Source organism: Amphiura filiformis, chromosome 13 (assembly GCF_039555335.1).
Source record: "Amphiura filiformis chromosome 13, Afil_fr2py, whole genome shotgun sequence".
Classification (NCBI taxonomy): domain Eukaryota; kingdom Metazoa; phylum Echinodermata; class Ophiuroidea; order Amphilepidida; family Amphiuridae; genus Amphiura; species Amphiura filiformis.
The window spans coordinates 55358093-55430181 of record NC_092640.1 but is presented as its reverse complement, the minus strand read 5'-3'; the positions used below and the strand labels follow the sequence as shown (position 1 = coordinate 55430181).

The following is a 72089-nucleotide window of genomic DNA, read 5'->3' as shown; positions in this document are numbered from 1 at the left end:
AAACAGACCCAATTTTGGTTGTGTGTCCTTGTATACTTCAAACAGACCCAATTTGGGTGGTATGTCCCTGCATACTTCAAATAGACCCAAAATGTGTGGTGTGTCCCTTTATAATACTTCAAACAGACCTATTTTGAGTGGTATGTCCTTATATACTTTAAACATACCCAATTTGAGTTATGTGTCCCTGCATTCTTCAAACAGACCCAACTTGGGTAGTGCGTCCCTGCATGCTTCAAACAGACCCAATTTTGGTTGTGTGTCCTTGTATGCTTCAAACAGACCCAATTTAGGTGATGTGTCACTGATACTTCAAACAAGCCCAATTTGGGTGATAATGTCCCTGTATACTTCAAACAGACCCAATGTGGGTAATTTGTCTCTGTATACCTCAAACAGACCCACTTTGGGCGATGTGTCCCTGTATACTTCAAACAGACTTAATAGCTCTTAATTTGGGTGGTGTCCCTGTAGACTCTGATACTTCAAACAGACCCAATTTGGGTGGTGTGTCCCTGTATACTTCAAACAGACCAAATTTGGGTGGTGTATCCCTGTATACTTCAAATAGACCCAATTTGGGTTTTGTGTCCCTGTATACTTCAAACAGACCCCAAATGTGTGGTGTGTCCCTTTATAATACTTCAAGAAGACCTATTTTGAGTGGTTTGTCCTTGTATACTTCAAACATACCCAATTTGGGTTCTGTCCCCCCTGCATTCTTCAAACAGACCCAATTTTGGTTGTGTGTCCTTGTATGCTTCAAGCAGACCCAATTTAGGTGATGTGTCACTGATACTTCAAACAGACCCAATGTGGGTAATTTGTCCCTGTATACCTCAAACAGACCCACTTTGGGCGATGTGTCCCTGTATACTTCAAACAGACTTAATTTGGGTGGTGTCCCTGTAGACTCTGTATACTTCAAACAGACCCGATTTGGGTGGTGTGTCCCAGTACACTTTAAACAAAACAATTTGGATGGTGTGTCCCCCTATACTTCAAACAGACCCAGCTTGGGTAATGTGTCTCTGCATAATTCATACAGACCCAAATTGGGTGATGTGTCTTTATATACGACAAACACACAGTTTGGGTGGTGTGCCTCTGAAAACTTGAACTTCAAACAGACCCAATTTTGACGGTGTGTCCCTGTACACTTCAAACAAATCCAATTTGGGTGGTGTGCCTCTGCATTCTTCAAACAGACCCGACTTGAATGGTGTGTCCCTGCATTCTTCAAACAGACCCAATTTGGGTTGTGTGTCCCTGTATGCTTCAAACAGACCCAACTTTTGGTGATGTGTCCCTGTGTACTTCAAACAACCCCAATTTGGGTGGTGTGTCCCTGTATACTTCAGAAAGACCCAATTGAGTGATGTGTCCCTGTATACTTCAAACAGACCAAATTTGGGTGGTGTATCCCTGTATACTTCAAATAGACCCAATTTGGGTGGTGTGTCCCTGTATACTTCAAATCCGGGGGGCACTCAACTTTGGAGGTGACCGTGACGCGTATGTAGGGCTGTTAAGACCCCCTTTTCAGCATCACTGTCACCCAAAGACCCCATATTTTTTTACGAACACATGCTCTGTCACCCGAAGACCCCTTATTTTTCTATTTGATCTGTCACCCAAAGACCCTTACAAGTCCAATTTAAACAGCAACTTTCAATTATCACTGATTTTGTTACTTATTTTGAAAAAACAAGGAAATTTGAAGCCATTTAGAACTAGATACTTGATTTTCGAGGTTTCTGTGGCGCTTTTTCGGCTCTCACCCAAAGATTACATTTAAAAAAAGGTCATGTTCTCACCCAATGACCCCATATTTTTCACATTTTGCTCTCACCGAATGCCAAAATCATGCTCTCACCCAATGACCCCATATTTTTTACATTTTGCTCTCACCGAATGCCCCTTAGTGCGAAAGTGCCAGCCCTACACCTATATCCATTACATATTGAAGTGCCCCCCCCCGGCCTGAAAACGACCCAAAATGTGTGGTGTGTCCTTTATAATACTTCAAACAGACCTATTTTGAGTGGTATGTCCTTGTATACTTCAAACATACCCAATTTGGGTTATGTGCCCTGCATTCTTCAAACAGACCCAACTTGGGTAGTGCGTCCCTGTATACTTCAAACAGACCCAATTTTGGTTGTGTGTCCTTGTATACTTCAAACAGACCCAATTTGGGTGGTATGTCCCTGCATACTTCAAATAGACCCAAAATGTGTGGTGTGTCCCTTTATAATACTTCAAACAGACCTATTTTGAGTGGTATGTCCTTATATACTTTAAACATACCCAATTTGAGTTATGTGTCCCTGCATTCTTCAAACAGACCCAACTTGGGTAGTGCGTCCCTGCATGCTTCAAACAGACCCAATTTTGGTTGTGTGTCCTTGTATGCTTCAAACAGACCCAATTTAGGTGATGTGTCACTGATACTTCAAACAAGCCCAATTTGGGTGATAATGTCCCTGTATACTTCAAACAGACCCAATGTGGGTAATTTGTCTCTGTATACCTCAAACAGACCCACTTTGGGCGATGTGTCCCTGTATACTTCAAACAGACTTAATAGCTCTTAATTTGGGTGGTGTCCCTGTAGACTCTGATACTTCAAACAGACCCAATTTGGGTGGTGTGTCCCTGTATACTTCAAACAGACCAAATTTGGGTGGTGTATCCCTGTATACTTCAAATAGACCCAATTTGGGTTTTGTGTCCCTGTATACTTCAAACAGACCCCAAATGTGTGGTGTGTCCCTTTATAATACTTCAAAAAGACCTATTTTGAGTGGTTTGTCCTTGTATACTTCAAACATACCCAATTTGGGTTCTGTCCCCCTGCATTCTTCAAACAGACCCAATTTTGGTTGTGTGTCCTTGTATGCTTCAAGCAGACCCAATTTAGGTGATGTGTCACTGATACTTCAAACAGACCCAATGTGGGTAATTTGTCCCTGTATACCTCAAACAGACCCACTTTGGGCGATGTGTCCCTGTATACTTCAAACAGACTTAATTTGGGTGGTGTCCCTGTAGACTCTGTATACTTCAAACAGACCCGATTTGGGTGGTGTGTCCCTGTACACTTTAAACAAAACAATTTGGATGGTGTGTCCCCCTATACTTCAAACAGACCCAGCTTGGGTAATGTGTCTCTGCATAATTCATACAGACCCAAATTGGGTGATGTGTCTTTATATACGACAAACACACAGTTTGGGTGGTGTGCCTCTGAAAACTTGAACTTCAAACAGACCCAATTTTGACGGTGTGTCCCTGTACACTTCAAACAAATCCAATTTGGGTGGTGTGCCCCTGCATTCTTCAAACAGACCCAACTTGAATGGTGTGTCCCTGCATTCTTCAAACAGACCCAATTTGGGTTGTGTGTCCCTGTATGCTTCAAACAGACCCAACTTTTGGTGATGTGTCCCTGTGTACTTCAAACAACCCCAATTTGGGTGGTGTGTCCCTGTATACTTCAGAAAGACCCAATTGAGTGATGTGTCCCTGTATACTTCAAACAGACCAAATTTGGGTGGTGTATCCCTGTATACTTCAAATAGACCCAATTTGGGTGGTGTGTCCCTGTATACTTCAAATCCCGGGGGGCACTCCAACTTTGGAGGTGACCGTGACGCGTATGTAGGGCTGTTAAGACCCCCTTTTTCAGCATCGCTGTCACCCAAAGACCCCATATTTTTTTTACGAACACATGCTCTGTCACCCGAAGACCCCTTATTTTTCTATTTGATCTGTCACCCAAAGACCCTTACAAGTCCAATTTGAACAGCAACTTTCAATTATCACTGATTTTGTTACTTATTTTGAAAAAACAAGGAAATTTGAAGCCATTTAGAACTAGATACTTGATTTTCGAGGTTTCTGTGGCGCTTTTTCGGCTCTCACCCAAAGATTCCATTTAAAAAAAGGTCATGACCAATGACCCCATATTTTTCACATTTTGCTCTCACCGAATGCCAAAATCATGCTCTCACCCAATGACCCCATATTTTTTACATTTTGCTCTCACCGAATGCCCCTTAGTGCGAAAGTGCCAGCCCTACACCTATATCCATTACATATTGAAGTGCCCCCCCCGGCTTCAAATAGACCCAAAATGTGTGGTGTGTCCCTTTATAATACTTCAAACAGACCTATTTTGAGTGGTATGTCCTTGTATACTTCAAACATACCCAATTTGGGTTATGTGCCCCTGCATTCTTCAAACAGACCCAACTTGGGTAGTGCGTCCCTGTATACTTCAAACAGACCCAATTTTGGTTGTGTGTCCTTGTATACTTCAAACAGACCCAATTTGGGTGGTATGTCCCTGCATACTTCAAATAGACCCAAAATGTGTGGTGTGTCCCTTTATAATACTTCAAACAGACCTATTTTGAGTGGTATGTCCTTATATACTTTAAACATACCCAATTTGAGTTATGTGTCCCTGCATTCTTCAAACAGACCCAACTTGGGTAGTGCGTCCCTGCATGCTTCAAACAGACCCAATTTTGGTTGTGTGTCCTTGTATGCTTCAAACAGACCCAATTTAGGTGATGTGTCACTGATACTTCAAACAAGCCCAATTTGGGTGATAATGTCCCTGTATACTTCAAACAGACCCAATGTGGGTAATTTGTCTCTGTATACCTCAAACAGACCCACTTTGGGCGATGTGTCCCTGTATACTTCAAACAGACTTAATAGCTCTTAATTTGGGTGGTGTCCCTGTAGACTCTGATACTTCAAACAGACCCAATTTGGGTGGTGTGTCCCTGTATACTTCAAACAGACCAAATTTGGGTGGTGTATCCCTGTATACTTCAAATAGACCCAATTTGGGTTTTGTGTCCCTGTATACTTCAAACAGACCCCAAATGTGTGGTGTGTCCCTTTATAATACTTCAAAAAGACCTATTTTGAGTGGTTTGTCCTTGTATACTTCAAACATACCCAATTTGGGTTCTGTCCCCTGCATTCTTCAAACAGACCCAATTTTGGTTGTGTGTCCTTGTATGCTTCAAGCAGACCCAATTTAGGTGATGTGTCACTGATACTTCAAACAGACCCAATGTGGGTAATTTGTCCCTGTATACCTCAAACAGACCCACTTTGGGCGATGTGTCCCTGTATACTTCAAACAGACTTAATTTGGGTGGTGTCCCTGTAGACTCTGTATACTTCAAACAGACCTGATTTGGGTGGTGTGTCCCGGTACACTTTAAACAAAACAATTTGGATGGTGTGTCCCCCTATACTTCAAACAGACCCAGCTTGGGTAATGTGTCTCTGCATAATTCATACAGACCCAAATTGGGTGATGTGTCTTTATATACGACAAACACACAGTTTGGGTGGTGTGCCTCTGAAAACTTGAACTTCAAACAGACCCAATTTTGACGGTGTGTCCCTGTACACTTCAAACAAATCCAATTTGGGTGGTGTGCCCCTGCATTCTTCAAACAGACCCAACTTGAATGGTGTGTCCCTGCATTCTTCAAACAGACCCAATTTGGGTTGTGTGTCCCTGTATGCTTCAAACAGACCCAACTTTTGGTGATGTGTCCCTGTGTACTTCAAACAACCCCAATTTGGGTGGTGTGTCCCTGTATACTTCAGAAAGACCCAATTGAGTGATGTGTCCCTGTATACTTCAAACAGACCAAATTTGGGTGGTGTATCCCTGTATACTTCAAATAGACCCAATTTGGGTGGTGTGTCCCTGTATACTTCAAATCCCAGGGGGGGGGGGCACTCAACTTTGGAGGTGACCGTGACGCGTATGTAGGGCTGTTAAGACCCCTTTTTCAGCATCACTGTCACCCAAAGACCCCATATTTTTTACGAACACATGCTCTGTCACCCGAAGACCCCTTATTTTTCTATTTGATCTGTCACCCAAAGACCCTTACAAGTCCAATTTGAACAGCAACTTTCAATTATCACTGATTTTGTTACTTATTTTGAAAAAACAAGGAAATTTGAAGCCATTTAGAACTAGATACTTGATTTTCGAGGTTTCTGTGGCGCTTTTTCGGCTCTCACCCAAAGACCAATGACCCCATATTTTTCACATTTTGCTCTCACCGAATGCCAAAAATCATGCTCACACCCAATGACCCCATATTTTTTACATTTTGCTCTCACCGAATGCCCCTTAGTGCGAAAGTGCCAGCCCTACACCTATATCCATTACATATTGAAGTGCCCCCCGGCTTCAAATAGACCCAAAATGTGTGGTGTGTCCCTTTATAATACTTCAAACAGACCTATTTTGAGTGGTATGTCCTTGTATACTTCAAACATACCCAATTTGGGTTATGTGCCCCTGCATTCTTCAAACAGACCCAACTTGGGTAGTGCGTCCCTGTATACTTCAAACAGACCCAATTTTGGTTGTGTGTCCTTGTATACTTCAAACAGACCCAATTTGGGTGGTGTGTCCCTGCATACTTCAAATAGACCCAAAATGTGTGGTGTGTCCCTTTATAATACTTCAAACAGACCTATTTTGAGTGGTATGTCCTTGTATACTTCAAATAGACCCAATTTGGGTTTTGTGTCCCTGTATACTTCAAACAGACCCCAAATGTGTGGTGTGTCCCTTTATAATACTTCAAAAAGACCTATTTTGAGTGGTTTGTCCTTGTATACTTCAAACAGACCCAAAATGTGTAGTGTGTCCCTTTATAATACTTCAAAAAGACCTATTTTGAGTGGTTTGTCCTTGTATGCTTCAAACAGACCCAATTTAGGTGATGTGTCACTGATACTTCAAACAGACCCAATGTGGGTAATTTGTCCCTGTATACCTCAAACAGACCCACTTTGGGCGATGTGTCCCTGTATACTTCAAACAGACTTAATTTGGGTGGTGTCCCTGTAGACTCTGTATACTTCAAACAGACCCGATTTGGGTGGTGTGTCCCGGTTCACTTTAAACAAAACAATTTGGATGGTGTGTCCCCCTATACTTCAAACAGACCCAGCTTGGGTAATGTGTCTCTGCATAATTCATACAGACCCAAATTGGGTGATGTGTCTTTATATACGACAAACACACAGTTTGGGTGGTGTGACTCTGAAAACTTGAACTTCAAACAGACCCAATTTGGACGGTGTGTCCCTGTACACTTCAAACAAATCCAATTTGGGTGGTGTGCCCCTGCATTCTTCAAACAGACCCAACTTGAATGGTGTGTCCCTGCATTCTTCAAACAGACCCAATTTGAGTGGTGTGTCCCTGTATGCTTCAAACATACCCAATTTGGGTGGTGTGTCCCTGATGCTTCAAACAGACCTATACTAATCTGGGTGGTGTGTCCTATGCTTCAAACAGACCCAATTTGGGTGGTGTGCCCCTGTATACTTAAAACAGACCCAATTTGGGCGGTGTGTCCCTGTGTACTTCGAACAAACCCAATTTGGATTTTGTTATCCTTGTATGCTTCAAACTACCCAATTTGTGTGTTGTGTTGTGTGCCCCTGAAAACTTCAAACAGACCTACTTTGGGTGGTGTGTCCCTGTATACTTAAAGCAAACCCAATTTGTGTGGTGTGTCCCTGTATACTTCAAACAGACCCAATGTGGGTGATGTGTCGATCCATGTAGACTTCAAACAGATCCCATTTGTGTGATGTGTCCCTGTATACTTCAAACAAACCTAATTTGGGTGGTATGTCCCTGTATACTTAAAGCAAACCCAATTTGTGTGGTGTGTCCGTGCATTCTTCAAGTGTGCCCCTGTGTACTTCAAACAGACCCAATTTAGGGGTGTCCCTGTATACTTCAAACAGACCCAATTTGGGTGGTATGTCCCTGTATACTTCAAACAGACTTAATTTAGGTGGTGTGTCCATGTATACTTCAAACAAACCCAATTTGGATGGTGTGTCACTGATATATACTTCAAATAGACCCAATTTGGGTGGTATGTCCCTGTATACTTCAAACATACCCAATTTGTGTGATGTGTCCCTGTATACTACAAACAGACCCAATTTGGGTGGCGTGTCTCTGTATACTTCAAACAGACCCAATTTGAGAGGTGTGTCCCTGTATGCTTCAAACATACCCCATTTGGATGGCGTGTCCCTGTATACTTCAAACAGACACAGTCTGGGTGATGTGTCCATATATGCTTCAAACAGACCCCATTTTTGTGTTGTGTTCCTGTATACTACAAACAGACCCAATTTGGGTGATGTGTCCCTGTATACTACAAACAGACCAAATTTCGGAGGCGTGTCCCTGTATACTTCAAACAGATCCAATTTGAGAGGTGTGTCCCTGTATGCTTCAAACAGACCCCATTTGGATGGCGTGTCCCTGTATACTTCAAACAGACACAGTCTGGGTGGTGTGTCCATATATATATGCTTCAAACAGACCCCATTTTTGTGTTGTGTTCCTGTATACTACAAACAGACCCAATTTGGGTGGCGTGTCCCTGTATACTACAAACAGACCCAATTTGGGCGGTGTGTCCCTATATGCTTCAAACAGACCCCATTTGGATGGTGTGTCCCTGTATACTTCAAACAAACCCATTTGAGTAGGTTAAAATAACTTGCCTTAGCTAGCGCTTTTATGACTATGACTCATTTATCACATTGGTGTAAAAAAGTTTGTCATGTGCATGGTTGTTGTTTTGGAGGGTTTTTTTTCTTTTTTTTTCACATACAACAAAACGAAACTAAGGACATTAAAACAAAAATGTATCACGAGCTAGGTAAGAGACAAATAATTTGTGAAAAATTTTATTTAAGGGATCTGGAATGAGCGTTTTGAGCATTTCGACAGTATTTTTCATGGAACATGAAAGCACCTCAGACGTATCGAATTGCATTTTGAATACGAAGCATGTCTTTCTGATATCAAATAATTTTCAATTTTTGAAAATCACGATATAATACAAATTTTATGACAAATTATAAAAATTTGATATTTTTCAAATTTTGGATATATAACAGTCCTCGAAGTAAATTTTATAAATCTAATGATATATTCTTAAAGTGTATGTAGCTGGGAAAGCCGACGATCAATTGAAAATTTTGTCCTTTCATATTGAAGATATGGATTTTTTTCCCCAAAAAGACCTAATTTTTTGTGGTGTTTTGGGAAAAAAATCCATATCTTCAATACGAAAGATCAAAATTTTCAATTGATCGTCGGCTTTTCATCCCACCTACATACACGTTTAGTATAAATCATCAGATTTATAAAGTTTACTTCGAGTACTGATATCAAAAATATCAATTTTTAATGATTTGCCATAAAATGTGTATTACATTGCGAATTTCAAAAATCAAAATTATTTGATATCAGAATGACATTCTTCGTATTCAGAATGCAATTCCATATGTCTGATGTGCTTTAATGTCCCACAATAAATACTGTCCAAACGTTCATACCCCTTCCCTTAGTGACTTACATTTTGCCACAAGGGCAAATGTCCAAAATTTGAACAAAATGTGTAAAACATTGCAAACAGCGGTACATTTTTAAACTGGTTTACTGGTTTAAACTGGTTTACACAATTTTTTTTTAAAGTTTGTTCTTCTACATTTTTAATCGTTAGCATCTCGATCTCCTCCTCCTCCTCCTTCTCCTCCTCCGTGTCCTTCTCTTCTTCTCTTCAATACAATGTAGCATAATTAATTCACATCTAGGCCTATACCATGTACCAGGAAATCACCTACTCCCTATTCCAGAAAAATAAAGCACTAATGTTTTGGGATTAAAAAAAAATATTATCCTGTTTTGCCAAATGAAACATAGCTATAATTCGAATCCTTTAGTTAGTCCTAACTAGCAATGAAAGTCAAATTTTAATACCGTATTTGGCTATTTAAAAAAAAATAAGGGCCAAAAACATGCGTTTTTAGGGTATTTCGTATGCTGTGACAATCAAGCCAAACTTAAGACTTGTATTAAGACTAATTTCAGTTTATGCATTCTAATTTTTGGAAAAGACAGGTTTCATTCTTATAACCAACCATTTAATTAAAGCATAGGCCTAGACCATTTAAAAATGGTGTATGATTAAAGTAACACAAAAAAGTGAAAATTATAGCAAAATTTCGGCATATACTCAACATTTTGAATGCTTAGACTTGTTCCAAGTCTTTGATTTTTGTGACTCGATTGTCAGCAAACATGCCGAAAATGCATGTTTTTGGCTCTTTTTTCAAGAAATTAGTAAAATTGTGAACTTTTTCTTTTATCTCCAGTTAGGACTAAATGAACGATTAGGATTGAACTTGATAATATTTTTTTAATCTCGAAAAAATTAGTGCTGTATTTTTCTGGAATGGGGAGTAGGTCTACTTGTTACAGTCATGATAATACTATAGCTTGAGATGAGTACCGGTATCATTTCCCTGTAAACAAAATGGACCAGTCCTTGGCGCTTATCGAATATCAGGCGGCGAGTGCAGTGGCATGATAGAGCCGGCAACTTGTGAAACCGCCGGCCCGGCCGTCCCCGGGGGGGTCACTCCCATTGTGGTCTGTACACCATCACATCCGCGATGATCAACTTTTGAAAAGCACCCTAAACAATACCCTAAACAGATGTTTTCACACCCTATAGGCCGTATAAAATTAATGTTTTGGTTCTCGTCCAGAGGATTTTCATGAATTGATGAGGGAGGGAGGTGTTTTTTTTTTTTTTTTCAATGTAAAATTAGCATTGTCAGTATTTTATTTTTATTTTTATTTATTTATTATGCTTCATCACTGGCTCATATACAATTACAAAGATAAATATATTATATAAATATTGCACATACTAATAATCAAGACAAAGTAAAGAATAAAATGCCAGCGCAAAGAATGGGACAAACAGGTGCAAAATCACCTCTAGGACCATCCCACCTTTCGATTTTAGAAAACAAATTATTAAAAAAAAAAACCATCACAGCCCCATCCCAAATTAAATAAGCCTGCAATTCGAGCATCTGCAGTAAGAGCTCCAAGAGCATGTGTAATATCGTTACGCCCATGCCTAAATGAAAGACCACACAACACTACAATCAATGGCCGCTGCCATGAATATATCTCGAGTGAAGCCAGGTGAATAAATACATGTATGAAGTGTTATATCTATTGGTTTAGTCCATTTCCTGTAGTTTGCAATACTATTTTACATTGGCGACGAATGCGGAAACTGTAACCTACGCTACAACACAATGAACAGGTACGATCTTTAAGCTTACCTATACCATGCAAAGTCCAACAGTGACTACAGTCAAGACAGAGTCAAGAGTGCAGTGACGATCGTCAAATGGAGTGTCAGCTAATATAACTACGACCCTGTACATGAATATCGCCAGAAATCTGTTAGACTATTTATCTGCTTATCTGAATATTGCCATAAGACTGCTTAACACGTATATTTTAAGCACAAAACTGGAGTTAATTGACACTTGAGCTGGATAAATATAAACAATAAATCATGTCATCGTCAATGCCCACACTACCAGAATTTGATCCACACTCTGATCCTGCCAGCCTATCCATACGCTGGGATAAGTGGGTCAGCCGGTTCAAGACAGCGATGGTAGGTTTTGATATTAACTCAGAAGCTAGACAGCGTTCTCTCATGCTCCATTATGGCGGCGAAGTTTCTACACGATATCTTCGACACACTACCAGACACTGGCACCGCAACTGAGCTCAAGCCAGCAATCGATGCGCTTATTTAAATATTTCAATCCCAAAAAAACATAATATACGAGACAATCATGTTTGGAGAACGACTCAAGACGCCGATGAGAGCGTCGATCAATTCTGCACTTTCGTCTGCGCAAGTTGGCCATCCACTGTGACTTTGGTGATAGTACTGAAAGAGAACTAAAAACACAAATCATTGCCCATTGCACCTCGGATACCCTCCGTAAAAAGCACTAGAGAAGGACGTTTCTCTGGAGAAACTCCTTGAATTGGCCAGGACCCTTGAACTCTCCACAACCAGGGCCCTAAATCTCACATCGCCTCCACCTAGCACAGTGGCTAAGGTAATTCAATCCGCCACTGCAGCAAGATATGCTCAACCCGCAAACCTATGAACTCATCCAACAAACTCTGCTACTTTTGTGGATACGATTTCCCACATACAGGTCACTGCCAAGCGCACGCCAAAGCATGCCCCGCGGGCGGTAAACTTAACCACTTTGCCCGTGCCTGTCAAAGTAGTAAACGGACAGATACAAGATCAAGTAACTTTAAATCTAAAGAACCACAAACAGGAGAGACCAGTAGTAACAGAACACAAACACGGAGAGACCGAGTCAAAGCTCTGAATGATAATACAGGTAAACGGGTTGATGAGTATGATGATATCCACAACATAAAACAATACAGTTCAGAATCAGATGGCGACAACTTTCATGTGTTTTCTCTCAGCAGCATACATACTGTGAACAACATGCACAATGACCATGATGACATATCAATGACAACAGTCAACATCAACAAAACACCATGCACGCATGTGTATAGATTCAGGCAGCAAATGGAACATAATTGATGAAGTAACATACAGCAACATTAAACATAAGACAGCACATAATATACAGCTTCAAGACACAGACATAGAGTTGACACCATATCGCAGCACTGACCCCATTCCTATCATAGGTGTATTTCAAGCAAGTATTCATACCGGTGAACGAGAACTTGATGCAGACATATACGCTGTGAAAGGTAAAGCTAACAATCTTCTTGGACAATACACATCAAGAGATCTCAACCTTCTTCACATCAACACAGTACACAACATCAATAATGATATTGCTAAACAATATCCAGAGGTCTTTAACGGAGTAGGAAAGTTGAAGGATGTAACTGTTAAACTCCATATAAATGAGCAAGTACAACCTGTTGCTCAGACACATCGCATAAAATTCCCTTCCAACTCCGTGACAAGATAGAGAAAAACTGCAAGAACTTCAAGACCAGGACATAATTGAAGATGCCACTGGTCCAACACCATGGGTATCCCCATTAATCGCGGTACCCAAACCCAAATCACAGGACGACATCAGGCTCTGTGTTGATATGCGTGCTTTGCTGAATAAAGCGGTCATCCGCGAGAGACATGATACACCAACCTTGGATGAAATTGTGGCTGAGTTGAATGGTTCAAAGTACTTTTCAAAACTTGACTTACGATCGGGCTACCATCAACTCGAACTAAGTCCTGAGAGTAGATATATCACTACATTCGCAACTCATGTTGGCCTCAAACGTTACAAGCGTTTAAACTTTGGGATATCTTCAGCCAATGAAGTATTCCAAGACACCATCAGACAGAGTTTAGAAGGCATACCGGGAGTGTTGAACATATCTGATGACATACTATTACATGCACCCACACAATCAGAACACGACACCAGACTCACACAACTGCTACAAAGACTAGCAGATAAAGGACTCACACTCAACAGGGAGAAATGTGAATTCAGTAAAACACATCTTGAATTTTTGGTCTGACCTTTGGGGAACATGGTGTATCCCCAGACCCCAAGAAAGTCGAAGCACTCAAACATGCCCCACCTCCGCAGTCTGCTGCTGAAATCAGTAGCCTACTGGGCATGGCAACCTTCAGTGCAAGGTTTATACCTGACATGGCAACAATTACTGAACCGTTACGCAGACTAATCAACAAGGACACACCCTTCACCTGGACAGGAGAACAAGATGAAGCTCTGCAACAGCTCAAGAACGCCCTCTCTAGTGAGACAGTCATGTCCTATTATGACACAAACAGACACACAGAAATTTGGGTGGATGCCAGCCCAGTAGGACTCGGGCGCTATACTGGTTCAGATCGACGAGCATGGTGAGAGGAGAAATGTTTGTTATGTGAGTAGATCCTTGAAACCAACAGAGACCAGATACAGTCAGATAGAGAGGGAAGCCCTTGCCATAGTGTGGGCTGTACAGCGTCTTCATCTTTATGTGTTTGGGAAACCATTCACTGTAATTACAGATCATAAGCCCCTTGTGCCGATCTTCAGCAAACCAAAGATCGACCCATCAGCTAGAATCAAGTCCTGGCTACTGAAGGTTCAAGGTTATGACATGCAAGTTCGGTACAGCGCCGGCAAAGACAATCCTGCAGACTATATGTCTCGCCATCCTGATCCAGCAGGCAAGCCAGGTAGATCGTCAGAAAGAGCTGAAGAATATGTAAACTTTGTCAAGACCAACTCCAAACCACAGGCAATAACACAAGCTGAAATACAAGAAGCAACAAAAAATGACATTGGACTCCAGATTGTCATAAAGCACCATCGTACAAACACAATGCACAAAGTCAAGGACACACACAGGTGTTATTGGAATATAAGAGATGAAATCTCAGTGACAGAAGATGGGACTGTCCTCAAACAAGACAACATCATTGTCCCCGAGTCCCTGACAGATCGTGTTATCCAACTCGCACATCGAGGACACCAGGGAATAACTAAGACGAAAGCCCTTCTGCGTACCAAAGTGTGGTTTCCCAACATGGCTACCAGAGTCGAACAGAAAATTAAAGAATGCATTCCATGTCAAGCCACGACACCAAAGGTGCAAAGATCCCCACTGCAAATGAGTCCTCTACCAGACTACCCATGGCAGAAAGTAAGCATCGATTTCTGCGGGCCGTTTCAATCAGGTCACTACATTTTAGTGGTTGTAGATTTAATATTCGCGCTACCCAGCGGTAGAAATTCTGACATCGACATCAGCGAAAGCGACAATACCAAAACTAGATAAGATCTTCGCTGAGCATGGAGTCCCGAGGTTGTCAAAAGTGACAATGGACCCCCACTTCAATCAGATGAGTTCCCCAACTTTGCAGAACATCTGAACTTGAAACATAAACGCATCACCCCACTTTGGCCTGAAGCCAATGCCGAGCTGAAAGGTTCATGCGAACACTAAAAAAAGCAGCACAGACCTCAGAGACTGATGGTCAACCTTGGCACAGAAATATCTGGACCTTTCTTAGACAGTACCGTGCCACACCACATGCAACCACTGGTATTGCCCCAGCAACAGCACTTAATGGAAGACCTATGCGAACCGCTCTTCCACAAGTCTCAGCTAAACTTCAACCAGTCAACCATTCAAGCACACACAAAGTGATCACACAGAATGATAAGCAAAAAAAAAGAGGGATGAAGGAGTATGCAGACAAGCACAGACACACCAAAGAATCTGACATCAAAGTAGGAGACAGGGTACTTGTCAAAAGCCAACAACAAGGGAAATTGATACCATTCTATGACCCCATGCCCTTTACTGTGATGAATAGAAAAGGATCACAAATAACAGCCACAAACAACACTAAAACAATCACAAGAGATGTGTCACACTTCAAGAAAATAGAAAGAAGTAAGGATGCATACAGGAGAGCTGACAGGGAAGAGAAGTGTGAGGAAGTGGCATACACAAGTGATGAAGAAGACACACAGGAGATACCGGTACCGGTACAAGTACAAAATAACAACAATAACCCTAGACGTAATCCAAGACGTGATACAAGGCCACCGGTCCGTCTAAATGATTACATAACATAATACCATTCACTATATATGCACACAAACTTGAGTCATGTAGTGTATTGGTGAATGAAGAAAAACTAACTGAACCTTGTTACACACATGAATACATGTACTTACATGTAGCAACTGACTGAACTTTTTACACTTAATATTGGTGTGCACCATTTGTTTACACATCAGTGATAGTTGGTTATTATTGGATTTAGACTAGATGCTATTATACAAAGCAACCTGTTGACATTAGACTAGCTGCTGCTATACTAAGCAATATTTCTGTTAAGGGCATGTTGATCATGCCAGCGTTGTTGTTCTCCACATACATGTATACTTCTTGTAACGCATCACAACAGGTGATCTACATTCACATTACATTCATCCATGTTTGCACAAACACTCTCTATTCCATTTCATGCTCATGAACAACGACTCTCTCAAAAGAAGGAGAGATGTAATATCGTTACGCCCATGCCTAAATGAAAGACCACACAACACTACAATCAATGGCCGCTGCCATGAATATATCTCGAGTGAAGCCAGGTGAATAAATACATGTATGAAGTGTTATATCTATTGGTTTAGTCCATTTCCTGTAGTTTGCAATACTATTTTACAGCATGTTTTCAAAGAACAAAAATTTTGAGTAAAATGAGAATTCAAAATTCAACCACCCCGGATTTGAAGGAAGAAAAGGAACCGGCTGTCCTTGTAGACAAAGGCAGCTGATTCCAAAGCTGCACAATGCGATTAAAATAAAAAGTCATGTGCGCTCGGTTTTGCAACGTTGAATTTTGAGTTTAAATGGATCGGAAGATAATCTAGTGGTGGGATGGTCCTTCCCATTCCCTTGGCTGAATTTAACATAATTATTGACATTAATATCATAGTGACCCTCCCTACATCTGTAAAAAAACAAGAGATCACTTTTGTCTCTCCTGAGAGTAAGGGGGAGTAAGTCCAAATTGGTAAGCCTCTCCTTATAATCCTGATCAGGATAATGTAAAATGAATTTGGTAGCTCGTCTTTGGACTCCTTCCAACATTTGGATGTTATGTTTGGATGTACCGCTCCAAAGACAGCTACCATACTCAAGATCACTCCTGATCAGGGAACTATAAAGAGTTCTGGTAACTTTTACTGGGGCATTGAACCCTACTGTACGCATGATCATGCCCATCTTACGATTGCATTTTTTGACAACTCTATTAATATGGGTATCCCAGACAAGTTTAGTTGATATGTCAACACCCAAATCTTTGATGGTATCAATTTTACTAAGAGTTGTGCCATTCATATTATAATCATAAAGGATGGGTTTCCTGCATCTTGTCAAGGAAATGACCTGGCATTTGGAAGGGTGAAAATTAAGCTCCCAGGTATTACTCCAATTGACTAGTGCATTTAAGTCTGACTGAAGCTGCTCACAATCTGAAGTTTTTTTACATTAATAAAACACTTAGCATCATCGGCAAATAAAGCAATCTTAGAATGTTGGGCAACACTGGGCAGGTCGTTTATATAAAAAAAAAAAAGGAGTGGCCCAAGGATAGAGCCCTGTGGAACCCGGAAACCACTGGAAGCCAATCAGATTGGACGCCATCAACAACAACACGTTGGTGTCGATTTGTAAGATAAGCTTTAAACCAATTAAGTAGACCAGAATGAAAACCAAAAGACCTGAGTTTGTATAAGAGTAATTTATGACTAACACTGTCTAACGCTTTGGAAAAATCAAGATAAACCATATACCTGCCCAGCGTTGTCCAAGGCTGCACTGACTTCATGAAAAACTTCAAGCAACTGAGTGACAGTGGAACGCCCTTTTATAAAGCCATGTTGAAGATGATAGAGCCTCTCTTTTATATGAGGAAAACCAAGTTGACAATTGCTCTCTCCATGATCTTCCCACATATACAAAGTAAAGATACTGGCCTGTAATTTCCAACCTGTTGTTTGTCGGCCTTTTTATAAACCGGTATTACATTGGCTTCAAGCCATTCCTGAGGTAATTTACCTTCACTCAGAGACAAGTTAAAAATATGGCATAAGGGAGATACAATTTGATATGCACATTCCTTTAGGACACGTGGTGATATACCGTCCGGGCCTGATGCTTTGGAAACATTCAAATTTTTCAGAATATCAAGTACATCATCATTTTGAAGTTCAAAATTGCCCAATGATTCATGTTCAAAGATGGGAATATTTGGAAAGTTCAGATCATTCTTTGGTTTGGTAAATACAGAAAAGAAATAACTGTTAAAGAGAGTAGCCTTTTCTTTAGCAGTGGAAGCGGTTACACCATTGGTATCACTGATGACCTGGGGCAAGGATTTTGATCTGGTTTTGGATCTAAAAAAAAAACAAAAACGTTTTGGATTTTCCAGAAGCGTAGACCCAAAATCATCAATGAACTGGTCATATTTAACGGCAATCAGATTTTTCAGGCGATTACGAAGTTTCCGAAACTTTGACCAGTGATGCTCAGAATTTGATTTCTGTGCTCGCTTCCAGTAGTTTTCGGTCTTCTCCAACAGTGCTCGAGGAAGCGATGAGGCCCTTTTTTTTTTTTTCAAATGTGAGATTCTGAGGATAAACCCCTAGAGTACCACAAAAGACTTGGAAGTGATGCTTGTTCTCTAATAAACTTATTTATATGTATGAAGATTTCATAAATCATTCCAAAGTCTAAAAAAATTGAAAAATCTAAAAAAAAAAAAAATTCTGACAAATCCCAGAAATTGAGGAGGGAGGGCGAGAACCAAAATATTAATTTTACACGGCCATACAGGGATTTTATTCCTTGCATCAAATTTCATACCCTAAATTTCATTTCCGCGTATTAGCAATTGCAATTTAGCTACCTTTTTTTCCCAATAGGCCTATATCATGTTTTTGACACCCTAAACGAAGAGCTTCCCTAAACGCGTTACGCGCGTATCGTGCCTACCCACGAAAAACTACCCTTTTTACGCGTTTTTATTATCGCGGATGGTGTACAGGCCACAATGGAGTGACCCCGGGGCCGGCCCGTCAGAGCCTATGGCATTTTCCATATACTCGGTTAGTTAATTGTGGGGTTCATTATCGAACCCCAACGGGTTTAGCTTGTATTTATATTATATTTATTAACATAGGCGGATAGGCCTCCCGGGATAGGCCTGTTTGTTTGTGATATTCAAGCGTTTTAAAATTTCAAAATAATCCCATTCAATCACACGGTTGACAATGAAAATTTACTGAATTTAGAGAATGCAACGCGAACACCACAGTCGAATATCGCTAAATATTTAGGGACCGTTCACAAACACTTGTGGGGGTCCTGATGCAAAAAAATTCATCATGAAAATTTTTCGCCCCCCCCCCCCTTTTTCAGATCTCAAAAATTTCAGGGCCCCCCTTTTTGACACAAAAAGAAAACAAAATTATCTCAAGCGCTAGGCATGAAACAAAGTTTATAATTACTTGAAAAACTTATTTAAAGGAGTAGGCCTATTTCGTGATCCTAGCGTCCTCTTTTTAGGACACTTTTCAGTAGATATCCACGAAAAAAGCTTATTCCCAAAATTTCAGTTGATTCCGATTTTGCCTTCGCGAGTATGCACGATTTACGGTATGTTACACCATGGAGGTATATAAATAAATGGAGAATGATCGCCAGAATTCTAATCTCTTAAGTGGAGATTATCCGATTACCTCTATTCAATGAGTCACCAAACTTGAATGACTAGTCACTTCAGCCAAGCTATTGATCTCCACGATGGTTATGAGACTCTACCATGGTTCATTGATCGTCACTCCCAAAATTTCCTCATAGGAATTGACCCTACATTGACCCGTACCGGAAGGCTTGTAAAAGAGACTGTATAATGAAGTCAGCTACTGTCTGTTCAATTAGCTTAGATTCTTGAATTTTAAGATATTTGAAAAAATAAAAAATTGTGGTCAAAGTCATCAAAGAAACGTGTTAGCACAGCCTTAGACCTAACGTGATTTATACTTTTCAAATTCTAAAGTTCATTTTAAAACCCCATTTCTTTTCAATTTTGGTCTTTTTCCGCGATATTTTTATAAAAAGCCGTAGAACGTCGGGTACCATAAACTTTTTGGAATCAATCCATTTAGAGCAATGGGGACGATGTCACAATGCGCAGAGATGGTATTTATTCGACCATCCGCATCAGGAAGTATTGTCCAGCAAAATATTTGCCAGTAGGCCTATGCCTAATTTGTGTTGAAACCCTACTGTCGAAACATTACGTTATTATTTATGGGAACTAAGTTTTCTAAAATAGGCCCAGCTTATATAAATACATTCCTTGTGTATTTATTTATTTATTTATTTATTTATTTATTTATTTATTTATTTATTTATTTATTTATTTATTTATTTATTTATTTATTTATTTATTTATTTATTTATTTATTTATTTATTTATTTATTTATTGTGCGAATGGGTCTGAGAATGGGTCTGAGAAGGTGTAGGCCTATAGGCCTATTATAAAACTACACATTTATTTTCAATTTGTTATTTCGTTTTGTTTGTTGAATACAAACTGAAAAAACTGTGAAACAAAAGAACTTTTATACAAGAAAATATTATTTAAAACAATCAGGTTACAGAAAACATTTCTTTGTCCAAAGTTGTCCAGTTACTGTATCTGAAAATGTCAAGCGAATGCTGATATTCTTGGGAAGGAATGGTGGTATTAAACAAAACTCAATTTACATTGTAAACCAGTTGAAATGAGAACGAAATCCATAATTTTAATGTCCTTGTTTAGGAAAAAATAATGCTCATAATAATGTTATTCATAAAACGTACTCGAGCCATATGCAACAAAAACCGACCATCATCACCTATAGAAGCTATCCAATAACCGGAACGGTATAACAATTGAAATGACAGGACAGATTGGTGGACAGATTGTTTTGCTAAATTGGATAGGGTCTATGCCCTAAGTTGAGAATGGAACGTCCCACTCGATTTGTAAAAAGGTCGCGAACCCTTTCGGTGGACCCAAGTAACTGCCCAAAATGAGGCAAAATTGAAAAGAAATGGGGTTTTAAATTGAACTTGGGAATTTGAAAAGTATAAATCACGTTAGGTCTAAGGCTGTGCTAACACTTTTCTTTGATGACTTTGGCCACAAGTTTTTATTTTTTCAAATATCTTAAAAATTCAAGAATCTAAGCTAATTGAACAGACAGTAGTCAATTAGCTGTTCAAAGTCGCCAGTTTTGATAGCTTATAGTTTCAATGTATGATTGTGCGAAAACCCGATGAAATTTGGATGTTCTGTTCTCAAGTTATGAAACTGTTTTCAACACTAGTTGTGCCGTAACTTGACAAATATACTTAGTTTTCATGTTCATATATTAAGCTTTTAAGGGGGTCTGAGGGAGTTCAAATATAGTGCAAATGAAAGCAAAACGTTTTTACCTTCCGAATGTGAAAAAAATTATGTTGGGCCAATTTGGGCCAATTGAGTTAAGAGCGAGTAAAATTTACCGGAAGTACTTCGGAATTCAGCTAAAATCTTTTCATCATCATTAAACTTCTCATTTTATAATAAATAATTATCAGTATTTAGGCCTAAATGATTATTAATATTATTAGGGGCCATCATTTTCTTTGGAGGGGGGGGGGTTCCAAATAGGCCTATACAGGGGGGTCATAACTTTTGGAAAGAAAAATAGGGGGTCATAGCCTAATTTTAATTTTTCAAGAATCATGACCAAAATGTAGGGGGTCACAATACGACCACAGATATAGGCCTACAGATAGGGTGTTTATTTTTTTCAAAAAGACTGATTTCAATGCAATTTTTTGGCGAAAATGACATTTTGATATTAAATTTTCTGAAACATGAGCACTTTCCAATAAACATTATAAGTAACTGCATTTAGCACCCCATTGAAATAAATGACCAGTGAAACAGACTTAACAATGTAATCAGCTTAGCATAATCAATATCCCCTGAAATTGCCTATTCAACAATAATTGGTCATAACCAACGTAGTACAAAAGATGCTTGGCTTTGGCTAGAATACTTTGGCTTGATCATTCTCCATTTATTTATATACCTCCATGGTTACACCATGTACACTGCTCCATTTATATAATTTCGTTCAAATTTCACGATATCTTTGCTGAACGAATTAATCTGCAAGAAATATTTTGTAAACATAAACATTATGTAGCCAGAGGGTTCCAGTGATATAAAAATCTCAACTTTTTTTTGAGAAAAGGGGGGGGGTGATGATGTGGTTCACGAAATGCCCTTTTAAATTATAGGGCTTATCCAAGTTTGTCATGTAGGCCTAAAAGTTTGATGAAAAAAAATGTGTAAAACTTGGCATACAGTGATATATTTTTAAATTGGTTGACTGGTTTGCAATTCAGCTGCTTGAGCTCCTCCTCTTCCTCCTCCTCCTCCTCCATATCCTAAGTTCTTCTGAGCCTACGAAAAATCATAATATTGATTTGCTCTTCTAGGAAACCCCCTTTGTTTATGTTTGAGATGTATCGCTTCCTGTAAACAAAATGGACCAGTCCGTGGACAAACTTGATCACGTGATCAATTAATTACGGCGTCAGTGGACCTTTGACCTTTTGCCTAGCGAAGCAAGTTCGCGAACTTCGCGGGAACTTTGCGGCACACAATTCCGCTTCACTCCGCCGCTTCATCGTCCCGCGAAACCCGAACACGAGGTGACATTTAAACTCCGAATTTTGACTTTTGAAGATGTCTTCGAGCGAGGGAGGAACAGGAACCAAAAATTTACCATGGTAAGAAGATGCTTGGACTATTTTGAGCTCGATTTAAATTGTTTATCTGGTTGAGATTTAGGCGTGGTTTATTTTATCCCAAGTTGAAAGTTGGTGGTGGTGGTGGTAGAGCAATCAAGATGTCTACATGTACTGTACGTGTGTGCGAGTTTGGTATTGTGTGTATAGATTTGTATTGAAATCCACGGCATACCAATGCTCTGCTTGAGCTAACTTCAAGGGCTTCAATGGTATACACAGCCACGTGTGACTGACCTCAATTGTGTGCTGGTATTGATATCAATGACTGGAGTTTACTGTGTGGAAAAGCGCGATGTTTAGCTGGGCTGTATTTGCGTTGAATTATAATCATGGAATAAAATGATGAATGGCTTTCCTATGGCGCGTAGAATGAGCGAGCGCCGAGTGGGTGGTAAAGTTTTAGTATAGCACTTAGCAGCCATGGACCTACCACTGTGTAATTGCCATGGTATGTACATGTGGCCAGTTAGACAGTGGTGTAATTTGACACCAAAGAAATGGTGACATTTTGTCACTAGTTTTAATGGTAGGTACTTGAAAAGTTGCATTTCTTAGTCATGTAGTTCATTCTCAAGTCAAAGGGCAAGGCTTTTTTTTATTACAAAATAAATACATGAAGCAGGGTTGGGTGGGGTTTATTTTTAGCAAAACTCTCAGCTCTCATACTGTCTTTAAATTTAATCTAAATTTTGCTTTGCCATAAAACTTCAAATAATAATGGCCTTGCTGAGTTGCTCAATTCCAGCAAGTGTGTGTGTCACTGACACTGGAAATATTAAAATGGAAGCATTATCAAGCATACACTATGCACTATTCGCTCACTGGCACTGCATACTTGTTGCCCTGTGTTGGCCTTGTCAACTTGAAGACAAGGTCAACAACATGACACTGTCACTGACAGGTGGCCATGCTGTACTTCATCCATACAAATTGTAGGAAGGGGCTGTGGTGCACCCTTGGAAATCAACTTCTAACTGACTCTGTAGATCAAGATGAAAAAAATGTGTAAAAAAGGATAAGGTATGACTATGACAATGGAAGCTCTCAGACTCAGGTGAGCAAATTTAAGCTTGCCTTCGTGAGTAAACTTTCTCAGGAACTTTTCTTCCATCAAGCTACGACTGTTTAAAAAATTCCTAAAGTGTCCTCAACTGGCATGACGGGGTGGGGGTCAAATTTCATACAACATGCACTAGGATCCACAACATGTTCATCAATCAGGGGAACATTTATTTTATTTATTTGAACAGTTATTAAACTCCAATACATTTGTACATTCATTGAATGACCTTGAAGATTTGGGTACAAAAACTGGTACTCTGCAACTTGAGGTCAAATTTTGCACTATGATTATATGATATGTAAATTGGGGTTATTGGATTGTGCCATTGGAAGAGGCTCTTGTGGTCCATAGTGATGGCAGGGTTGAAATTTTTTAGCCAAAGTGGATTGATTTTGATTTTTGCTGAACCATGAAATGGTCTCAGCCTATAGTCTATGTTACTTCCTTACTTACTTCCTTACTTCCTTACTCAGCAACCTTTTGGTCTGAAATGGACATCTCTAAATGCCACGGGTCAAAGGTCAAGTTCTCCAAAATGCTCGATTGAGCCGAAATTTAAACATAATGATCCTTATGACATTCTAAACATGTTTTAAATATTTTAAAATTCATTTAAGGTCATTAAGGGGGTCATACAGAGGGTCGCATGTCATAAGTTGGGTAGGCCTACAATTTCTATTACATGGTCAAAAATGACAAAAAATTTATTTTTTGATATGTTGTATATTGACAACCTCTAATAATTAACACCATTTTTAACCTTAAGGGGGTACTACACCCCTGGCCAATTTTGTGCCTATTTTTGCATTGTTCTCAAAAATTATAGCACACTGGTGACAAGTAAGATATGCATATTATAGGGGCAAGGACTACAACTACTGTACTGAAAATTCAGCAACTCAAAGCAAGTAGTTATTGATTTATTGATCAAATATTGGTTTCCCTCATTTTTGACTGTTACTCCACAACTGTTGTCTGTGCTGAAATAAAATTTCCAGTGCAGTAGTTGTAGTCCTTGCCCCTATAATATACATATCTTACTTGTCCCCAATGCACTATAATTTTTGAAAAAATGCAAAACTAGGCACAAAATTGGGCAGGGGTGTAGTACCCCCTTAACACATGTGTAATTTTTGAGATAAATGCTTAATTATTAATTAATTAATACACAGGTGTCTATGTAAATCTCAATTTTCAAATGCGTTTTTTCAAATCGGACCTCAATTACAAAAATGACTCTAAAATTTTTATTTTTTGCAAGAATGTCATCAGATATTGAGGATATGTTCTCAATACATCAATGCTTCAAATGAACTATATGAAATAATTGTACGTATGTTAATTACATTGTGAAGGTCAATGACATTTTTACAAGTAATTAGCGAGACGGTTATTCTATTATTGAGGAAATTAATATCAAGAAGAGAAATGTACATTAGCATGTTGTTAAAAATACTGAAATTCAACTAGGATTTCATTAAAAATGAAAATAAAAATGGAAAAAATGGAACATAATACCCTTTAAGGTGGTACTACACCCCTTGATAAATTTGTGAATATTTTTGCATTTTTCTCAAAAAATAATAACACACTGGTAACAAAAGTTATGTATATTTAGGGCAAGGAATCCAGTTACTACACTGGAATTTCAGTGACTCAAGACAAGCGGTATGTTATTTATGATAAGAAAAGAGGTACCACTACAATGTACCTCATTTCTTAACATATATAATGAATCACTAGTCTTGAATCACTGAAATTTCAGTGAAGTAATTGGATTCCTTGCCCCTATAATATACATAACTTTTTTTACCAGTGTGTAGTTATTTTTTGAGAAAAATGCAAAATTAGTCCCAAAATTGATCATGGGGTGTAGTGCCACCGTAAGTAGTCAGTAATTGTTTTAGTTGAACAAATTCAACATTCAAAGCTGTCAATACATCATACCCTCACTAGATTTGAAAAAGTAACCAGTAGTTTTGACATGCTGACATGTGTATTTTCACATAGGCCCTATTGCACACTCCCGCATCCGCCTGCTCCACATCCGCCTGCTCCTCCACCCCTGGCATTTTTCATTTCAACTGATGTGATTTTTTTACTGATTAATGTATAATTATATGCTTCAGTAGACTGAAAGAGTATAAAATTAGGCTTAAAATGAGGTATCAACAACTGCTGTAGGATATGGGGTTACGGAAAGCCAATCAAATTTGTATCGCAATTATCAGAAAAGTGTAATCCCTCCACCCTTTTTGCATACCCAACTTATGACATGCGACCAGAGGTCAAAATTCAAGTTTTCAAAATGCCAGCTTTCCACGATCAAGGTATATTAAAACGGCAATTAATGAAACAGTCTTATTAAAATTAATACTATCCAGCACAGTATTGCTGCTTGAGCAGATCGTCACAGTCATCCGCCTAACTTACCTCGTGGGCACAGTTGCTCTAGTTTATTTTATATTCTTTACATTTCCTCTTTCATTAACACCACTCGGCCGGTCATACCTTTGTAGCCTTTTTATATTATGTCCATTACAGACTCCGGGTGACATTGGTATAGGCCTACCACAATATACTGCCGAAGCCACATGGTTCAGCTATGGTGCGGTTATCGCTCTAGTTTGTGTGTGTGGATAAAGTTTCAGATTTTGTTTCAGACCTTTCAAATCAAGCTTTCCGTGATTTGTTTATGTTCTGAAGCCTCTTCTGCGGTCTTTAAGGCCAAAAATTCAACAACAAAGGTTCATTGAAATGGTCCCAAATTTGTGATGTGCAGATCGCCTTGTAAAGAAAATTGATAAATCGGGGACTGTCTTTTGGAATTGCAGGAGAGCGAAATAGCTCTTCGGGAGCCTTCAAAGAGAGCTGTTTAGAGCATTTACAATAGAATGTATTAAAATCAGTGTCCGAAATAAGGAAAATATGGTCCTGGAGGTAAAGCATTACTTTAAATTCTGCTTATCCTCGAAACATTTTGGTTGTCCCCAAAATGTGTCATATTTTTGAGTGCAAAAAATCAAATTTGCTCTGGAAAATCTGTAGCCACAAATTGGTAAACCTGTGCAAGCTTCAAAATTACCCATTCTGATCAATGCAGATCTCAAGCAATGGCACTATTGGGAACTCAGTGAAATGGTTATAATTAAAAATATTCAGAACTGGACATGCTGAACAAGTGGACATACAATGTACATCAATATTATAATACTATTTGCTAGCAGTGGTGTAATAAGAAAATGGTCAACTTAGGAGAGCTAAAAATCTCATAATACCGGGTATCAGATTTTAAAGCCATATTAAAAGGGCATTTCGTGATCCACATCCTCATCCCCCCACTTTTCCCCAAAAAAGTTGAGATTTTTTTACCACTGGAAACCAAAAATTTGCAGATTAATTAGTTTAGCAAAAATATCGTCAAATTTGAATTTCGTTCTGGTATACCAGAACGAAATTAAATCAGTGACCTATGGAGCAGTGTAATACACATAATCATGCATAACTCGCAAACGCAAAATCGGAATCAACTGAAATTTTGGGAATAAGCTTATTCCGTGGATATCTACTGAAAAATGTCATAAAAAGAGGGTGCTAGGATCACGAAATACTCATTTAAGGCCACATAAAAAAATAAATTTGTTTCAAGCGTCCACCTGGTTTTTTGAAAAGTGAGGCGGAGGGAGGGACGTTTTTGTTTTTGTTTTTTCCTTTCAAGTTGAATCATGTCTTTCGGATGATAGCCAAATATTATATTTATATTAAAGTTTTTTTTTATGAATGAACTACGAACAAAACACAGCAATAATCATACACCTAGCTGCCGAGTTCTGTCCCCAAAAGAATACGGCCGGCGGCCTTACTTTCCGCTTCTTTTGCTCAATACATTTATCGGTATACTACAAAATATTAATACTGCAAATCATTGATACATCTAAATACATTTTTGTCTCGCATCTCGCCTGATAAGGCAGGAGACTATATATCACTCTTCCGTGTGTATGTGTGTGTGTATGTGACAATTTGGTTAAAGTTTTGATTAAATGCTCTCAGATGAACAGTTCAGATCCTATTGCAATGAAACTTGGGCCATAGGTGAAGTATGAAGTTCTTTATGTTATGGTGTTGTGTCACATAGTTTCAAGGTCATTTCAAGGTTTTTCTCGCATTTTGAAGTTGCCATCTCGCATTTTTGGTCAAAAAATTGTGTTTTTTCTCTAAGCCTAGGTACAGTCAACATTTAAAGTCAAATTTTTGGAAGGCCATTTTGGGGTCATCCGAGGTCACCCAAGGGTCATCTGAGGTCAAATGACTAAAAACTGTCATATGGGCATGAAATTTGGTGGTTTCATATTTAGAGCCAAATTTTTAGGTTATTTTGGAGTCATCCAGGGTCACCCAGGGGTCATCTGAGGTCAAATTACTAAATATTGTCGTATGGGCATGAAACTTGGTGGGTACAGTCAACATTTAGAGTCAAATTTTTGGAAGGTCATTTCGGGGTCACCCAGGGGTGTTCTAAGGTCAAATTACTAAAATCTGTTGTATGGGAATACAACTTGGTGGGTACAGTCAACAGTTAGAGTCCAATTTTGGAAGGTCATTTTGGGGTCATCCGAGGTTACCCAGGGGTCATCTGAGGTCAAATTACTAAAAACTGTCGTATGTGCATGAAACTTGGTGGGTACAGTCAACATTTAGAGCCAAATGTTTGGAAGGTTGTTTCGGGGTCATCCGAGGTCATCCAGTGAGTCATCTTAGGTTAAATTACTTTGTGGGTACAGTCAACATTTAGAGCCAATTGTTTGGAAGGCCATTTCGGGGGCACCATGGGTTGCAGGTTCATTTACTTCTACCAAAAGTAATCGCGAAAGCAGGTAGTTGCGAAAGAAGGCGAGACTTGTGGTTCGAGAACCGCCTTGTAAATTCTCAGCCTGAACCAGTGTTGTCTCGGTCCCAGCCGGTTCATGTTCCTCCGTCACTAAACAAACCGTCTGGCGACAACCATGAAATGACAATCGCTGATTGGTTAATGGATTTCCAAATAAAACTGTTTTCAATTGGCTATAGGACGTGACTTGTGTAAGTGACACTAAACATCATAGGCCCGCCACTATTTGTAGTCTTAGTAGATACCGCAAACGAAAAATGTACGCTAGCTAATACATGTAGAAGTCAATGAGGCGCCGATCGTCCGATATCGCCTTTCATGTACGCGACTTGCAGCTCGTACTCATGTACATTGTGTGGATTTATGTAACCGCATAGCTGTCCAACCACTGCATCAAAGCCCAGCGTTGATTGACAGCAAAATTTAACGCCAGTATTTATGGCGTTGATGTTCAGCCAATCAGAAAAGACGTACTATGAGGTTGACGCCAGACGGTTTGGTTAGTGACGAAGGAGCAAAATCGGCTGGGACTGAGACTACACTTAGTGCTAATTGTTTAATTCTATGCATGCGGACTGCCGGCACTTTGATTTATGTTTGTTTTCGTATTTTTCAGCATTTTATCGTACTTTTGGAAACAAAATAAAAAATTAAAATAAATCCATGCGGGGCCCAAAACCCAGGCGGGCGGTGGACGCGAAACAAATAGTTCATTTTATGTGGCCTAATAAGTAATATCACATTTCGGCAATTTCAGGCCTTCATTTATGAAAATTGCAGGAGCTCTATTTTAAAATTACTCTCCTGTGTTTACTTAGTTCCTGCCAGCAGCGCTCGAAATAAGGCGCGTCCTTGCGTCAAATACCCGTGAAAGTAAGCGCGGACCTGCAAATATCCGACGGTACAGGTCCGTGTGACCCGTAAAAATTGAACCAAGCAAAGAGCAAAAAATCCTAGTTTTGTTCCACTGAAAAATCCGATTCACATAATACGTACAGCTCCCTGAGTAGACTCAAGTTTTCAACCCGGATCGCCGTAGCTAATTCTCATTCTTGAAATTTCAAAGGCAAGGGTCCGGGGTCGGACCTTGAAAATTGGTGAGGACCCTTGAAATTTCAAAGGCAAGGATTTTTGTTCTTATTTTGAGGCCTGCCTGCCAGCAAGACTTAGTCTTTATCATAAACATAATGACATCTACGGACCTGACTCGGTATATGGCGAGTTACAGTTACTGGAACTAGTGGTGCTCACCAAGGAGCTCGATCTTTTAAAATCTGTATTAAAACATAGGGATTCAAGTAGTGAAGAGCTCAGCAAATCATTACTCCTGAAATGTTGTTGAGGAGAGCTGTAGGAGCTCTGGTGCAATCGAGCTCCTCAAAAATGAAGGTGTGCTATTTGGGCCCGTCTTATCTTAAGGCTCAAGAACCAACTGCCTTGTTGATGAATAGGACATGCCGTGCACATCAGAATTCAGAATTGTACCAAATTTGCTATATGGCATCGTATACGACTGTACAAGTACAACAGGGTTCTTACAAGGCATGTTTTGCATGTCAGGGTACACATTTGTGATCACATCGCATGCATACTGGAACCGGTACTTTTATTCTGATACCAATTTTAGTAATATTTGAATTATTTTTTGCCATTGTAGGGTTGAGAAGTACCGACCCAACCAGCTAGATGACCTCATATCCCATCGGGAAATCATCTCTACAAGTAAGTACAATTTTCTCAAAAATATGTACATTTCACACAAGTTTAAAAATACTCCATCGACAGTGTTGGAATTGAGCATTTTTTATCTGCTTTCATTACGGTACTTTTCTCTTGGTATATTCACATACTTCAGTGTGTAAGCAGTGTTCGATTTACCTGGATTAGCGTAGCAAAATGCTACTCACAATTTTGTAATTGCTACTCAAATCTGAAAGTGAGTAGCATTTTTTGCTACACATAAAAATATACGAAAATCGATCACTGGCCACTGACTTGAACTGAAAATGGAACATTCAGGATTAGCATGTTGCAAAATGCTACTCACAATTTTGGAATTGCTACTCAAATCTAAAAGTGAGTAGCATTCTTTGCTACACAAAAAGATATACGAAAATCGATCACTGTGTGTAAGTCTATGGCATAAAAATTCTACTCAACTCCAAAATTGGGCCTAGGTTTGATTGGCGTAACATGAAAAAAAAAAAAAAAAATTAGGGTAGGTCGGTCGGCAATTTTTAAAAAAATTTTAATCTTTTTTTGATTTTTTTAATTCATTTTTTGCAAAAAAATAAGAAAAAAGTCTAGGGTCGGGCCTATTTTTAGGGTAGGTCGGGTTACGCCAATCAAACAATTTTTTTTAGGCCTTGTGTAGCAAATTTATTGATAAAATTGTGAAGCATTTTGCTATGCGTTACCAGCTATTCCCAACGCTGTCCATCGATGTATGTAGATTCAGGGAGGGGGGTATTTTATTGTAATGAGGTACATGTATGAAGGGATTGGCCGAAAATATGCACAGCATACATGTAGATCTAGAGTTTTCCGTGATTTAAAACACTGAATTCCGCAATTTTCGGTGCATGGTTTTAAATACTAAATTCCGTGATGTAATTTCAATTCCGTATTCACATTTGGGGTGAAAAAAGTTACTTGCATTATCATCTTAGTTGTTTTAAGCCTGATATCTTTGAAGACGGAATTCATTTTCATTATTTCCACCTCACATATCATTATTTTTTTCTTTTTTCTTTTTCTCAATGAAAAAACATGTTTTCCGCAAATTTCTGTGTTTTCCGTTTTATTCTGAAATTCTGTGAATTTGTCTGTTTTTCCGTGACACAGAAAACTTGCCACTCTAGCCTAGATATCTGATGTGTTTATGTTGACAGTGTAGCATGTAAAGTAACAGATAACTTTGTTGTAGGCCTACGTCATTGTCAACACTGAAGTCAATGACATGGAAGTGGCTTGCTTGCTTGCTGCCAACAATATTTGGAACTAGATCCAAAGTCCTGTTGATTTAAAAAGGAATAACAATGATTATTTTCATATTTTGTGGTTTTTTTTCACATTTCAATGTGGAGTTATTTATTTTGGTTATTAACGCAGCATATTATTTTCCTCACAAGTTGAGTCACAACCCAGTTTTCATGAATTAGCAGAGCTGCTAAATTTTTTGTCCAGTTTGCTTTAAATTGGAATGCATGTCGCTCCCCCTCCCAATTAGAGGTTAACGATAAAGTCCGATCCTGACTCCACTTCGCAGTGTGATGTGATACTTTTCAAACAACACAGCATGATCCAGCATCACCTGATGAAATTAAAATTTAATATTTAATTTAATCTTGTAATGTTGTGATGTTTGAAAAGCATGTGGGGTCTGCATCTCATTTTAAGGTCATTATACCGACCTTGATTTTCCAGCAGCCAATCACAAGCGTGCATGGCTGCGATATCGCAGCACGAAACGAAAAAGTTGGAACATTTTCCAACTCCATAGCATCGGACAAGTTTAGAACTGTCAAGCTTTCGTCAGGAGTAGCTCTGGCTTCTTCAGGACAAAGTACCTAAGAATGAGACATGTAGACCGCCCCTTGCCTACTGATGGCTCTGAAAAGAGCTGTTCACTGAAGACCGCCCCTTGTCAACAAGCAGATCTTGCCTATCTGCTAGGTTTTGGGCCCTTGTTTACTACCCATATCTTAAGACTACCTAATCTGGGACCGCCATCTCTATTTTTGATATTTGTTTAAAAAAGTGGAGAAAACTCAATTTGCACCCAAAAAATGCAGTAATATGGCCTTGAATATTGTATATTTTGATATAATATTGGATGGCTGAGCATGATACCATAACATATCGGATGAGTCATAAAAATATCGGACGAGCCAACGGCGAGTTCGATATTTGTATGACTTAATCCGATATGTTATGGTATCATGCGAAATAAGCCATCCAATATTATCATTATTAGGTTTTCTAACTCCTAATAACCCTGAAAACATAATAATGCGTTTTGCCGTTTGACCCCGGCTGACCGGCTCCTAATTATTGCACAGTCACTAAAATGATTCCTCAAGTAGAATTTTGTTTCACTTTGCGAGAATTTCACTTGAATTCTGGCAACAACGTTTTACAAGAATAGGATTCTCTCCCATTTATTTTAGTGGGTAAGCTCCAAAAACCTTGGATTCACACACATCAGTAAATTTAAGCTCTGCCAGAATTCAAGACAAGTTTCTGAGCCTGCCCCACCCCCAAAAGATTGGTTTGGCAACTTCAAAAAGTCCTACAACTTTACCCACCCCCCAAAAGAAGTGTTTGAGAACTTCTTCAGAAAAGTCCTACAACTTAAAGAAAACCAAATCCAATCCATATCTGGAATACCAAAATTTGAATACCCAACAAGTTGGCATTTTACAGTGTAATTTATGTGATCTACCAGTGTTGTATAGGCAACCAGTGTGTATGGTGTGTGTACATGTAATGTGACACTCCATAGAGCATTCCCAAACCTTGAACCCTAGGGCATCTCATTAGAGACTTCTGTAACCTAACAACCGATCCCACCTCACCACTCACAGTCTGCACAGTCCAACGTCTTGTACAGTGGGTATAGGCGGAGGTGGGAACTTTGTGACTATGTGGGCATGATGCGCGTGACTGTGCTGCCATAAGTTCATTGGTGTGCTCACAGGTTAGTAGTTGGTGGATTCTACAGATGATTTTGGTATTAAATTCACGGCAGACGACACTGGCATTCCCAGCATGCATTGCATTCAGAGTCTTAGCAACCAGTATTACCAGTGAAATGTTGCCAAATTTAGACACAATTTTTAGATTGGAGACAGTACTTGCAATAGGGGTTGAGTTTTTAAAGGGTGTTTTAAATCGCACTTCTTGAAATGTTAAGACGGCTGTCAGCGTCAGATCTGTGTGCTATAAATTGCACTCGGTAAGAAGTTTTATAGAGAAATTGAAGTGTGCTATAAATCACACTCGTTCAGGTACGCGAAGGACTCTCGCACCTTAATCAATCCCTGTTGCACGATGTATACTGACCCTGCAGGTAATTCACTCCACACCCTGGAAGTAACTCGCCCTGCACCCCGCAAGTAACTCAACCCGCACCCTGAAAGTAACTCGACCCGCACCCCGCAAGTAACTCGCCCTGCAAATTACTTGCACGACGCAGAGATGCCAGTTTTCAGGCGATTGCCCGATTTCCTACTTTTTGTTACTCCAGATTTCGGTACTTATATTAATTTTCAGCCCATTTTTAAGCTTTAAATATTGCACAAATTTGTGTGAGTTTTGCCGCAAATAATGCAGTTGCGTATTCCTAGTCGGCCCTAAATTCTAAACAAAATAATAGTGATAACTGATGCATTTACATACACAGGTTACCACACACTTAACATTTTACACATGAAAATTGTTCAGTGTGCGACGTGATGAGTGATCCGTGTGAATGGGCTAAAGTCCCCAAAACAGAAAGTTCTGCAATGCATCATGGGATGTGTAAGTTTTGTGCTCTGGTATTAAGTGTACATTCCTCCATAAAATTGCACAATGTGGAAGAAACTAAACAGTACAGGGATACATGCAAGTGTACAGGATTAATCCTGAATTCAGGATTTTCTTCATCTTCATGAAGGAAAATGGGAATTTCAGGATTTAGTTTCCAGTACTTCATGATTTTGTATTATACCAGTACTTAAAACTTGAACAGCACTTTTGTTTCACATGGGAGTGTGGGGTAGTTCTGTAGTTGTGATGTGATGTGATGTCTTATAGGTTCACATCGTTTGACAGTAGCTTCAGAATGGGCTTGATTTGGGCCTTCTGAATCCGGCTAAAACTATCCATTGAACGATTTGTTGCACCAAAGAGTTGATTATTTTCATGAGCAGCATGAAGGCTTCAAAATTTGCATTACATTAATGGAGGATTCTAAACTACTTCCAGATGATGTCATCCAGATGACTGCCAGATGATGTCATTTAAAATGAAAAAAGAGTGGCTTTATTTTAAATCAAGTGGTGCAGGACATGGTATTAAGTTGGCTTTGAATTGCTGAGATCTGCATAATCTGCCAGCTGGTATTATGGAATGCCCTTAGTTGTTACTTCAGTTTCAAACGTACATGTAGCTTGAAAACCCTTCTTTTTATGCCTCCACCGGAGGTATTATGTTTCCTCCTGGTTGTCCGTCCATCCGTCCGTCCGTCTGTCCGTCCGTCCGAGCTTGCGGGTGCCATTTCTCGGAACTGGTAAGATGTACAGTGATGCAATTTGGTGGAGGGATGGTCATTGGCAGTCTTCAAATTCCAGTAGGTTTGGTTAGTGAGTCAAGGTCACCCAAGGTCATCTAGGGGTCATCTAAGGTCAAATTAGCAAAATCTGTTGTGGTTGCAATTTTTCGGAACTGGTAAGATGTACAGTGATGCAATTTGGTGGAGGGATGGTCATTGGCGGTCTTCAAATTCCAGTAGGTTTGGTTAGTGGGTCAAGGTCATCTAGAGGTCATCTGAGGTCAAATTAGCAAAAACCGTCTTATGGGCATGAACCTTGGTGGGTACTATAAACATGGGCATGAACCTTGGTGGGTACTGTAAACATTTAGAACCAAAGTTTTTGAAGGTCATTTTGGGGTCAGCCAGGGGTCATCTGAGGTCAAATTACTAAAAACTGTCGTATGGGCATGAAACCTGGTGGGTACAGTCAACATTTAGAGCCAAATTTTTGGAAGGTCATTTTGGGGTCATCCAGGGGTCAGCTGAGGTCAAATTAGTAAATACTGTCATGGGCATGATACTTAGTGGGTATACAATAGTCAACGTAACATTTAGAGTCAAATTTTTGGACACTCATTTTGGGGTCATCCGGGTTCACACAGGGGTCATCTGAGGTCAAATTACTAAAAACTGCTGTCGTATGGGCATGAAACCTGGTGTGTACAGTCATCTTTCATTTGTTACACTTTACCTAAAAACCTAGAGATGGGCAGTTCCTACTGAAATTGCACCAGTTAAAATGATACGCGTCAAGGTGGAGGCATTGCGGCCGACGCAAGTCGAGAACCGCTCTAGTTAACCAAATGTTGTCAATGTTACATTTTGTACATTGTGCACTGTTAGTTGGTGATTGTAAAGTACAATGATCATTTTTCAGTACAGCAACACTTTCATTGTGATTGCATTATCGTTGCAGTACATTTAAATTTCATCGTGCGATGATGTGTTGTACAAAAATATTGCAACATCACGTGATGTCGAGTTTGAATCGGACTTAATTGTATTGTCATTGTGCATTGAAAATATTTATCTGAATAAAAATGAAAATATTTTGATTTATCATAAAGTTGCTATTTTCTCTGTTGTTTGCCTGCAGTTCAGAAGTTTATGGAAGAAGACAGGCTGCCTCATTTATTATTCTATGGTCCGCCAGGAACAGGCAAAACTTCCACCATTCTAGCATGTGCAAAACAGCTTTACTCGCCCAAAGAGTTCAACTCTATGGTCTTAGAGGTAGGTTTAAGTTACTGTGGTGTTCACATGAGGCTGGAACTCTTGAGGGAATTTGGAAGAATCAATCCCTTGGAGTTTCTGTCAAAAGTTTAAGGCTCGTACCGTATTCATTCCAATAAGCGCCCTGGGCGCTTAACAAATTCATTTTGGGTGGGCGCTTATTTTGTACATGGTTATTGTATTAAAAGTTCTATTTCTCAATGTTCTTGAATGTATATCCTGATTCACTTGTCCTGCAAAGATCACTGTTCAGCGAAGTCCACTGATAAAAATAATACTTGATTAGCAAATTGAAAACACTCTGGGTGGGCGCTTATTGGGGCATGGGCGCTTATTGGAACGAATACGGTGTACATTTTTGTAGTCTGATGTTTTTAAGTGGGATTTTTCATTGGGACAGAGGCTACGTCTTCGGTTCTTCAGTGCAATTATTACCTGTTGTGTGGGATTGCAGGCTGTGAACGAGTGCAACGATCAACGAAAGTTGCCTGTTTGTGTGTGATTTCTAGCTCACCTTTCAAGTGCAGATACTACACCTGACAGCTCACCTATTCAACGACTGCAATTTATTACCCTGATATTTTCAAAACTCAAGCCTGGAATATTGGGAACATTCTTCCTCTTCTTGACTTATATCCCAGCAGCAAAAACGCCTTTGGCAATGGCAGACCTTGGACTACATGTACATGAACTATATTGCTATGCAGATACACTGCAAGGGGTTGTGCTGTCCCCCCAGGTAACAAATAATTATTGCACAAGTTGTTTAAGAATTATTTGTTATCTGGGGGAGGGGTATAGTCGAGAACCGCCAGATACGGGTAACTGCCTAGTTAATTAATTTTCTAAACAAAAGCGCCCCTCCCTGTCCATTGAGTGTTGGTCATTTTTTACTATTTTTGAAAATATTGGGGTGATTTTGGACCCTGGTGTCTGGGGAAGGGCGCAGCTGGGGTGAATTGTTAATCAAAGGGATCACAAGGTAGTCTACCAGTACCTTGTCCCTGACAATTGACAGCATGACATAAAACAATAAAGAGAATACACAAAAATGAAAAAGGGAACTACCGTACAACTGGTTATTTTTAAAGGTTTCATTTTTCACGATTTTAAAGCACATCAAATGTTTTTGATCAATATGGTTTAATGGGCAGGTCTTTAACAGTGGGTAGAAAATTGACCATAAATCAAGCAAAATTCATGTAAAATACTGCCATGATATCCTGATAGCCCTACTATAAACACACTATACCCAAGAACTGCTAAAACCCAGTAACTGCTCCACCCAAGTGGGGGAGAGGTCACTAGGTTTAGCAGTTCTCTGGATATAGCATGGTTTTGGATTGCCACGGTCGAAAGGCCCTGTAGTAGGGCTATTGTGATACAGTATGCACGACTGCACATATAATATAGATAATGTGATTCCATGGCCTATGATGAGTTCCATTAGAAGGCCAGTCAATCAGTGCATTGTTACTGTGTTAATCATCTGTTTTAATGGGCTATTCCAGTTGAAATCCTATACACCCCCAGTGAAGGCATGACCTTAATCTCTCACCACTGGGGTAAGTAGAGTTTTCAAATGGTGTTGCGCATTCAGGTAACCCCATTTAAAATCTACACTCCCTGTGTGGAATATTATAAGGTCATGTCTTGTATAGGTGTATGGATTTCAACTGGAATAGCCCAGTGAGATAGTGAACTCTGTCGTCGGAATTCAAAAGCTGGTATTTTAACGCCACAACTAAATAACTGGTGTGGTTGAGGAATTAATCGGCTACAACATACTTTTTGAATTTTGACAATTGACCACACCGTTGTTGATACAAGAATTTTACAAAAGTCCCTCATTTTTAAACCTTTCCACAGATTCAAATATTAACTCAGATGATATGTATTCGAATCACTGCGCATGAGGCGTCTATTGTCATTGATAGATATTTGACTCTGTGGAACGGATTGAAAATGATTATGAAGTAAGTTAGTAAAATTCCCAAAAATGGAGCGGTCGATTGTCAAAATTGAAAAAGAATGTGATAGCTGATTCCTCAACCACATCGGTTATTTAGTTGTTTGGTTTATGAGTTAAAATACCAAAAAAATTATGTTTCCGATGATACAGTTCTTTTAGGGACACCCTGTACGTTCTGTCAACCAGCCGTGCTCCTGGAGCACAGCTAGTGTATTAATTTCACAAGGCACCTCATTAAAAATCATCTTAATTTCATTGTCTTCTGGTCATTAAGCCTATTTTAGGCCCAGTTATTGTAAGGGGCTGTGCAATAATTGTCTGTCCCTCCTCTCTACTGGCCAAAAAACCTTGGCCCTCTCATGGCCTGCTAAAAAACCCTCGGCCTACCAAAATATCCTTGCCCCATTTTGCACATGCCAAAGTTTTAAGAACCCAATTTGCAAATTGCCAATATAAAATAGTATATGCGAGTATGTTACAATGCATCAATACTGTTTTCCTAAGCATTTGTAGGGTGATACCCATAAAGAAAATTTCCACCCCTTTTTTTGACTTGCCAAAAATTATTTTTGTCCCTTTGAAGCTGCCAAAATTGCTTGCCCCTTTTTGCCCTGCCAACATTTGCTTTCCACCTCGTTTTACCCTGTCCATTGCACAGCCCCTAAATGTAAATTGGAAAAAAAATCCAGGGATGACAATGTGTGTAGAGCTGGGGTCAAATTATTTGAAGTCATGATTTTTAAGGGGAGTATATGAGGATATTTCTGGAAATTATGAAATGGCCTGAGTAGGGCAAAGTGCCCTGATAAATATGCTTTTTGTTTTAAGCAAATCAGACATAAGGTTATTGGCAAAAGTGAAAAATTAATGAGCCATTGCAACTCATTAGGCCAAAAAAAAAGGTTCGTCTCAAAGCTCACGAGAAATTTAAAAACAAATGCGAAATGAGATTTTTTTGTTGTTGTTGTTGTTGAGAAAATGCAAAAATAGGCACAAAATTGGCCAGGGGTGTAGTACCCCCTTAAGGTGGTACTATACCCGTGATAAATTTGTGACTATTTTTGCATTTTTCTCAAAAAATAATAACACGCTGGTAACAAAAGTTATTATAGGGTCAAGGAATCCAGTTACTACACTGCAACTTCAGTGACTCAAAACAAGCGGTACGTTATTTATGATAAGAAAAGAGGTACCGCTAGAATGTACCTCATTTCTTAACATATGAACCACTTGTCTTGAATCACTGAAATTGCCCCTATAATATATATATAACTTTCGTTAGCAGTGTGTAGTTATTTTGTGAGAAAAATACAAAATTAGTCACAAAATTGATTAGGGGGTGTAGTACCATCTTAACACTGATTTGATAAAAACAATTTGCTTCAAACAAAAGGCATGATCAGTGTGACCTCAAATTGGAGTTTTTGTACTATGCATGCACCAACATGTTGGGATTACAGAACTTAGTCCTGACAGTTGAATATGTTTAAAATGCCAGTGATTGTCGGTTGCCAGGGTAACAGATGGAGGAGAAATGTCTGTGTCAATCCGGTGGTGAAGTTTGCTGTGCCGTGACTGTATAACTTGGTATTGCACTCTTCTCGGCCAGATTGGCACTGGATATAGAACACCTTGGAAAGCAGACCTAGAAACCAAGAGCATGGGAAAACCTAATTTAGCAAGACAATACTGGGATCTCCAGATCAACAAAGATCTATAAAATCTTGATCCGCAAGTGAAACTTGGGAGCAGCAGTGTTGCAAAAGTTTCTGAAATGGACCCACACCCCGGTGCAGGAAGTGCGATCCAGCAGTGGGGCTTTGGTCGGGATGAATGCAATCCTTTGTTAAACTATGGTATTGCACTTCTCCCGGCCAGAGTGACACTGCAACGTGACAACAAGATCATCAATCTCACCACCAGTTATGCAATGTGGGATCCTCATACAGCAACAGATAATCAAAACCGGAAAATAAGTCCTAGAACAAGCAGCACGGTTTTGCACCAACAATTTCAGAAAGGGCACTGTCACAGATGTTCTCAACAAATTGAACTGGCCAACTCTTTAGTAGCCCTCCCAAAGGGCCTTTTTTACATTCAATACTCCTAGACACGCTGTACTTGTGAACTGCTAAACCAGGATACCGCTACACAACACCAGCGATGATAATTGATGAAGCTATGAAAATGACATGGTTGTGACACAAGACGTATGTATTATGTGGTTGTGCTCTGGTCGGGATGATTGTCAATGTTCCTTTCATTAGCTTGGTATTGCACTTCTCCCGGCCAGAGTGTATCTACACCAAAACACCCGAGAACCCTGTTTCTTATGAGGGCCAATAGCACACTCGTTTTGTTTCTTCAACACTTTTGGCCATAATGATAAAGGTTTGTAGCAGCTCCAGGAGAGGAACAGAGCCCAAGGAGAGTAACAGTGCATCCATTTAGGACAATGATACAATTGGTAGCAGGATTGATGTTGAGAACAGACAAAGATATCAGGCAAAGATATGGCAGTTAGTGCTTGGGTTGGGAGGAGTGCACTGCCTTGAATTAAAGACTGGTATTGCACTTCTCCCGGCCAGAGTGATGCTGCTTCATAGCAACGGATGACTCTTTTGGATGACAATGCAAAAGTAAGCAGCTCAGTTCGCTTAAAACGTCCGCACAGTATCCTGTCCGGTTGACTCGCCTCACAGTGGATGTTGGACAGTACCGAGACAAGTGCCACACATTCTATTTGGCAACTTATGAGGATATGATGTGCATCAAACTAATTTAAGATGCAAGTTGGAGCACCTACACATTCTAAATGTCCTGAAGGAGGCAAGTGGCATGGATGTACCATAACAGTTTTGGCCTATCTATGGTGTCATGTAACTGTAGATGAAAGCATTCACCAGTTAGCACTAGCAAGCACGAGATGGTCTTTAAAAGCAACCTGCAGTTACAGCATGAAGGAAGACACATCATTGCATCAGCTGTTATAGTTCTAGTCAAGAACATCTGCACTATCCACAATCATTCTATATCATCTATGCCGAGGATGAGGTGGTGGGTAGAGAGGTGTTCCCTCGGCCTCCATGTCTTCATGTCGGTGACTCAGTATTGGCGTTCGCTGTGTGGACATCGCGATCTGAACTGATCAAGTTCTACATCTGTTACAACCTAGAGCTTGCCATATGATAATGCATTGCTGCAGATGCCCATTTGTATCCTCACAACTTTTACTGCCATTATCAGGAGCGGATCACCTGTACTGGCTGTACATAGCTAATTATACCTTGGCATTCAACCAAAGTTAACTTATTTAAGACCCTGCATTCCGGTGGGAAGTTTGCCATGCTTTGTGTTTTGTATTCCATCATGTTTGACCAGTTGGTATTGCACTCTTCCCGGCCAGAATGCGGAGGTTTTATTTCACACCATTTGGATTTAGCAACTTCGGCAGGGAAGACACAAGCAGTAAGCTACTTGAAAGATGCGAAATTGGAGGTTTGCCAGAGAAAGAAAGACGCGATTTGCGAATCACTTCTTTATTTGTGAAGAGCTAGAAGTAGTGAAACTTATGCACTGGACCCCAAAACGAAGCCTGCCTTGACATTCGTGGCTATTTTATAACAAGACATTCATAGATATTTTCTAACAAGTCTTTATACAACAGACCTTGAGATAGCAATGCAGGACAGAATATAAGGCAACACCATTGTGTTTCAAGGAAACTACATGTACTTCAGATCTTACTGCATAAGGTAAGAGAAGCGTGTTTCTACTGAGCAAACATTTGCTGGTGAATTTAGGGTGATGGAAGGAATACGCGATAACGGCCCCAACAAAAACGGATCGGGTGAAGGTGAATGCAGGATAATTGAGGTAGATAATCGTGGTGAATACGCGGTAACATTCGCAGTAGAAACAGTTAGGGTGACGATTTTGCGGGTGACACCGGAAGTTTTGCCTACCACAATACAGTGTGAGCATTCAAAATCTGACCTTAAAAGGTCACGAAAACTATTTTCTAAACTTCCACCTTCCCCACTAAATATGTGGGTAGTAAATTGTTACCCTGCATTTTCACTACAGCGCCGAAGAAACGACCTGATGAAGGCAAGGATTAAAATATGGGTGAAGGTGAAAGCGGTGTAATGCGAGGTGCTCAGTGTAAACACCCTGTATGTCAGAATCCAAGTCAAATCAAGAAGTTGTCAACACAAGGAGGAATGGGTAATGGGTGTGAATCTGGTGGCATTTCGGTTGTGACTTGTGACAATTCCTGTGTACTTGACTCTTGGGTATTGCACTTGTCCCGGCCAGAATGACTCCATGACAAAACCAACAAGATGAAAGCAATCAAGGACACGTCCAGGACATTGCCAGATACCAGTCCGACGGATTTTAGGGAAGCGATCGATGTCACCCAAAGTTGGTGAGCAATGTAGCATCTCTCAAGCTGTGCACATGCATGCTAAATCATTATGGATGCTGACCAAGTCAGAATGACAAACTTTATGATTGTGGGCCAAGTTAAGGCCAGTGAACATGAGGCAGATATTGGAGACTTCAGGGTAATGTGGATCTTATTGATTAAGATTTGAACAGGACTGGGTGGATAATACTTTTTACACAAATTACAGCCTGATATCAGCTAACAGAATGGCGGCCACTCCCAAGTTATACAGAGCATTGAGAACAGCCATTTGTACAGAGAAGATAAGAAAGCTGAGAGTGCATCTGGATCAAGTCATCATTCATTAAGAAACCAGAAGTATGTTTTGAAATATCAGGATTCAAAATGACCAATAATTGCAAGTAAAGAATACTTGATAAGATGAAATAAGACTGGGGTTCCGAATGTCCATCATTTGTTCTGTAGATGAAGAAAGATGTGATTATTACCAGAGGAATAACTGAGAATATGGAGATAGTAGTGATGATTGGGTCAGGACAGGTAGCAATGCCTCCCTCCACCTGCTTCACAGTGGAAACCATTCTTGCTTGGTATTGCACTTGTCCCGGCCAGATCATTGCTACTAAAATACATCTGAAAGAACATAGCAAGGAAGATCTAAGAAGACTGTTAGAGGTCACTGGATACTGTTTCAAGTTAAAATTGGCATGTCATCAAGAGGGCAACAAGTACTTCACCATTCATCAAAATGGGACTAGGAATGTGCAGAAAATATTTCCAATTTTAAGCTACAAGGAGCCAGAGTTTGCTGGTGGCATTTTGGGCGGGACTTGTGCACCACCTGTCTCTAACAAATGGTATTGCACTTGTCCCGGCCAGAATACTACTTGCATATCACACCAGTGCAGAAGGCCAGAATACTACTTGGCATATCACACCAGTGCAGCAGACTAGAGTACTGCTTGGCATATGCAGAAGACCGGAGTACTGCTTGACATATCACAGTGCAGAAGACGTATCATCGACATCCTCAGTGGTATACCAGCTGATTGGTTTTACTGAAAATCGGATGTCAAATTGTATGTCTATGTATTCAAATGATGATCTAGAGACATATCCTATCCTATCCTACCAACAGTTTTGCAGCCGTCAAGAGATAGATCATGTCATCTATATTCCGGTCAGGAGGTTTGCAATGCTTGATGCAAATACAAGTGGTATTGCACTCCTCCGGCCAGAGTAAAGATGTACAAAGTTCACCACAAGTCGACAAGCCTGGCTAGGATCAGATTGAGAAGCAAAGGAGATTAGAGTTGCTGCAACTTGCCTGGAGTTGAATGAATACATTGTGTCATGTTACATTGTTCTAATCACAGAATTAGAGAAAGAGAAAAGGGACTCCCTATACTGCCAGTCTGCCACATACAATCGCCCCATCAGCTATGGGGAGAAAATTGGGGGTATGGGTCCTTTCCGACGATGTGCGGAGATGAACTAAAATAATTCTGCATCTCATCTGAAGCGTCTTGGTACTCGCATGCAGGTCGCATCAAGTGCATCTCTGAAATGCGCCTATCATCCATGTTGCGCTTGCATGACAACGAATGCCTCGACCGCATTCCGAGGGAAACTGAATACCCCAAATTTTTGCTCCATGCCTGCAAGATCATGGCGATCGAGTCCCAGTTCTCCTTCTCTAATTCTGTGGTTCTAATAAAAGTTAATTTTGTTGTGTATAAAGGGAACAAACCAAAATATTAATGACGTCCTATTAACGAAGGGAGGAAGGGTCAGCCCAAAACTAGTTTCGTTCATATGATACGATGTCATCAATCTTTTGGTTTGTTCCCTAATAAAGATGCCATTACAATATTCTATCAAGTGGTAAATGATCTTTTGGAATCTCTAAAAAAGAAAAAAAAAATGCATTTATTAGATATCACTTTTATCTGCAAGTTGTGATGTTTGATTATGGTAAATAAATGATGTACATGATATATATTTAAACAAGGTTTTATAAACACAGGAGAGTGCTATTTGGCAAATTATTACAAGCCCATCGGCATTTGAGACCTGACCATCACTTGTATAGCCTCTCTTCATTGATATGTTTTGAAGCATAATTTCCATATGACCCTCTTATTGGATGTAATTGGAGCAGTCTGGGATTTCACCCTACTCTTTTTGAAACTGACTGATATATACATACATGTATAGTTATGACTGTATACACATGGAACCATGGAGAGAGTGGAAATCTCTTGAATGTAATTTACTATATTTGACAATTACCGTAAATTCTTGCTCTATTATTTTGCCCTGAGCCAATAACTCGGCAAGTTACCACCTCCGGGAATTGAACTCGGGATCTCATGCACCAGAACCAACTACTTTAGCCACTACACTCTGATCAGCTCGTAATAGGCAAGACTCATAACATCGTGGATTGATATAGAATGGCATACACACAGCTTAGCGCAGCACCCACATGTACGCAAACTGCGCTTTGTATAATGCGTAACTGACACTCACTTTTGTGATTTTACGCAGGCGTAAGTAACAAACACCGAAATATTTCTCGCCTATTACAAACTGATCATAGTATAGCCTACGTTCTCCCTCATTTGATTTGCAAAATGTTACAAATCATATCACCCTTGCATATATGTTTCATTTCTTTCAGCTCAACGCATCAGACGACAGAGGTATAGGCATAGTACGTGGACCAGTCCTTAACTTTGCCAGCACCAGGACGATATTCAACAGAGGGTTCAAGTTGGTCATCTTAGATGAGGCAGATGCAATGACGAATGATGCCCAGAATGCACTCAGAAGAGGTCAGTCAGTAATGTCCAAAAAAGAAATTGTGTTTTAAGAGCATTTGTTGGAAGAATTATTTGGTTAACATTTTATATTCATGGAAATATTTTATGTGTATTTACAAATGTAAAGTATCGAGCATCTGAAGCTTATTTTAATGAGTGGGGGGGGATTTTTTTTTGTCTGGACAAAGGAGACAAAATGCCTCAAAATTTCAAAATGTTACCAACAAATTTTGCAGAATGTTTAACCCTAACACTACCCCCTGCTCATTGCTATCGGAAGTTTAAGAACAAACAAAAAAGGAAAGGAGATGAACAAATGGACTGGTAGCCACACCGAGTACGCTGCCCCAGGCAGGAATTGCGTGAGCATATAACACTTGGGATGGTTGTGTCATCGCAGACCCTGGGATTCACGCATATGCAGTGGTTTTCATTGTGGTATCTAATAGGTGATAGGCAGGGTCAGAATTTCGGCATGAATCAGAGAATCGATTCTCGCAAAGATTCTCGTAAACAGATTTAGAAGTTGAAAAACATTTATTATGTAAACGTACATTTCTGTTCCATTTTGCAGTTATCGAGAAGTTCACAGAAAACACCAGGTTCTGCTTAATCTGTAATTACCTGTCTAAGATTATTCCAGCATTGCAATCAAGATGTACCAGGTTTAGGTTTGCACCCCTTGATATGACACAGATGATGCCCAGGATACAGCATGTCATAGATGAGGAAAAGTAAGTCGACATTGGAACGTTTGATTGGCTCAAATGGGGAGGGTTTAATGAGGATTCGAGAGACATTGCAATCCAGCAGTGATCAGCGGCAAGCCAATATATCGATCACTCAACTACTTTACTCAAAGCGGCAAATCACTAGGAGCTGACTTCAAGTCAACTCCGGAGCTTTGCCACTCTGACGTATGAGAATAGGATATGATTTGTAGCTAATGAGCATAGAGTGGCGACTTTGCCTTTCAGAGTCATGCCGCTAAGTGGTATGCCGTTGGTGACTGGCGCTTGCAGAAAAATGCAAGCAGCATGATGAAGCGTCGCACGGCTCAGCAGCATGTAGTATAAATAAAATAGAAATTTTACTGGATATGCTTAAAATTTTGATATTTTAATTTCTACATACTTGTTACTTTTCTTTCATAGGGTGAAAGTGACTGAAGATGGCATGACTGCATTGGTAACACTAGCAAAAGGTGATATGAGACGGTCCTTAAATATATTACAGGTACAGAGTTCTTTAAATATATTTATTCAACCTTATTAACACCACAGGCCCTTGCTTTTGGGGGTGCGTTAAGGGGGTACTACACCCGTGTGGTAAATATGTGACTATTTTTCTCAAAAAATAATTACACACTGATAACAAAAGTTATGTATATTATTGGGGCAAGGAATCCAATTACTACACTGAAATTTCAGTGACTCAAGACCAGCGGTTCAGTATATATGATAGGAAACAAAGTACATCCTAGCGGTACCTTATTTCTGATCATAAATAACAAACCGCTTGTCTTGGGTGACTGAAATTCCAGTGTAGTAATTGGATTCCTTGCCCCTATAATATGCTTAACTTTTGTCACCACTGTGTTATTGGTTTTTGAGAAAAATGCAAAAATAGACCCAAATTTATCAAGGGGTGTAGTACCCCCTTAAACCAAAATGAAAGACAGTTTGGGAAATTGCACCAAACATTGAATATGAGGTAAAAATCATCATTATCCTGTTTGACATATTCGACGTAAATAGTGCTCAGAAGTTAGTCCCTTTTGAGTGGTGCTTAGTTTCATCATGATCATGATTCATTTTACTAAGTCAGATTTGTGAAATTACATGCATAAGTAAACATTACAAATTCAAAAGTACAACAAAAACCAACCAAAAAAATGGAATGCCAGAGATTTCATTTACACCATCTGATAACCTACAATACCCAATGTCTAGATGGTTGAGTACATCACGGTAGTACCCATAGATGTAGGTGAGGCGTAATGTTCTCATTTCTGACTTCGTAATGTTGGCAGGTATACAAGGAAGGCATGACCTTAATCTTGACTTGTAGGGAATGGGTGACTTCATTTGAAATCTACACCCACTGTGCAGATTAAGATCATGTCTTGCATAAGGGGTGTTACACCATGGGTGATGCACCATGTATGGATTTCAGCTGGAATAGCCCATTTAGGGAATTGCCAGTGAGATCTTGGAAACACGGTGTGCCCCACCCCTGCAGCCCCCATACTTTCACAGTATTAATTCATGCATTCAATGTGTAATTGGGTGATTTTGCCCCTCTGTGGCGCACTCATTAAGGGACGAATGCAACAGAAACATGATCAGATTATACATAATATCAGCTCATCTCAAAGCTGACTTGAGGTAATACTGACCTACAGGTGGAGTATCTTATCTTGCTTTGCCAACAAGCCACAACGAAAAGGGTTTCATTGAATGTAAAAAATTGAGCTATCCCTTATCAGTTGTGACATGAAAAAATCTGTAGGGGGACTCTAAATCCTGTAAAAGTGCTGGGACTGAGGATTTCAGAAATGTTAAAGGATGGTGTTGATGGGGATTAGGTCCAGATCTGATAATCTTTCAATACTTGTTTTGTGCCAGTATCATCCATGGTCCACATCAACATCCTCTGACATCCTTTTTAATACCGACATGTACATGTTCTGGTGTGTATACAGAAAGTCAGTGACCGGGGGTTGCAAATTTCTTGGTGAGCTAAGAAATGATCATGAAATGTGTAGAGATAACATTGAAGCTTGAGTGGTCAAATATGGTTTAAGTTGGAACATAATTTGTGCGAAGCCTATTTTAAAAAGGGCTGTATACGCTACTGATGTTTTAATCACGGAATTTCGTTTTATTATTTTCAGAGTACATCAATGGCATATGACACAGTGAATGAAGAGAATGTCTACTTATGTACAGGCCATCCTCTCAGATCTGATATAGAAAGTATAGTCGACTGGATGCTGAATAAGGACTTCACCACAGCCTATAACAGTATCCTTTCAATTTATGAAGTCTGAATTTGAGTAGTTTTTGCAAGATTGGACAATTCCAGTTGAAGTCTATACACCACATATGGAAGACATGACCCTAATCTTCCACACAGGGAGTGTGAATTTCAAATGGGGTTATCTGAATGGGCGACTTCATTGGCAATGTACACCCACTCTGTCATGTTTTCCATAGGGGGGTGTTTGGATTTCAACAGGAATAGCAATGACATCGCACAAAATGTCCAAATTTGAAAACAACCAAGAAGCATAAATCCCTTCAAAAATTCCACGAAATTGGTGCAAGTCATGGAAAAATCATGCATTTTAGATTTTGTTCATGGAAATTGGGTGGATAGTCTTAATTCTTATGGGGAGACGAATTTTTTCCAATAAAAGTGAGACAGCTTGGCTATGTTCTATCTACATCTAAATGTATTAGGCCAAAAAAAAGGTTGGCTTTAAGTTTTAGATATCAACCTTACTTTTTTCTTTGATATTTTAGAACAAATGGTGTAAATCAACCACAATTTTATCATGTGTTCTTTTTAAAACACTAGAAAATGACATCTTAATTCAAAATTTAGTTTTTAAAAAAATCATTAAAAAGAATACATCTTGGCCTTTTATTTAGCCTTACATGTACCACATAAAAAATTCCAGGGCACATTATTTTCTATCCTGTGAGTATGTGACCCAATTTTGGGGTGACACTGGCACACCTGTATCATCAATCAGTCTTGCAGTAACCAGTGAACAGGTTGGGGGGTATGAATTTTGCAGTGCAGATTTTTACAAATGAATAAAAAAACATTTTCTTGATTGAATTATGCTACTTTAAAAGAAGTCTCCAGCAATCACAACATATTGTGCCTTATATGTAAGAAAAATAATTATCAAGCACGAATCATGTGGATGTATTTAAAACAAATTCATATCGACCATAAAAACGAATAAAAACATCCATCTCTCAACACAAGAGATATTCAAAATTCCCGGGCGCTGAAATTGTCAAGTACAATGACATCGAAGTAATACAATGAAGGCTGACAACAATTGAACACAAATAACCATTACGTCATTGCACTTTACAATTTCGGCGCGGGCATTTTGAATATCGCGTGTTGAGAGACGAATGTATTTATTCGTTTTTGTGGTCAATATGAGTTTGTTTGTAATAAAACCATGTGATTCGTGCTAATGTTGTGATTGCCGGAGACTCTCTCAAGTAAAATATACACCAAATACGATCAACTTTTTGAGCAATTCTGACCGATAGTTTCATCGGAGAATACATGTTGATGTTGAGAAGTAAAGTTCTGATGGACCAACTTTTTTTGGTCCTCATTTCAGGACATGGCAATTGAAAGGTCATTTTGGAACTGTGACCTTGCTTGGAGCCAAGTCTTTGACAATGTTACTTGAGAAAAATTTTAAGCAATGGTACTTGTTGATTAAAAGACTTTGAAAGAAAGTGGATTTTATATGGGAGAGGTGACCTATGAATTTAAATGTCAGCATCAATAGAATGTGCTATTCCATTTGAAATCCATACACCCCTGTGGAAGGCATGGCCTTATTCTTTCATACAGGGAGTGTGAATTTCAAATGGGGTTACCTGAATGGGTGACTCCTATTTGAAATCTATGCCGCCCTGTGTGTGAGACTAAGGTCATGTTTTACACAGGGGGTGTATCAATTTCAGCTGAATGAGCTCGATGCTTCAACGCTGATTAATGATTGCCCTCTGTTGTCATGAATGTCATAAATCAAATATTTACTAACCGCAAACAATAGTTGTAACACCTTAACTTTTTGAACCTTAGATATCATGCAATTGAAAACACTCAAGGGTCTTGCACTACAGGACATCTTGACAGAAGTTCATACCTATGTTCACAGAAGTAAGTATGCACAATATGTGTCCTCTCAGAAGATATCTTGCCCTTCCCAGAATCTTTTGCAACATGACACACCACCTCATTTAATTAATAATAGCAACAATGCACTCCTATTTGTACAGGTTCCCTGTGTTGGGACTATACTGATATAAAATTGGATCGGTTGAGCCCATATTTATTGGTCGAGCTACGAGTTTTAAAATATTGGACGAGACGTATAGTCGAGTCCAATATTTTACAACTCATAGCGAGACCAATAAATATTGGGCGTAAAGCATCCCAATTTTATCATTATTATGTGTTGGATCCAATATTTTCACACACTTGGATCCATCAAAACATATTCTATTACTAGGCATGTCCACTAAAAATTGAAGTACTTTTAAATTGATTCAGACCTAACCTATTGGCTGGGAATTGATGAAAGAAACATTTTGGCGTTTAAATAATCTTAATCGGACGTTTCATTCCAGAGATATGGCCTTTTGAGTGTTACGGTTTTATATAGGGCTGCTAGAACATGTTAAAAAGGATTACTAACAGAAAGTGCAATTTTAAGGTACTTTTTCTTAATGTATTTATTAACTAGCGTTATCTGGAACATTATATTTGTTTATAACAACATGAAAATATAATCATCCTGAAAATTTAATCGATTTTGTTGACATACAACAAAAATATAAGACCTCAAAACCCATGGTTTGTTTGGTGAAACCTCAAGCATGATCATAGATGGCCGCCATGGAAAATATCTCCATAGAGAAGATGAACAATAAGTGCATTATTTCAAATGAATGGCGGTAGTCTTAAACATTGTTCAATCTTTTACGGTCATCACATTTTATCTTCAAAAATTATTATATTTCATCATGGCATAAGTTTGGTAATATTAATCACTACCAATTTTGAGAAATTTGCTCCAACTCAAAGGTTATCTTTAATACATTGAGCAATACACTGTGTGTGCATGGAAGCCATGATGGATAGCATATGAAATGGACATGGTAGTGAGAAGTGCATGATTTGAGATGGGCCGTGGTAGGCTTAAACATTCTTAAATTTCTTAACATCCTGTACATTTTGTCTTCAAAAATAGTTACATTTTATGACTATGTAAGTTTGCTTGTCTGATTCACTCCAAATTCGGAAATAATTGCATTTGAACACCTGATGCACGGAATGGTGTCACTTCAACCTGTTGTAGTTCTCATCTCATTAAATTTTTCATTAAAAAAAGTTGATCTCTGCATGGAGGAAGGTCCTCTCTATTTACTGACCAATCAGGCAAAAGTTTGGTTAATGTTTTCCGGTGGAATCAGGAATTTCTTGAAACAACCTGATATAGGCCTACATTTGGATCAAAAACAAGTATGTACGCCATTTAACAGGCCTGGGATTTCTTGTATCGATCAGTTTCTCCATAGACAATCCGTGTGTGAGTGCACGCACACAGTAAATGAAAAATTGTTCTAGTGGAAACTGTATGGACAGTGGGCATCCCTACTATTACCCCCACGACCCATTATTCAAAATCGCGACTGTGATTTGTTGAAAGCAGCGATCACGTGACAGACCATAATTAGCGATAAAGTGGCAAGGGCAACAAACTTTATGTTCTATCATCACAGCGCACAGCAAAGCGCGCAGTAGGTCTACACCTGCTTATGTAGGGGAGAATGGAATGGCAGGGGTGTGTTATTGTATGTGCATACCTGCTTATAGGGGAGACTGGAATGTTAGGTTGTGTTATTGGAATGTGCATACGCTTTGGCTACGCGTAGGCGCTCCACCTTGAGGTAAACAACTTGAAATATTTGGGCAAAAAAAATGATATTTTCTCTTTAAATCGCACTACTTTGTGGTAATAGAATAGAAATAAAGGGTGCAGCATTATCCTTTACGCATAAATAATGTGTCCTCGGCAGTAAAAGCGTTTAAATAATGGGTTCGCTGCGCCTCCCCATTATTTACGTTTTACTGCCTCGACACATTATTTTCGGTAATGGATAATGCTGCACCCTTTATTTCTTAAATAATGGGTAAACATGGGTTGACAGTCAAGAAATAAACATATTGCAAGATGTGGATGTGTGCTGTTCATTAAGGTACATTTTGTCACTATCAACCCATGTTGCACTAGATAGCAAATCAGTACAGAAAATTGAAATGGGAGAAATGCATTTCATGTTGAGACTTAACTGGCTAAACATGGGTTGACAGTCAAGAAATAAACATATTGCAAGATGTGGATGTGTGCTGTTCATTAAGGTACATTTTGTCACTATTGACCCATGTTGCACTAGATTGCAAATCAGTACAGAAAATTGAAATGGGAGAAATGCATTTCATGTTGAGACTTAACTGGCTAATCGTGGGTTGACAGTCAAGAAATAAACATTTTGCAAGATGTGGATGTGATCTGTTCAGTGAGGTACATTTTGTCACTATCAACCCATGTTGCACTAGATAGGATGTGCTCTGTTACATTGTACAGGCTCCCTTCGTTTTCATGTTGAGACTTAACTGGCTAATTGTGGGTTGACAGTCAAGAAATAAACATATTGCAAGATGTGGATGTGATCTGTTCATTAAGGTACATTTTGTCACTATCAACCCATGTTGCACTAGATAGGATGTGCTCTGTTACATTGTACAGGCTCCCTTCGTTTTCATGTTGAGACTTAACTGGCTAATTGTGGGTTGACAGTCAAGAAATAAACATATTGCAAGATGTGGATGTGATCTGTTCAGTGAGGTACATTTCGTCACTATCAACCCATGTTGCACTAGATAGGATGTGCTCTGTTACATTGTACAGGCTCCCTTCGTTTTCATGTTGAGACTTAACTGGCTAATCGTGGGTTGACAGTCAAGAAATAAACATATTGCAAGATGTGGATGTGTGCTGTTCATTAAGGTACATTTTGTCACTATTGACCCATGTTGCACTAGATTGCAAATCAGTACAGAAAATTGAAATGGGAGAAATGCATTTCATGTTGAGACTTAACTGGCTAATCATGGGTTGACAGTCAAGAAATAAACATTTTGCAAGATGTGGATGTGTGCTGTTCATTAAGGTACATTTTGTCACTATCAACCCATGTTGCACTAGATAGGATGTGCTCTGTTACATTGTACAGGCTCCCTTCGTTTTCATGTTGAGACTTAACTGGCTAATTGTGGGTTGACAGTCAAGAATAGATGTGCTCTGTTACATTGTACAGGCTCCCTTCGTTTTCATGTTGAGACTTAACTGGCTAATTGTGGGTTGACAGTCAAGAAATAAACATTTTGCAAGATGTGGATGTGTGCTGTTCATTAAGGTACATTTTGTCACTATTGACCCATGTTGCACTAGATTGCAAATCAGTACAGAAAATTGAAATGGGAGAAATGCATTTCATGTTGAGACTTAACTGGCTAATCATGGGTTGACAGTCAAGAAATAAACATTTTGCAAGATGTGGATGTGATCTGTTCATTAAGGTACATTTTGTCACTATCAACCCATGTTGCACTAGATAGGATGTGCTCTGTTACATTGTACAGGCTCCCTTCGTTTTCATGTTGAGACTTAACTGGCTAATTGTGGGTTGACAGTCAAGAAATAAACATTTTGCAAGATGTGGATGTGATCTGTTCAGTGAGGTACATTTTGTCACTATCAACCCATGTTGCACTAGATAGGATGTGCTCTGTTACATTGTACAGGCTCCCTTCGTTTTCATGTTGAGACTTAACTGGCTAATTGTGGGTTGACAGTCAAGAAATAAACATTTTGCAAGATGTGGATGTGATCTGTTCAGTGAGGTACATTTTGTCACTATCAACCCATGTTGCACTAGATAGGATGTGCTCTGTTACATTGTACAGGCTCCCTTCGTTTTCATGTTGAGACTTAACTGGCTAATCGTGGGTTGACAGTCAAGAAATAAACATATTGCAAGATGTGGATGTGTGCTGTTCATTAAGGTACATTTTGTCACTATTGACCCATGTTGCACTAGATTGCAAATCAGTACAGAAAATTGAAATGGGAGAAATGCATTTCATGTTGAGACTTAACTGGCTAATCATGGGTTGACAGTCAAGAAATAAACATTTTGCAAGATGTGGATGTGTGCTGTTCATTAAGGTACATTTTGTCACTATCAACCCATGTTGCACTAGATAGGATGTGCTCTGTTACATTGTACAGGCTCCCTTCGTTTTCATGTTGAGACTTAACTGGCTAATTGTGGGTTGACAGTCAAGAATAGATGTGCTCTGTTACATTGTACAGGCTCCCTTCGCTTTTTTCATGTTGAGACTTAACTGGCTAATTGTGGGTTGACAGTCAAGAAATAAACATTTTGCAAGATGTGGATGTGTGCTGTTCATTAAGGTACATTTTGTCACTATTGACCCATGTTGCACTAGATTGCAAATCAGTACAGAAAATTGAAATGGGAGAAATGCATTTCATGTTGAGACTTAACTGGCTAATCATGGGTTGACAGTCAAGAAATAAACATATTGCAAGATGTGGATGTGATCTGTTCATTAAGGTACATTTTGTCACTATCAACCCATGTTGCACTAGATAGGATGTGCTCTGTTACATTGTACAGGCTCCCTTCGTTTTCATGTTGAGACTTAACTGGCTAATCATGGGTTGACAGTCAAGAAATAAACATATTGCAAGATGTGGATGTGCTCTGTTCATTAAGGTACTTTTTGTCACTATCAACCCATGTTGCACTAGATAGCAAACCAGTACAGAAAATTGAAATTGAAGATTAATGTATTGTGGAAAGTGCAAGATATCTTCTCCGATGTGACCTCATCTCGTAGCGGAGCTTTTCATGATCATGTTTGCGGTTTATTCCGTAAATGTATTGGATTTAATTTCTTATTTAAAATATTGCACTTTTCTCCAATACATGAAGAAGTAATTCAATGGTCTTTCTCAACACTCAACAAGTCTGGAGGGTACATTGGTATTCGCCAGCGAAGTGGTTCCATATCGTCTTGTATTAAAACTGGATCACACACCTTTGGGAATTGGTAGTACATGCCATAGACTTTGTGTTGCGATCATTTCGATCATGGTGCAGAACTCAAAAGCGTGATCTAGTTGACATAGTGATAATCAGATTACATGCAACACTTCGCTGGTGAATTGTCTGTATTCTGTGCGTGTAATATTATTGTATTGTTTTATTTCACAACAAAATAAATAAAATAAAAAGCTTGTCTTTTCGGGCATGAAATACAAAAAGACTAATTGGATTTGATTTGTTTTTTTTCCTGCAGTTGAATTTCCACTTAATGTTAGGATACACCTGCTGGACAAGATGTCTGAAATTGAGTAAGTAAACAATGAATACCAACATCAGTACAACACTAAGCATTTTTTATTGCAATTTTGTGCTACAGCATTTTTTTTTTGATGGGGTGCAAAATGTGATTTTAAAAGCTGCCGGCCTGTAGTCTATATATCTACCTCAAGTCACCAGCACTAGCTTTGAAGTTTAGCGTGTTCTGTGTTAGCTTAGCGTTACTAGGTGCATGTACATACTTTTACGCACGCGACCAACATGACGCATATGTACACGCAAAAAAACACGCTAAGCTAATGCAGGACACGCTGAAGCTAGTGCCGGTGACTTGAGGTAGATATACAGACTATAGTCTTATGAGACCCAAGTTTTCTCTTGTGACTTTTCTGCAGCGGAAACAGTTAAGCTGCTGTAGAAGATGCTGCTGATTTAGCGCTATGTCTGTAGCAATTGAACATATCCCGCAAGACTTTCGTGTATAGACCACTTGACATCATTGTTTATCAACAAAGGCGAGAGGGACTCGTCTATCGATATACTCAAACGAACCGCTACACTGTTCAATGGCTTTCTTGTACTATATGAAATGTGGTGGGCAATTTAAAATGCATGTGCCCTGAGCAAACTACGATGCGTATGCACATTGCAGGGCAAAGAACAATGGAAATTGCCATAATTCGCGCGCATAATGCCAGCAATGATGTCACATGTCAAGTAGTCTATAGCCTGGTCTAGGGTCTCCTTTCTCAAAATAAAGAAGCAAAAAACAATAAAAAATGTCAGAAAATGCACTTAATAAAACTTTGCAACAATTATGCCCGAGACAGTGGCCTAGCTATGAGTTGTGGCGCCTGGCGCCAAGGATACATAATGATCCACGCGCGAACATTTGGTTAAAATGAAGTTCAGTGAATTTAGTTAAATGATAACATACCATGCTATTTATGTTTTGCAGACACAGACTGGCTGCGGGAACAAGCGAGAAGATCCAGCTTTCCTCATTAGTTTCGGGATTCCAAATTGCCAGGGACATGGTCGTAGCAGCAGCTGACTGATGGTGCACACAAATGGATGTAAGATCGTAGTTTTGAGGAGGCGTCCAGTCCATGCTGCGAATGTTCTTACAAATAGAGGATTCCTCCAATTCCACACTGAAGTTCCAGAAGCATAATTTATCAGTGCTGTCATTGAAATTGTTTTCATAACATGTCGACTTAAAAGTATGTCCATGACTGGGTCGAGACTGTCAATGAAGTTGAATAAACAATCCTATATATCACAGTAGATGCATATTCTGGCAGGAAGTGAATGAGCTTAGTGAAAATGGCGATCAGTACGATGAACAACGGTCACATATTTAAACAAAAATCACACTTTGAATAGTTTTACCACTATTTCATAACTACCATGTATCATAAATAATGTTGATAAATGTTGTAATCCAAATTTTATGTTGACATCAACTTTTTCATCATAATTACATGTCGATGACAGCACTACGCATACAGTATGTAAGAGATAATAGGTGTACCTGGTTAGGCGACCAAATCAAATCTGGTTGCAGTTATCATTGTGAAACGGTAGTGTGGCAAAGCCTCTCATATTTCGAATCCAGGGTAGTCCCCAGCAAGCATGTGGTTGAAATACGATAGGTGTGCGTAAAGGCTCGTGAAACGTCAGATGAAAACATGAATTGGTAAAAAAAAAATTAGAAATTGCTCTGTAAAATTAACCAAGCTCAGACTCGCAGACATTTTGGCAGCCCCATACCTCTTCATTTATCTCTGTGGTCCACAAACATTCCAACTTTCATGCTACACAATTTTATTCCTTAATGCATCATCGTCGCTACACTCGGTCGATTATCTCACTGTGGATGACGCCATTGACACTCAATCTCAATATTGTTTCCTTTTATTCGAGAAGCACTGGTCAATCAGCATGCAGTCAGACAGGGTTGAATGGGACCCGTGTTTATGTTACTCATTAGTTTAAGTATTCGTGCAACGCAAGTACACAGGATAATTCATGCCTAGTTAAAAACCTGTGGAAGTGGGAATGGCCAAATCGTGATCACTTTTGAGAGGTAAATTTCGGTGTTTTTGATCGGAGGCCACTCTCATCCTTGCTCTAAAGGGCATTCAAATCCCCAATTACACCCTGGCATAAACAAGCTAGAATACAGGAGCTTTGGTGGGCACTGCCCCCTCAACCCCCGCAAGGGGCCTAAAGTCCGCTGGACCCACTCGATTTCGACTTGGTCGCTTTGCCCTCTCAAAAAAAATTGGCTCGGTGGAGTCAACATTTCTTGAATTGCAATTTTCACATCTCTTCCTTGCAATTTACTGATCTGTTCTGTTTTGTTAAGAAGTTTCATAAAAGCTGCTGCCTCACTATTAGTAGGCATGTCCACTAAAAATTGAAGTACTTTTAAATTGATTCAGACCTAACTTATTGGATGGGAATTGATGAAAGAAACATTTTGGCGTTTAAATAATCTTAATCGGACGTTTCATTCCAGAGATATGGCCTTTCGAGTGTCACGGTTTTATATAGGGCTGCTAGAACATGTTAAAAAGTTAAAGTCCAAAAGGAATACTAACAGAAAGTGCAACTTTAAGGTACTTTTTCTTAATGTATTTATTAACTATCTTATCTGGAACATTATATTTGCTTATAACAACATGAAAATAAGATCATCCTGAAAATTTAATCGATTTTGTTGACATACAACAAAAACTATAAGACCTCAAAACCCATGGTTTGTTTGTTGAAACCTCAAGCATGATCATAGATGGCCGCCATGGAAAATATCTCCATAGAGGAGATGAACAATAAGTGCATTATTTCAAATGAAAAGCGGTAGTCTTAAACATTGTTCAATCTTTTAAGGTCAGCACATTTTATCTTCAAAAATTATTATATTTCATCATGGCATAAGTTTGGTAACATTAATCACTACCAATTTTGAGAAATTTGCTCAACTCAAAGGTTATCTTTACTACATTGAGCAATACACTGTGTGCATGGAAGCCATGATGGTCCCCGGTTTTTATACTCCCTATGAAATGGACATGGTAGTGAGAAGTGCACGGGAAGTGCATGATTTGAGATGGGCATGGTAGGCTTAAACATTCTTAAATTTCTTAACATCCTACACATTTTGTCTTCATAAATAGTTAAATTTTATGAGTATGTAAGTTTGCTTGTCTGATTCACTCCAAATTCGGAGATAATTGCGTTTGAACACCTGATGCACGGAATGGTGTCACTTCAACCTGTTGTAGTTCTCATCTCATTAAATTTTTCATTAAAAAAGTTGATCTCTTCATGCAGGAAGGTCCTCTCTATTTACTGACCAAACAGGAAAAAGTTTGGTGAATGTTTTCTGGTGGAATCAGGAATTTCTTGAAACCCCCTGATATAGGCCTACATTTGGATCAAAACAAGTATGTACGCCATTTAACATGCCTGGGATTTCTTGTATCGATCAGTTTCTCCATAGACAATACGTGTGTGAGTGCACGCACACAGTAAATGAAAAATCGTTCTAGTGGAAACTGTATTGAGAGTGGGCATCCCTACTATTAGCTCTTTCGTGTTCTGAGGTGTTCAAACTCTAGTCTTTCTAGTCTTCTGTGTGTACCATGAGTGACAAACATTTTCTTGAGTGCTCTATGGCTGTTGAACGAGTTATTTTCAAATGTTGGTATCTCTGAAATAGCCGAATGTACAGAAAGTGTATGCTACAGTGGTGCTTATGATTCATGTCTAAAAGCAGTATGAGAACTACAGTCTCATCATAAAATCCAAAAGTGGTCTCACAGTAAAAGTTTATTGTGATATATTAACATGAACCGCATATTGTATACTGCCCAAGACCAACATGACTAAGAATATTGATCCTCCATTTGAAAAGCTCGCCAATAAATGTAAGTGCATATTTAAGACATTCTACATTAGTGACGAGGATGGGATTTCATGACGACATGCACTTCCAAAAACTCAACTTGCATCAAATTTGCCAGCTACTGTGTTGGATTTAACAGCAGATCCTGCCTGAAATGAAGTGCTTCCACAGTCTTGCTGACATTCTCCTGCTTTTGTGTGATCACGACGATCTACAAACATTTCGGATCCATTGTCACCATGACTTATGGAACTTTTCTTCCTTTACCAGGCCAAAGTTTGTATCCATACTGATGAATAAATCACCATCTTGCTTTGGGCATGCAGGACGGTGAGACCCGTCATCCACATCTGTGTAAAAACAATTCAATGTCTTTGTTTGGTAATGATAATGCCTAAACTCCCCCATAGGCTCTCCACCCAATCTCCTATACATGGTTTCACACGGTTTTACGGTCAGGATGTTTGCCTAACGAAGAGTTTGGCATATACATGATCAAATTAAGCAATTGTACATGAAACGCTGTCTGAGGCTCTTTGGTTGTAGCAGGCCCACAGTCTATGCCGTAGAACTGTCACACATTCCTCGTCACACTGGCAAATGTTTACTTGTATTAAGTTTACACGGCCAAAAGAGACGGCCATTGGTGTTATACACTTGGATTCCATTTCCATATGTTTTTGTGTTTGGCAAGTGTGATCAGATCTTACTAATCGTATTTCAAGCTGAAAGTCTCAGTAACATTGTTCACTGTGCATCTGCAGTACTGTTCCTGTGGAAACACAAAAATCACTGTCAGTGTCGATAAACATGTTTAACTCCTTTTCTACGCACTGTATGAAGAAATCCCCTGCATCTGGGAATAAGTTTTGACATAATTCTGTTCTCTGCGTCACTACGATCAAAGTGATCGCAACACAGTCTATAGCATGTACTACCAATTCCAAAAGGTGCATTTTCCAGTTACCAAGGAGTTATGTAACCACTTTGCTGGCGAATTAGCAGTATCCTTATCACATACAAATATCACATCATTATGACCCAATGCCATGATATTCACTAAATGCGACTAAAAAGCACTTTTAAGTTTTAAAACTTACCTGGTACGGCTCACGTATTATGCAGTGATTCATAAGGATCATCCAGTCCAAGGCATTTTTTGCTCGTACATTTTGCTACAAAACAAAATAAAAAACAAATAAACTAACACTGATGTTGCACAAGAACAACAAACATTGATGGTGCCTTATTATTTCCATGACATCTCAGCCCATTAATAACAATATATTAAAATATCGCTGAATTTTAACCTTTTGGGCACCAGAAACAAATATGTTCAATCTTTGGATCGACCGTCGATGCTGCTTATTTTAATGAATTATCAACTAATTAATCAGAATTAACGCTAAATTTATATTGGGTCAATATCACTACAAGCATAAATTACTATTTTATTACGATTAAAAATAGTAAATTAATTGATTTCATAAATAATAAGGATCGACCAAGCATCGATGGTCGATCGAAAGATCAAACTAATTTGTATCGATTACCTTACAATGATGACAATATTATCTGATGTGACAGCCAGGTACCAAGGTGCCACCTACAAGCTGTGCAGATGTTGACAGTCCAAATTGTTATTACAACACGCCTTATGGGTATCGAGGGTCAGTATATGAAACCTTGCATGCAACTCGAGCCCCCAGAAATAATAGCAGCCCGATACTGTGTCAGCTCTCTCAATTGATAACTGTTTATACACCTTCATGGTAGCATGGAAGAAAGAGATGAGAAGGAACCACAACGACTTGATCGGCCAAGTTTTAATCCGCTTATCTATTGGACGCATGAAAAGAAAAGCTATCAATGGTACTTACTTTCATGTATGATCCATTTACCGCGATCGATGCTTGGCGAAATCATTACTGGAAAAAAACTATAACAAACCCATCCAAGAACAAACAAACGCTACCCAGAAGTAAGATTATGGAATTTAACTGATGCTCTGAACATGTATAGTAGCTTTGTTTTGGGATCTACAGTCAAACTGTTTTCTTGATCGTGTTGTGTAGAAAATGTCCTTGAACACATCGAAACGGTCATCAAAATCGGCCGTTTTTTTGCTGAGTTTCATCTTTAGCAAATAAGGTAAGATTTTGGTGACTTTTTCGATGAAAAATAGATGCAAAATGTTCTTAAATAATGCACAATGTTCGGTTGAGTCCGTACATGAAACCTGTTTAATTTAATAGTTTATATGTGTATAATCGTAACTAGCTAACTCGTTTCAGTGCCAAAGACTGCCAACTCTGAGAAAAAAGTCATCAAAGTTCGGGAAAATTGGGCGAAATGGAAGAAAAAGATGTAGGCCATCAATGACCGCTGATCACGTCACCAGAGAAAATCCTATAGAGTGCTTGCACGGAAGGTCATTAGTTCAAATCATCCTTCAGACACGCTCCAGAAGACATGCAAATACATGGAGTACAATACCAATCACCTATTTAGCGCGGGGTATTGATCAAAGTAAATCCTCATGAATAACAATGTCAATTAAATGTCGGTAAAGGGAGTGGACAAAGTGAATGCGTTCGTTGTGGTTCCTTATCTCTTTCTTCCATGATGGTAGCAAGTCTTGTGTTCACTTGAACCTCCCTTCTGCTTTTTAGTCTTCATCTACACATAAATGATGACATTATCATCGGATGGATCAGACATGATGGAAAGTAGCACAGTTAAGTGAGCTCATTGCCTCCACACCTTCACACATCCCATGCATTGTGATGTGATGTGACAGCATGTCGCTGTGTTCACCTAAATCTCACTTCTGATTTTGTCTTCATCTTCATATACATGATGACATTATCATCCAATGGATCAGGCATGATGGAAAGTAGCACAGTTCAGTGAGCTCATTGCCTCCACTTTCCACACCTTCACACATCCCATGCATTGTGATGTGATGTGACAGCAAGTCTTGTGTTCACCTAAATCTCCTTTCTGCTTTAGCGTTCATTTCCACATACATGATGACATAATCATCCAATGGATCAGGCATGACGGAAAGTAGCAGTTTTCAGTGAGCTCATTGCCTCATGCCGCCATCTGATGTGACAGCATGTCGGATGTGTTCACCTAAACCTCATTCATCTACACATACATGATGATGATTGATGACAGTATCATCTGATGTAACAGCCAGGCAGCACAGCTCCCTGCATTTACTGTATGTAACTTAATACATCCATGTATGATGTGACAGCTAAGCACAAGGATGTCGGCTAAGAGCTGTGACACTCTAAATTTAATACAAAAACAACACTTGATTGTGTAATGTCAGCATTTGCAGCCTTTGTGTAGTGTTGTGTCTTGTTGATCTCAGAATTAATTATATTATCATCTTATGTTACTGATAAGCAATTGTGATATTGCCCTTGCAGATATCACCACAATGGTATTTTGTACCTTGTTACCCCTAGCTCTCAGAAATGATGACAATGTTAGGCCAAAAAAAAATTGTTTGTTTGTCCACGTCCGACCGACTGTGTACTCTGGTCCCGACGTGTCTTTTTTTTAATTTTTAATTTGCGTTGAATGTGCTAGTAAAACAGTGGTTAGTATAAATTTAAAGAAAGAAAATGTAAAGAAAATGAACAGTATAACATGCAGAACCATCTCAAGAGTTAAACCAGTAAAGTGCTGTGTGTTTTACCTATTACTTATTTACCAGTCTTCAAATTGTCAGTTTCAAGTGCAATATCTGTAAAAAAAAAAAAAAAATCTGACCCAACTGTTTCATAAGCCTCTATGGACAAACAAACCTTTTTTTTTTTCCTTATTGTGATGCTGCGATCTAATACTTTTGGCGCTATCCTTATCACATACAAATATCACATCATTATGACGTCACACCTTGTGTGTATCTCAATGTCGTGATATTGAACATTGTGTTGTATTGTGCCATGCTGATTGACTATTGTTACTCTAACAATTGAAATAGTAACATAATTATCTGGTTATATGACCTCATGTCCTCTTGCATCTGTGCAAATGTTGACACTTTTGTTCATTCTGGTCGTAGTGTGACCCATTGCCTAGAAATGATGGCAATATTATCACATCATTATGACCAATGCCCCTGTCACAACTAATGCTCAGAAATGATGACAATATTATCTGATGTGACAGCCATGTACCAAGGTGCCACCTATAAGCCATGTTGATATTGGCGCTATCCTTATCACATACAAATATCACATCATTATGACGTCGCAGCTCTCTGAAATGATGACAATATTATCTGATGTGACAGCCAGGTACCGAGGTGCCACCTTTAAGCCATGTCGATATTGGTGCTATCCTTATCACATACAAATATCACATCATTATGACGTTGCAGCTCTCTGAAATGATGACAATATTATCTGATGTGACAGCCAGGTACCCGATATTGGCGCTATCCTTATCACATACAAATATCACATCATTATGACGTTGCAGCTCTCTGAAATGATGACAATATTATCTGATGTGACAGCCATGTACCAAGGTGCCACCTATAAGCCATGTCGATATTGGCGCTATCCTTATCACATACAAATATCACATCATTATGACGTTGCAGCTCTCTGAAATGATGACAATATTATCTGATGTGTCAGCCATGTACCAAGGTGCCACCTATAAGCCATATCGATATTAGCGCTATCCTTATCACATACAAATATCACATCATTATGACGTCGCAGCTCTCAGAAATGATGACAATATTATCTGATGTGACAGCCATGTACCAAGGTGCCACCTATAAGCCATGTCGATATTGGCACTATCCTTATCACATACAAATATCACATCATTATGACCAATGCCCCTGTCACAACTAATGCTCAGAAATGATGACAATATTATCTGATGTGACAGCCATGTACCAAGGTGCCACCTATAAGCCATGTCGATATTGGTGCTATTCTTATCACATACAAATATCACATCATTATGACGTCACATGTTTTGTGCATCTCATGTCATGATATTGAACCTTGTGTTGTATTGTGCCATGTTGATCGACTATTGTTACAGTAGTGTTCAGAAGTAAGCCAACCTCATTGTCATCTGCATCTTTGTTGACCCTCCAAATTGAAAAACATGTTTGTCCTGCATCAATGAGTGTCCGATGTATTTACTTCTTACATCTACTATACCAGCAATTGCATCCTGATCCATGTGTATCCATGGTGACAGCCATCTTATAAGGCTGTTTGTTTCACTGGGTTTTAAACGAGTCCCACCACCACTGTGTATTTGCTTCACATATCTACCAGCAATTGTCATAATACAGGGGGAGTATGGGTTTCAAAATGTTTAACCCTGACCAATTACATTTGAAAAACAAAATCTTTTACAGGGGTAGTGTGGATTCAACTGAATAGCCCATTGCACATGTATCAGCAGTAGATTGTATGCTGCATCTATGCATACCCATGATGACATCTGATGTGACTCCTGACATCGTGTACACCTCCACATGTTCTTATCATCTGATGTTGATGTGTTCACCTGAACCCCCTTTCTGCTCACTCAAAAGTTGATGTGTGTATCTACGCATATATGATGACAGTATCATCTGACTTTCTTCATCCACCTACACGTTCACACATCCAATGCATGATGTCATTTGATATGACAGCATAGTGCATGTGAACCTCCTTTCCAGGGCTTGAATAAGGATTTCAGATCCAGGAGCAATTTTGGGTGTTTTTTGTGTAAATATTGCCCATGGTCTATACAAATACACACAGTTCTGTTTCAGAACCAAGGGCATTTGACCTTTTAGCAGGGGTAAATTTGCCCCTTGCTCCTGCTTATTTCAAGCCCTGCTCCTTTCTGCTTTAGTCTTCATGTAAGCATATATGATGACAATATCATCTGATCTAACAAGACAATAAGGCGGTATGCTTTGCCTCGTACATCTTCAAGCCTCCATGATGACGTCATCTGATACGACGGCTTTGGGTCCACCTTAGTGTAGGTGTATCCCATCACCTGTGTGTTTACTTATGTATTTACTCTGATGACATCTCCCTGCTGTTACAGTGTACATCTTCATACATCCATTCATGATATCCAGGAGTAGATGATTTATTCTTCTTAGTAGGAGGGCGAGGACCTGTTTTACCAGAGCCACCAGCTGTACTCATTGTAGGAGGACGAGAAGAACCCGATTTGACAGAACCATCAGCTCTAGTCTTTTATGCCTCCACCGCTTGAGGCATACTGTTTTGCAATGTCCGTGCTTCCGTCCATCCGTGCTTCCGCCCGGATGCTATATCTTGGGCATGGATGGGCGGATTGACTTCAGATTTTCAGGATAGGTGGGTCATGGTCAGAAACTCTGGCTACTTATTTTTGGGTGAGGTTCAAGGTCATATACTGAGGTTTGAGGTCGGGGGCCCATTTTCCTTATTTACCTCTTTTCTCGGAGACTAGGAGTCACACGTTCCTCAAACTTGGTGGGTGGGTGCATCTTGACCCCAGGCAGAACAAGTTTGTATTGGTTAGTGGGTCAAGGTCATCTGAGGTCATGCAGGGGTCATTTGAGGTCAAATTAGCAAAAACTGTCGTATGGCCATGAAACTTAGGTACAGTCAACATTTACAGCAAAAATTTTTGAAGGTCATTTTGGGGTCATCTGGGGTCACCCAGGGGTCATCTGAGGTCAAATTAGTAAAGACTGTCGCATGGCCATGAAACTTGGTGGGTACAGTTAATATTTAGAGCCTAATTTTTGGAAGATCATTTTGGGGTCATCCAGGGTCATCTGAGGTCAAATTAGTAAAAACTGTTGTATGGGCATGAAATTTGGTGGGTAAAGTCAACATTTAGAGCCAAATTTTTGGAAGGTCATTTCACGGTCATCGGAGGTCATCCAGGGGTCATCTGAGGTCAAATTAGTAAAAACTTGGATGGGCATGAAACTTGGTGGGGACAGTCAACATTTAGAGCCAAATTTTTTGGAAGGTCATTTTGGGGTCACCAGGGTCATCTGAGGTCAAATTAGTAAAAACTGTTGTATGGGCATGAAATTTGGTGGGTAAAGTCAACATTTAGAGCCAAATTTTTGGAAGGTCATTTCAGGGTCATCGGAGGTCATCCAGGGGTCATCTGAGGTCAAATTAGTAAAAACTTGGATGGGCATGAAACTTGGTGGGTACAGTCAACATTTAGAGCCAAATTTTTGGAAGGTCATTTTGGGGTCATCGGAGGTCATCCAGGGGTCATCTGAGGTCAAATTAGTAAAAACTTGGATGGGCATGAAACTTGGTGGGTACAGTCAACATTTAGAGCCAAATTTTTGGAAGGTCATTTTGGGGTCACCAGGGGTCATCTGAGTTCAAATTAGTAAAAACTATCATATGGGCATGAAACTTGGTGAGTACAGTCAACATTTAGAGCCACATTTTTAGGAGGTCGTCCGGGGTCACCCAGGAGTCATTGGAAGGTTGTTTTGGGGTCATCCAGGTGTCATCTAAGGTCAAATTCAGTCTCCTCTTTTAGGCTTGAAGCTTTGTATAAACTTGTGAGTGCCACATCGCTCCCTAGGTGGAGGCATCACGGTCGACGCTGTGCGTCGAAAACCGCAACATTCGAGAACCGCGGTCCATCTAGTTCTTCTTAGCATCAAGTAGAGGAGCAGATTTCGCCACTGCCTTCTGTGGCGGGGCGGCAACTGTGTGGAAGGATCTTTTTTCCGAGTCGTTTGTCTATTCGCAGATGACGGATCAAGTATCGGTGATTTGTCAGGCTGAATGAGCGAATGTGTGTTGGTTTTGGTAGCCGGCAGGGTGCACTCGTCTTGGGAGCTGGCTCTTCACTCTGGCTATCATCATCAGACAAATGGGTTTTTACTTCGGCCACCTCCTTCTGCACGGTCTCCAAGGCTGCCGCCTCCTTTCCTTTAGAGATATACCCCTACACTTGCAGAAGGTGATCTAATAATTCCGAGTTGAATTCAAATTGTAAAAATACAATTCCTTTTGAACTGAACATGAGCAGCTTTCTTTCACCGCTGTGTCTGCTCTGCAGCACTCAATGGCATTTCCACTTTGCTCCTGTTCATCTAGTTCCTTATCAATGTATCCCTGTACGCTAGCCACGGCGTCGTTTATTATTGCTGAGATGTCCTTGGCAGTCATAACAGCGGTCTTGCTAGCCTGTGGCTTCATAGGCTGCCCAGTAGATGTTGATTGCTGACCATCATCACAGTGTGACATAATTAACTAGCCTGTCTGATCTGGAATACCACACCCAATTCACACAGTAGTATACCAATAACACGGTATATTTTAGTATGACTGCTTCAGTCATGGCAAAATCCATCAGTGACTTATTAACACCCTTTCTTTAGCTATCAAACTTCCGTCATCTGCATAACAAACCCCTTGCGCCATTGCACTCACGGGCTACCAATAACAAATTCAATTCTTGCATGTGTGGACTACCCTGACAGGGATGTAAATGGGCAACAATATCTATTGCCTTTTTCAGGGTTTTTGTCAGAAGTGGACTTTCATCCCTGAAATTAAAGTGTGTGTGTGCGTTTGTAAATGCCTCCAAACGAGGACCTTGATATGGATACACGCCATAAAACGAGGACACGCCTCCAAACGAGGACGTCCTCGGTTTGAAACTATGACCAAGATGACGTAAATGATGCAAATATGCATATAAGATAGCATATAAGATAGGTCCCCCATAGGAGGTATAGGACGGGTCTCAGTTGGATAGTAAGTTGTCTGGTGTGTTTGTGTGAGGTCCACGGTGTGTCGATTAAAAATGGGTGTGCAAGTCCTCGGTTAGATCCTCCTAAAGTCGAGGTCCTCGTTTGAACGTATATAGACCACTTGGCATCTGACGCCATTGCCCGGCAGTATGCGCGCGCATTATGGCAATTTCAATTGTTCTTTGCCCTGCAGTGTGCGTACACATCGTAGTCTGCTAAGGGCACGTGCATTTTAAATCGCCCGCCACATTTCATATAGTACAGGAAAGCCATTGAACAGTGTGTAGCGGCTCGTTCGAGCATATCGATAGACAGGAGTCCCTCGCCTTTGTTGATAAACAGTGATGTCAAGTGGTCTATACAAACAGGGGTGGGGGGGTGTAGACTTTCTCTAAGGGATTGTGTGAGATATTGAGAGAATATGGAAGGAGACAAAATTGATAGATTTGAATACTCCATGCCTACCCTGCATTAATTTAGAGACAAGACTCGATCAAACAGAAAAGAGACATATTTTGTTGGCGAATTTAATTTCAAAATTTTACACAAAAAATTTGTACATGACCTAAAACTAGACCAAAATTGAGGGTTTAGTTTCATGAAATGGGCTATTCCAGTCAAAATGCCTACACCCCCTATGGAAGACATGACCTTAATCTAATACACAGGGAGTGTGAATTTCAAATGGGATTACCTGAATGGTTGACTCTATTTGAAATCTACACTCCCTGTGTTGGATACAAACTGAACTGTCATGTCTTCCATAGGGGGTGTGTGGATTTCAGCTGGAATAGCCCGGTCTCACAGTCCCTTTACACAAACTACTTATTGTTAGGGGCCCAGCCTGTCAAAGGGGCTCTAAAAATCATTGAGGTCTACATACAGAGCCACAGAATGTTTCTTTTATGCATAATATGCAAATCATTTATGCATACTTTTATTAAGGGATCTGGAATGAGCGTTTCGACAGTATTTTTTGTGGGACATGAGAGCACATCAGACATATCGAATTGCATTCTGAATGTAGCAGGGAGGAAAAGCCGATGATCAATTGAAAATTTTGACCTTTCATATTGAAGATATGGATTTTTTTCCCCCAAAAGACCTAATTTTTTGGTGTTTTGGAAAAAAATCCATATCTTAAATACGAAAGGTCAAAATTTTCTATTGATCGTCGGCTTTTCATCCGACCTACATACACTTTAAGTATAAATCATCAGATTTATAAAGTTAAATTCAAGTACTGTTAAATATCTTAAATAATTTGCCATAAAATGTGTATTATATTGCAAATTTCAAAAAATCAAAATTATTTGATATCAGAAGGACATTCTTCGTATTCAGAATGAAATTCGATATGTCTGATGTGCTCTAATGTCCCACAATAAATACTGTCCAAACATTCATACCCCACCCCTTAAAGATTTCAAAAGTCCTCAAATTTGACTCTTACAGTTACAGGGTGAGAGGTCAATTTTGTCTCATCCCTTCAAAACCTTGTGTAGTGCTATGTAGACCCCTTGCCACATTTGGGCCCCCTATCTGTTGGTTAAATATTCAATTATCTTCAGGTGATAATGCACTTTGTTGAATGTGGGAAAGAGTGGACCAAAGAGAAAAGAAAACTATTGCCATTATTGTACTTCAAAAAACGATTGCCATTATTGTACTTCAAATCAAAAACAGAAGTTGTCATTGAAATATATTTTTGTATATATTGTGAAATGTTAAACTGCATCTTGTATATTGTGTACTATAAAAGAATAAATTAAAAAGAAAATATATTCAATGTTGTACTTTTGATTGTTTTTACTCCTGATTACAGAAAAAAAAAACCTTTATGTGGATTAAAAGATATTATCCTGTTTTGCAAAATGAAACCCATAGCTATATCCTAATCTTTTAGCAAGTAATAGAAGATAAAAGTCAAATTTTGATAGTTTTGTAAGCTAAGGGAAAATGGTCCAAACCATGGACTTTTGCATGGGTTCCTACAATTGCAATCACAAATAGTCTTAAGGTGGTACTACACACCCTGATAAATTTTGTGACTTTTTTCTCAAAAAATAACTACACACACTGGTATCAATATAAGTTTAATGTATATTATAGGGGCAAGGAATCCATTTACTTTGAAATTTCAGTGATTCAAGACAAGTGGTTCATTAAATATGTTAAGAAATGAGGTGCATTATAGCGGTACCTCTTTTCTTATCATAAATAACATACTAGTACCGCATATATTGAGTCACTGAAATTCCAGTGTAGCAACTGGATTCCTTGCCCCTATAATATACATAACTTTTGTTACCAGTGTGTTATTATTTTTTGAGAAAAATGGAAAAATAGTCAAGGGATGTAGTACCACCTTAAGCAATTGCATGAATCTTGTTTTAAATCCCAACAAAGTATTTTCTCTTGTCATAAGGATTCAGACAATGTATAGTTTGACCATGGAGGTATATAAATAAATGGAGAATGATCGCCAGAATTCTAATCTCCTAAGTGGAGATTATCCCGTTACCTCTATTTAATGAGTCGCCAAACTTGAATTGACCAGCCACTTCAGCCAAGCTATTGATCTCCACGATGGTTATGAGCCTCTACCATGGTTCATTGATTGTCACTCCCAAAATTTCCTCATAGGAATTGACCCTACATTGACCCGTACCGGAAGCCTTGTAAAAGAGACTGTATAATGACGTCAGCTAGTTCAAAGTCACCAGTTTTGATAGCTTATAGTTTCAATGTATGATCGTGTGAAAACCCGAAGAAATTCGGATGTTCTGTTCTCAAGTTATGAAACTGTTTTCTACACTAGTTGTGCCGTAACTTGGCAAATATACTTAGTTTCAATGTTCATATATTAAGCTTTTAAGGGGGTCTGAGGGAGTTCAAATATAGTGCAAATGAAAGCAAAACGTTTTTACCTTCCGATTGTGAAAAAATTATGTTGGGCCAATTTGGGCCATTTGAGTTACGAGCGAGCAAAATTTACCGGAAGTACTTCGGAATTCAAGCAAAAGTGATGATCAGACAATCTTTTCTAGAGAGAAATTGATATATGGAATGTATAGGCCCTACATACTTTGTTTAAACAGTTTCTCATAGTTTAGTGTATGATAACCGTGATTTTGGTTGATGCTTCGGGTCAAATTGATTGAGTGCCATGACGGATATGTCATGTTATTGTTTTTAAACTTTTAATTCTGTATTGTCATGAAATCGTATAGGCCGCCTAAATCATCATCATTAAACTTCTCATTGTATAATAAATAATTATCAGTATTTAGGCCTAAATGATTATTAATATTATTAGGAGGCTATCATTTGCGGTTCCAAATATACGGGGGGGGGTTATAACTTGTTGGAAAGTCATAATTCAATTTTTCATGACCAAAATGTAGGGAGTCACAAGATGACAACAGATAAGGTGTTTCTTGATGCAATTTAAGCACTCAATTTTTGGCAAAAATGAGATTTTGATATCAAAATTTTATGAAACATGAGCACTTTCCAATAAGTATTAACTTCATTTTACCCCCATTGAAATCAATGGCCAGTGAAGCAGACTTCACAATGTAATCGGCTTAGCATAATCAATATAAACCTGAAATTGCCTATTCAACAATAATTCGCTACTTGCACGGTTCCGCCATTATGCACTATGTGCGGGAGAGCCTCGAACTGGCAGCATACATGAATGGGAATTGAACTAGTCATAACGTTCTGTGTAAGGTTACATAATTCTTGCCTAGGTAACAAATCCTTTAAGATGCCAAACTTTCTATTTCAAAATGGTGTTTAAAGGTGAACCTCATTGAAAATAAAGTTATATATCAATGGAAAGCTTATGATGTCAGGATACTAAAAACTATTTTTTCCGATTTTTTTGATGGCCAATAAAGCTGAAAAATTAAAAAACGAATGAATTTTTGGTCTTTTTAAGGCGCCCAAAAAGCACCCAAATCAATCGTCTATGACCTTGGGAATGCTCGTGACGTAAGCTCAGGGTTCGCAGTCACGTGATCCTGCTCGGAAACATGTAAACAAGACT

General features: G+C 39.3%; 1 protein-coding gene and 1 long non-coding RNA gene across 2 annotated transcripts; both read left to right on the top strand.

The window, feature by feature from the left end:
* Window positions 1-22212: 22212 nt before the first annotated feature.
* Window positions 22213-56475, top strand: LOC140168544 (replication factor C subunit 5-like). The gene is made up of 10 exons (XM_072191947.1): window positions 22213-22376; window positions 30009-30073; window positions 35746-35882; window positions 44949-45102; window positions 45665-45824; window positions 46245-46326; window positions 47987-48116; window positions 49939-50016; window positions 55312-55366; window positions 56293-56475. Exons 1-10 carry the CDS (start codon window positions 22333-22335, stop codon window positions 56390-56392), a joined length of 1005 nt encoding a protein of 334 aa, XP_072048048.1. The 5' UTR covers window positions 22213-22332; the 3' UTR covers window positions 56393-56475.
* Window positions 56476-65535: 9060 nt separating this feature from the next.
* LOC140168546 (uncharacterized) lies at window positions 65536-69814 on the top strand. Its single transcript, XR_011861225.1, has 2 exons — window positions 65536-66419; window positions 66643-69814. It is a non-coding gene; the product is annotated as an uncharacterized lncRNA (long non-coding RNA).
* Window positions 69815-72089: the final 2275 nt, after the last annotated feature.

Excerpts from the sequence above, each read along its gene's own strand:
- LOC140168544 (XM_072191947.1), top strand. The coding sequence starts at position 22,333 with ATGTCTTCGAGCGAGGGAGGAACAGGAACCAAAAATTTACCATG. Across the intron at positions 45,825-46,244 it reads CATGTCATAGATGAGGAAAA|GGTGAAAGTGACTGAAGATG; the intron begins GTAAGTCGACAT and ends TTTCTTTCATAG. Across the intron at positions 48,117-49,938 it reads CTTCACCACAGCCTATAACA|ATATCATGCAATTGAAAACA; the intron begins GTATCCTTTCAA and ends TTTGAACCTTAG.